Here is a 71,336-nt window from a genome sequence, read left to right on the forward strand (position 1 = left end):
GCGACTAATGAGTCGTGGCTCGTGACGTCATCTCCTGGCGCTGCTACTCCTTTCTGAGCATGCACGTGGCCCCTATGTACACTGCTATCCGAAGCTCGGCTGCTGGGGCGACTTGGTTCGCGTGCCGACAGAGAGGGCTCTGGGTGCCCGCTGCGGCACGTGTGCCATAGGTTCAGCACCACTGGTCTAGGGCCTTGAGCCCTTTTTTCGCAGGCTCTGTTCTATGACTGAATTTTTGTGCTGCGGACATTTGGGCCTCTGCTTCTTGCACTGCATTTGTGGCTAACCACTTACTGTGGCTGGACCTTGACTGCACCTCAGATTGCTCTCTTGGAACTCTTCCACTTGCATTTGTTACCGTACCTTTGACCATTGCCACTTGCTTGACATGCCTGCCTTTAACTGCTCACTCGCTGGCACTTGTTTTTTTGCCTATTGACTGCCATTGGATTTGCCCCTTAATTGCCCAAATAGTCAGCCTGACCCCACCTGCCTAGGAAACTGAAAGACGTTCCCAAACCCTGTTCTGTGGGATCTGGGTTTAAATACATATATTTCTAGTACAAATTTAAACATGTCTACTCAAAAGTAAGTCCAACTGGGTCTTACTCCTGAAAGTGGGTATAGGATAGCAGCCATGCCTTTTTTTCTGTTGCTTGACTGCTTATTAGTGTCTCCATGTGTCAGTGACTTTTAAAACAGTATTTTAACATTTGGCATGAGGTTAGCAGCAGCCCTTGGGAGCTTGTGAGAAAGCTGTTCTATAATGATTTCCTTCCTAAATATGGTATTAAGTGAACCAAAGGGCACTCTGTGGATATGAGCACGAAAAACCTGTGATGTGCACTGCAGAACAAGATGTTAAAAAAACAAAGAACACCAGACTATCCCTTCCACTGCCATAACTTCCCTCAGCTTGGACTACTGTAGAGAACATTTCTATTGCTACTACTATGTACGTGCAAATTAAGTTCACTTGAAAAATCTAGGCACAGAACCACTCTGGAAGGAAGGAAGGAAACTCAGTATCAAAGCACTTGATAAAAACTATGCCCAGATAAATTGTTTTAAAATACGTGCAGCTCATGTCAACTCTGATTAGGTCAGGTCAAATCAGAAGCTAAGTTTAAATTTGCCTAATAAAAGAATTGGAGGCAGAATGAGTTTCATTCTTGCATGGCAGTCAGTAAATAATATGAAAGGCATTTACCAAAACAAAAACAAACAAGCCTATTCAGTAGGATGAAGATTAAATTCCTCTAAATGGCTCTGTTCTCGTAAATCTGACTTGAGGCCTAATCTTAAGCATATTTGAACAGACCAAGGTAGGGCCGATGGCTGCATTCTGAAGCAATAAATATCACACAGAAATTCCTGTCAGAATACCAGGTGGTTCTTTTTGGGTGGAGATCATAGTATGGATAAACTTAGTATTGAAACGCTCTGTAGGATTTACTGATGTGCATGTTCTAAAGTATTTGCTTGATGTATGACACTTATCACAAGGACAAAGTAAATGGATTTTATGCACAATTTTGACAACTTATGCACAATGCCCAAAGACTTATGTTACAAGAAAGGAAAGAGGAACACCTTCTAATAACACCTTTCCTATAACAGAATAGATTGAGGACCTAACAGTACTTTCAGCATTTGAACATGTGGTATTTAGACATCACCAGCAGAGGGATAAATATATAAATACTTTGTCTGCTTTTGCTGAAGATTAATTATGTTTTTATTGATAACTATATTGCTACAAACTTGTATATACAGTGTTTTGGCTCATGAACTTAATCCATTCCAGGACTCTGGTCATGACCCAAATTGGTTGTGAGTCAAGTCAAATTTCCCCATAAAGTTCAAAGTAAATGAGGTTAATACGTTCTGTAACTATTTTTTTTAAATCACAAAAATTTGAAGTGGGAGTGCTGGGTGGGGGAGATGGGTGTGATCACAGGTATGCTGGGAGGGAGGCGGGCACGCCTCATGGGTGCGCTGGGTGTGTGTGTGTGCTGCGGGGGACGGGTGTGCTTGCGGGCACACTAGGGGGAAGGCGGGTGTGATCATGATTGTCACCTGATGCGGAATTTGCAACCCGAGGCAAAATTTTTCAGAAATTTCTGTTCGCAACCCAATTTGTTCGTGAACTGAGGCGTTCATGAGCCGAAGTACCACTGTACTTACAAATACATTCCCTAGATACCTATTGTAGGTGATTTCCTTTACTTTCTGTAAGAAAATTGTATTTCTTTATATGCTTTTACTTTGCTGAAATACTTATTTAAAAACTTAATAAAATGTCTATCAGAACACTTAGTAAAAATGCCAACTAAACCTCTTCAAGGGAAAGTTGTAATGGCAACATTTTGCTAATAGTTTTGAAGACTATGGAATAGTTAACAGTGTATCATTGATCTGCATAGAAATGTTGTTGCCCAGATGGAAATTATTTATCTTAAAATCATCTTCAGATGTGGCTCTCTGGGGGAGCTGTCACTGGGAGACCTTATCAAAGTCTCCAGAATAAAAAAGGGAAAAAGTAATGGTGGCAATGTCAACCAAAAAGGTTTATGATCACAGTGGAAAGAGTGAGTCACTCCAAAATGCCATAGCCAGAGCAAGCTTGGTAAGAACAACATGGAGGTTTTGCTGCTCCAGCCAAGTGGCTTGTTAGCTGCTTCCCAGAACCCGCAGCAGGGTTGGTTGCCCAGGTTCAGATGACGTGACAAAGCACCGTGGGTACAACAATCCCTAAAACAAGCCATGGGTTTGTCAGCATGCTTGTTTCCCATGAACAAGCCATGCTGTGGGAAACAGTCCAAGTTCCCACAACACAATAAACCCCACTGTGGCTTGCCATCCATGATAGCCTGTTGTGTCATGTAAATCCATTCACTGAGTGTGTTCAGACACCACAAGAACCCATGTTGACGATAAAACATGGGAGGAAGGTTGTTGTATGGACCATCCATGGAGTGCCCAACAGACAATTGGGCTCCCCGTGAGTTATTTGTTCCCTCGTTCTCCTTTAGGAATCTGAGGACCTACCTTATCTGCCCTTCCTGCCAAAAATGTGTTTCTTGTGTTCACTGTAGAAAATAAAAGAAATCACCCACAATAGGTATGCAGGAATTGTATCCGTAAGTATGCACAAATGTGTGGCATTAGCAATGAACCAACCAGTTATGTAGGCACCTCTTTTACCCATTTCCCTTTTTCTTCTTTTTATTCTCTGAGGGTTTTTAGTTCTTCAAGTTTTAAAAATATTTAAAATATATTTAAATATTTTAAAATATATTTTTAGATATGAATGTTCCTTTGACTTTCTTTTATAGCTATTTTATTATAGTTTTATTGGATCTTGCTTTTTGAAAAGAATGTTATGGCATTTAGCACTACTTTATCACTCACCCAGAAATCTTTGACTTTTGGTGGTATAGAAATGTAATAAAATAAGTGCACCTCAATACTATCCAACAAGCTTAATGACTAAATGCTGATTTGATCACAAGCACACACTTGAACTCAATACACTATTTTATTGCATAAGCTTAATATATTTTATCTGGTACCTTTTCTCTAGCATGGATACAGACATACATCCCCCCCCCCCCAGCTGAACAGGAATGTTTAATCCTTTTTCTTTGGATGAAAGCAGTAGGAAGAAACACTGAGTAGAAACATGCAATTTCTTTCCATTGCATTTTCATGAAAGCTAAATAATGAAAATAGCCATCAAAGAACACTATACATCAGAGGAGAGTTGCTTGTGTGAAAATATCTATTGTATAGTAATCTCCATGTGAAAAGGCTGAACATTTGATCTCAGATTAGACCTAAATTTGAACATAGTGGGATTTGATGTGATGACCATATCACAGAATCATAGAATAGTAAGGTTGGAAGGGACCAAGGAGACCATTGGGACCAAGCCTCTGATAGTGCAGGACTCCAAGTTAAACCTTCCTGGATGATTTTCCAGGTGCATCTTAAACGCTTCTAGTGTGGGAGAGCCCATGACCTCTCTAGGTCATTGGTTCTGTTTTCATACTGCCGTAACAGTAAGAAATTTTTTTCCAAGCACAGTTACCATTCTTCCTTGTCTCAACCTGTCCACAAAATTTCCAGGATAAAAGCCCTCAAAAATAATAATGGAGGAAGGTATGCCTTTAATGTAACTTCAAAGGAAATTAGACAGCTTAATTACGAATGATTCCTCTGGCTCTGAAATCATAGTAATGTTAGGTGGTCAATTGTACTCTCCAAAATAATTGAACTCGGGCATTCTTGGCAATCTTACCAGGATCTTATGTTCATATGCACACACACAAGAACAACTTCTTCAGTGTGCAGGAACTCAAATGGGCATTTCTTTCTTACAAGGCATGGGCCACTGCTCCCACTGAATTTGTTTCTTCAACAAGCTACTCATTGTGTCCGCCTGAAAGAACAGTCCTTGGCTTGCATGGCAGCATTTGCCCCAGTCCCACATTTGCTAGCTGTTCTGCTTCCCAAACTGAAAGTATTTGTAGTCTTCCCAGCATCATGCATTGCAAGCACTTCTGGGAAGTTCTCCTTTCCAGGCCTTCAAGTGCAGAAGTGAAAGAAATTGCTCAATGTCCATTGTGGTTCTCCAGATGTCCATAGTTCCTCATCTAATGAAACTTTGTGGTGATGTAACATAACCATTGTGTTTTTGTAGAGGCTGATGTGGAAAGATACCCTATTCTTTACAAGCTGTCAACTGCAATATGAGAACAATCATTTGTACCATTTAGATTGTTTCTGCAGAAGGTTTCCTGTGTGTCCACTTTAAGATAACATTTTTATGGCCGACAGTTTCAGCTGTCTGTGCAGATTAGCTGCTATAGCTTCTTTGCAGGTGTTGGACCACAAGCTGCATTACCCTCAGGGATGCTGGGAGTTGTAGTCCAACAGATTTTGAGGACACCGGGTTAGGGAAGACTGGCTTAGAGATAATGGTATAAGCTTTCATAGACGAGAGTATTAGTCTACAAAAAACTATCCAACCTGGTGCTCCAGAACTTTTGGAGCACAACTTTCTCAAATTACTAACACTTCACCATGTTGGCTGGAGCTGATGAGAATTCAGAACATCTGGAAAGGACTAGGCTGGGGAAGGCTGCTGATGCTGTCTCTGTCTCTCACTCACACATATCTGTTTTCCAGTTATAGTCAAAGCAACACTATTCACACACAAGACAGGTATTAGCAGGCTCAAAAGAGCCTTGAGGTTGGCAGAAATACAAAAAGTATATAGAAAATTGTGCAGGACACTCAACACACACAAACCAGCTAAATGACGACTGAGCATGTTCAGTCATGGAATGCTGATGGACTGGCAGGTGAGTGGAGAAATAGAAAAATGCTGGAGGAGAGCTTGGCTGGCTGGCAGCAAAATTTTCCATGTGTAGCCTCGGAAGTACTTCTCATGGGGTTCAGTACTCTGGACAGAATGACTCTAGGGTCACCTCCTGAAACACTGAACAGGAACATTCCACATGGTGGCATTTTGTTGCAGGTCACACTTATGTTATATCATACTGTTCATTGAAATAGTCAAGTCAATATTGCTGTTCACAGAGAGCGTTCAAGGATGCCTGAGGTGTTCTAAGTGCATTAATGGAACACGTCCATCATCAACAACATGAACATCACAATCAATACAACAACATCCACTTGAACTGAAAAAGTGCCAATGGAGGGCAAACTCAAGCCGGCCACCAGCCACATCAACACAGAAACATAGAAACAGAGTGAGTCAGAAGGGGTCCCCGGGCCATCTAGTCTGACCCCCACAGCAGTGCCTTGACCTGGACCCTAAGCAGCCAACTGATCAAATAAGGGGGGAGCCCCCCTGGAGAAGCGAATTCCTAAGATGGTTTTGGTGAATTGACTCTGAATGGATCCAGGAACCAGTGAAGATGATGCACTACCAGCATTATATCATCCAAAAGACAAGCTCCTGTAAAGACTCAAGCGTTCAGTTGGCATCAAGGCTAGGCATGGCCAAGTGCCTGTCAAGCACCCATTGCAGCATATTTGTTCATCTCTGGTCCAAACAACACTGGTGGGAAGAAGGGGAAGGGGAAAGGGAGGGGGAAGAGGACCCTGCCGCCTCACTTCCTGGCTCTCTCCACTCAAGCAAGCAAGCGGTAGCAACATGAGAAAAAGGAGGAGCACAAACAACAGGTGAGGAGGTGGACTCACTGAGAGAGGAGCCCATTGAGGGAGTCTGGTGCAAGGTTTCTCAAAAGCCTGGAATTGGCACTATTCCAGCTGCTGCATCTGCAGGAAAATAAGTTTTCTAATGCTTCTGAAAAGCTTCCAGTGAAGAGGATGCTGCAGAAAGATAAACAGGATGTAACAAAAGCCTGTTAGTGGATTGGCCCCCTCAGAAACATGAAAACTGGCTGTTAGCCATTCATCTCCTCATGAGTCCAACAGTATTTATATAAATAGTTTGGGAGGCATGTACAAAGCATGTAGGGTTGGTCCATATGTACATGTATAACATTTGATTTCCTCACAGGGCCACTTTGCTGCCTGATGTAAAGCTGGTGCCCCTCCTATTCCATGTAGAAATGTTGACTGGTCTAGCCAATGAATCTGTCTTTGATGTTAATGATGGAACGTCATCCTCCACACCTGCAGACAGCAGGCCAGCTCCGGGGGCACAGAAGTCTCTCATTCAGCATCTTCTCGTTCAGATGTTGGCCACCCCCTGCCAACATCTGCCACCCGAGGCAACTGCTTCACTCTGCCTAATCATAGGTCTGGCCCTGTTTTATCAGCTTGATAATTATACACTTGATGACGTGCAGTCGAATGTGTGACACAGCTTTGCTTAAAAGCCCAGTGTTGATACGAAATGAAATGAAAGTTTTGTCTGTGGTGATTTATCCATAATAATCCCCTGGCAAATGCAGGTCATCATTTGTTACTCCAGAGATATGTGAATATGTGTGAACCAGGCCTCCCTTAACCATTCCTTTAGATGAACAGACATTTTGCATACCTAGAGTTACACTCGGGTTAGAGAACACTGAATGCGTATAGTACAGCTGTATAATCAAAGGAGTTCATAATCCAGGGATGGGCAGACTTCAGGCTCCTGTGATCTACTTTGTTTTTTTACTCAAAGTCTAATCCAAGCCAAATGCAAAATATTAGTGTAGGCAGTAAAAGCAGACGTGTACTTAGAATTAATAGACAGGGTACACATGCTTAACCTAGGAAATTTAGTGCTGACTTAGAGACGCATTCCCACAAAAATCTCTCCTAGAGAAGCATCCAGCTGGGTCATTAATTTTATTAGTGCCAATGATTTTGCATTGATGGAAACTAGATTTTGTACCAGAGGAGAATCAAGCTCAAGTTATGTTTGTGCAAGAGCAGCTACACAACAGTTGTGCAGGTGTAATGCACATGTGTGTGTGCAACAGAAAGTGCGGCCAGGTTCTGCTAGTGCTATTTGACTTTGTCAAACTAGATACTGCCCCAGGGCCCTTCCCCAGTTTTCCTATTCTCTGCTGATACATCTAAGACATGTCCTAAATGGTTTGCCTACCACAGATGGCTAAGAGGTCTGTCACTAGGTCCCAATCTAAATTCTGCCTAATCCTGTAATAATCAATTTGAGATTGTGTTTCTATGGGTTATGCACAAGCTGGAGCATTCTGTGTCAATGCCCCCTGGCTAAAGTATCAATACCCTGTCCCAGATGGTGCATCAAGGAACCCCAATCACTGCAAGCTGAAGAAAATGTTGTGAAAGAGACATACTAGCATTGATCTGTATGCCTATAGTTCTTGCACATGTTTTATTCTACTTTCAAGTTCCATGTTTTCAATGAAATGGGATGAACTGGGCAAGAGATTGAAAAATGTTAGCAGAAGGTAGACTTATAGTAAGGGAGGATTGACTTCTGACCATCAATGTTTTGGCCTATAGCTGCCATCATGCCTGACCCTTGGCTTTGCTGGCTAGGGCTGATGGAGGCTTTAGCCCAAACACCTAGAGGGTAACACCTTGCCCATCTGTGGTCTATAATTAGGGATATATTGCTCTGTGGGAGTGGAGGCTGAGAAGCATCACTGTGGGGGAGAAGCCAATGCTAAGCAAAAGTCCTCTCCTCCACTTCCATCAGGAGATGTACTGGATCATGGGATCACCCTCCCTCCTCAGGGCTTTTGTCAGCTACATCAGATCTCAGATTTCACACCACAGCCCTACTAATGTGAAACAAACAACAGTTCTGCCTTAGTCAGGTTCTGTTCAGCTTTAATTGATCACCTGCTTCCTTTCAGTTCTGCTGCTAAGAAAAATCATTTTCTGCAGATAGGGTTGATTCTCCCCATGGCTTTGACGTACCCACATTTATTTGGCTAAAATCATTTTTGCTGTCTTGTATTATGTAGACCTTGGCTTTTGTCCTGCATTATAGATATTCCCACATTGTGTGGGCATGGAATTGTGTGGAGGAAAAGGGCACAGGCAGGATGCCTCACACTTATACCGATGATTATAGCCTTATTTGGGCATTCCATTCCTGGCATGTAAGAGGGAAAAAGTCATTCCTGGCCACATACCCACAGCACCCATCTGTTGGAGCCAAAGGTCTGCAGGGGGGAATCCACTGTGCTCATGACTGCATGGGCCAACATGAATTCAGGCTGCACACCAGCCTGGCCTGGGAAAGGCAAAAGAGAACATGGATTTTTATAGCATTGACATGTGCTAGTTCAGGGCGCTCCAACTTTTCATACCTCAAGAGCCACATGACCTCAACATGGAATGTGGGGGCTGCACAATGCATTACGTTTTCATATCATGAATTAAAGTGTTTGCAATATATGTCAATATTTATTTTATGTGCACGATTAATTTATTTCATTAACCATTAAATGAGAGAGAAACCGATACGAGGTTTCAGAGTTGACTTTCTCCATGAGACCACAAGTCCAAGCACAATGACCGCTTCTCTGGGTTGGCCCATCCCTTTCTTCGTGTTCTCCCACCCAGAAACCTTCCCTTGTGATCCCCCCCCCCCCGCAGCCCCTCCTTCCTTATTGGAATTGGAGTGCTGAGCCTGTTCTACTTGAGCCAATGAACTCCTCCCAGCATGCCTTGACTGCTCCTGCGGACAAGCACAAAGTCATCCAGGTCCTGAATGCCTTTGTACTCGTCAGCTGGAGTGGTATGGGGCATGCCAGGGTGAGCTCTTGGTTGCTGCAATCATACCGGTGCCAATCTGGGCTGGAGAGGAATGGGGGGAGGGCTCCAAAAGGCTGTAAAACAAGGTCTTGGGGGGCTGCACAGGCCACATGTTGGGCCACCCCATGCTAATACATATGTGTAGATTCACATTTATGGTTTCAACAGAAATGCAGTAAGTCTTACCCTACAGTGGACTAATGTGACCAGGTCCTGCTGCTGTCTGCTATCCAGATGCTGACCATTGATGGATAACTTCAAGGTCGCTGGACCTCTGTTCCACATTGTTCTTTAACTTTATAGTAAAACCAGACTGGCCAGTCTTTCAACTATTAGAACCTTTCGAATAGAGGACAGTCTTCTAGCAGCTGTTCTAATAAAGCACTGCCTTCTGTCAAAGAGATCTCGTGGCCATCCTGTCTCCACCTGTATGTGGATTGCTGGATAGTGGGGGGCATGATAGAGGGGCAAAGCCAGTGAGCACTTCCACACTTTCCCCCTCACATGTTGAGGTCTGAGTAGGGCTTATATGTTGCTTTTACGATTTGTGCCGTTGAGAGCAGTAACTGTGAACTGGTTTGCAGTGGTGAATTGTTCTTTAATTACTCAGTGCCTGCTCCCTGCAGCTTTAATTACATTTTTCCTTTACTCCCCCACACATCTCTGTTTCTGTTATAGCAAAATGCCAACTTGGGTTGGGCACCCAGAGGTCCTACAAGGGTTACACTTGTAAGGGCAAACTGATTTGCCACAGCCAGAAATGAGCAAAGGTGATGAAGAAGAGAGAGGGATGTACAATTCTGCTAATCTCGGGTCCCTACCAAGTCATAGCTAGTAGCGCTTAGATAAAAACGGTCTGGAGGGTTTTCTGACAGAGCTATTTTCACTAAATTTTAGGTGACTCTGAATATGTGGGATTGATGGGGGGTGGACAAGCTGATGCTGTGATTGAAGAAGAGCATCCTGGGAATTTTTTTGAGGGTTTCCAAATTAAGAGCCTCAATTGTTCACACGTTAACTGATGGAAGTCCAGGTCTTTGCTACACATACTCCTATACATAATCTACACAGAGATAAATCTTGTTGTATTTTTTGGGACTTATTCCCGGCTAAGCATGTCGGGTTGTGAGCCTAAATAACCTAATTCCATAAATATTCTAAGTTACAGGCCACTGACAAAACACACAGTCCTTGAATTGTTTGTGGGAATACGTCAGCTACAAACTGCCAGAAGGGCTTTCAAGCAAAGCTGGTTTTTCGTTTAGAACAGGGAACAGATCCGTTTCTTCAGGCAGGCAGACCTGAGGCAGACTCTCAGCTCAAATTATACGGCTAATGCAGAGTTTCACATGCTCATGCCTACCTTGCCTGCCTTGTACTAGGGATAATCCTGTTTTCGAACAGACGGAGATGCCAGCTCTTTGCAAACCCTCCCACTTCATTTTCAGCCCTGGTTGATTGATAACCGGGTAGGTCGACTGTTAAAAACATACATGAGAAAGCCAGGAGAGATCTGAGGGGTGGGGGTAGGCCGATTGTGTGAAAAGTATGTGTGGTTTCATAGTTAGACAGATGGACCAGGACTGAGGAGACCCGGGTTCTAGTTGCTTACTCTGCCATGCAGCTCAGTGGATGACTTTGGGCATGTACTCACTCTCAGCCTCTCCTACCTCACAAGGTTATTGTGGGGCTCAAATGGAGAAATGGAGGATCTTGTATGCTGTCCTGGACTCCTTGGTGGAAAGGTGACACACAATTGCATTACATTCATGAATAACATGGGTTGAAAGGTGGTGTGTGTGGAAGACTGAGAGGTGACACTCTGAGCAGACTTGCAATGGGACAGAAAATATATAATATGAAGGTGCGTGTATAAATGCAAAGAGAACAAACCAGTCAATCTTAAAGGAAATCAATCCTGATTACTCCTTAGAGGGCCTGATACTGAAGATGAAACTCACATACTTTGGCCACCTAATGAGATGGAAGGACTCCCTGGAGAAGAGCCTGATGCTGGGAACGATTGACGGGAAAAGAAGAAGGGGACGGCAGAGGATGAGGTGCTGGATGGAGTCACTGAAGCAGTTGGTGTGAGCTTAAGTGGACTCCGGGGGATGGTGGAAGACAGGAGAGCCTGGAGGAAGGTTGTCCATGGGGTCGTGATGGGTCAGGCATGACTTTGCGACTAAACAACAGGTATAATAGTCACCACATATTTGTCGTGGAGCTTCTTGGTCACACAACGGGCATCCTTTCAGCAGGTCAGCTTTTCCCAACACAAAGATAGGGTGATCCAAACTGATGTCCCCATCGTGACTTGTTGTGTGCTGTGCATGAGAGCAGTACCAGAAAAAGGTTACAATCCAATTGGGCACATACTGTAGCTAAGGTAGCCTTTCATTTTTCTCAAGCACCTCCTCACAGAACATGTTTGTCAGCTGCAAATATTCAAATCCAAAATACTAGCATCTGCTCTTTCCTTCTGTCCAGGCATTTATTTCAAGTTCCACTGGAGATTTAATCGTCTGGAGATTTCTGCAGAAGGGGATGTTGGGGCAAGAAAGCAACAGCAACTTGGCTGTTATTTTTGGACAAGCAGCTTGATAAATCAGAGACATTGTACATGTTTCAATAGTGACCTATATTTTACCCTGCTTCAACCACGATGGCTTTGGGGAAATAATGGCAGAAACATGCACATTGCCAGCAAAAGAATGTCACAGTTTGATAGAAATCTTTATAATTAGCCAGAAACGCAGGAAATGCATTTTAAAAATGGGAAGGCCATCTGCTAAGCAAAACCTGCCAAAAATTGAATTGTGGTGATTTTTGTCAATTATCATGATGAAATACAAGCAGTGTGTCATTATGCTTGAAGTTCCCTCTTTGTGCCTCCCAAAATATTTTGTTTTTCATGTGGTTGTGTTTCTGTCTTCTCCCTCTTTCTTTTTTGAGCCTCTCAGGTGGAATTCTGTACAAAAAGCACTGGGAGTTTACCAACACCAGGCACATCTGGCGAAGTTACATACACATGGAATATTGGGGGTAGGGGGAGAGAAGCGCTTGTTTTCTATATTTGTATTTCTGCAATATTTTTGAAACTACTGACTTTTTGAAATAAAGTTTTTTTTAAAAGATCTGGGAGTTATGTGGCTGTCTTCTAGGGGTGTTATACTGCTGTTCGGGTGGCACCTGAACTGATGTTTGTGCCATTTCATCACAGGAAGGATCCCACCTCTTTGCCAGTCTTGTTGGAGGCCTCACAGTTATGCTGCTACAGGTGCAGTGGTGGACAACTTGCAACCAAAGGGATACATGCAGACTGACAATTTCATACAAGTGAGAAGAACTCAGCAGGAGAAGCAGGGTTGTGTGGGGGGCATAGGAAGAACCGAGGTAGTAAAGGAAGAAGGACAGAAGCACCTGCAAGTGATCAGGTCAGACTTTTTGCAAGAGTGACAGGAGAGGGGGAGAGAGAAAAGGTGGCAGGAGGAAAGAATAATTGCAGAAAGTGGGAGAATAAAGCAGTGACCTCAACCATTTTGGCCTGGGCCTGGCTCCCGGCTCCATCCATCACACACAGGCAGCCTCTCAATGAGACTATTTGGCGGTCTCATTCCACACAGACAATATTATTCATTTCCATTTTCATTCTCCTTTTTGGCTACAACTTCAATTCATTACAGTTCATCCTCTTATTCTGGGGAACAAATAAAATTAGAAAGTGCTGTTTATTAATTTGAGTTTCCAAGAATACTTGCTTCCCAGCAGTTTTTCAGAAACTTTCCTTTAGAAATGAATCATTGTATATATAACCTTGCTGATCCTTGTTCTTTTTAGGAAAAAAATGGGGAAATTGAGCAGGGATTCCTCTAATTCCATGGTAACCTTTTCAGCCTTATGTATAGTATATAGCCTACAGAAGCCTTCCAAAAAGAAAGTAGTTTCAAATGTTCCCAACAGATGTAAATACAACCTGGGCTTTGTGTATGCCACAATTCTGCATAAGTAATAAAAATCTTGGTACAGTTGTAAGAACAATGGAGACATATCTGCAAATTTAAGGGCTGTAAATTGGCACACTTGTAGAAACTGCTCCATTACTGAAGCAAGACGGAATAAAAGGGGCACCACCAGCAGTACAAACACCTTCCCATGAGACTTCCTTCACTCAGTTCCATTCCAAGGGCTCAGCAGTGGTTTCTGGAACTGTCTGAGATCTACAGTAAGTGCTTTGGAAAGAGGTGGGGAGCTTTTTTCTGGAGTAGCTGGAGACTCAAGTGCTGAAAAAATGGAGGGCACTGAGAACATTTAAAAGTGTCAGGCTCATACTGCCAGAGAGGGGGTATCCCTCTCCCCTTATGAACTTGCAAATGTTCCCTGATAATGGTGTGTAAATTATTCTATATGAAGGCTCTCATGAAGTCTTTTGTTACAGCTCTTACATCTGTCTCTTATATATGGTGTTTGCCAATTTCCATGTATGCTACCTACCCCACTTTGCCTCATTTTAATGACTCATTTTATACAAAGAACTTGACCAGGAAACATTACATGTATGTATGAGCGCTGTTGTGAAAGACCACTACCACTAATAATAATAATACAAACACATTTGAAAAATTTCTGGGCCTGAATTTTTTTAAAATTTTTTTAAAAAATTTAAAAATTTAAATTTTTTTTTAAAAATTAGAAATGTTTTAATAAATAAATAAAATAAAAATAAATAAAAGGGTGGTAAACCAGTGACAGTTGCTTCAAACTGAGCATGGTGGATGTGCCTTCTCTGGCAGCAGCTAGGGCAAAGCTGCAAAGAGCATCGAGGGTTTAGGCCACTTTGGCCAAGCAACTTCTTGACAGATCCCCGCAACCGATGAATAAATTGCTCTCCCTGGTTTAGATGGCATTGTGGATTGAACAACCCTAGAGCAAGCCAGGGTTGTCAGTGTGGCTTGTTGCTGCAAATAAGCTGTTCTGCAAGAAATATCTGGTTCCAGGTGAACGATGACCCATCTCGACTAGTTGACCACAATGGGTTGTTATGCTGTGCAAAATCAGGTCTCTATGTTCATGGCTTACTATGCATTCCTGGTCAGTATAAAGGAGTCTGAGCCATCGTATTTCCAAGTAAATGGTGCATCTGCTCCAAAAAAATGTAACATCTTTAGCTCAAATGTTAGTTTCAACAAATGGTTTGCAATTTTCAAGCTGCCAAGGCAGCATCTTTCTTTCATTCTTTTGTCCTTCCTTCCTTCTTCCCTTCCTTCCTTCTTCTTTCCTTCTTTTTAATTGAAAATACATGTGTGAAAGAAGCTCAATGAAAACTGGCATTTTCCCTGGAAACAGTAAAATCCCTTACTTGGTTCTTTTAAAAAAAGGCAAACAACTGATTATATCTCCCTTAGTTAAACCAAATGTAGTCAAGGTGATGAAGGCTGCCCACAAGTAAAGGTGACTGAAGGAGAAGGCTGGTGGGTGTGCTTGAATGGCAGGTAACAAACAGATGCAGGGACTGTGTAGGAAGGAGTAACATGCAAGAAAGTGATAACGGACAGCTTTACTGCAGGATTTTACTCTGTGGTAGGTAATAAAATGCATGGCTCATTTCACATTGGCTTGTATTGTTGCCTCTTTTCATATCGCCCTGTGTCTGCCTCCGGGCAGAGATGTTGTCAGGGATGGTTGTACATTTAAGGGGATCCATCATAGCATTGCTCTAGCAGTTTTGATCCAAATCTGGCTCTTTGTAGTTCCCTCAAGAACCACATCCTCTTTCTTCTATCTGCTGATCCCATCTACAGATGGCTTTTGTGCATGCCCCCCCCACCCCCACCAAGCTCACCATTCTAAAGGCCAAAAAAAAAAAAAAAAGTGAGTTATTGGGAACCAAAGTTTAAGAGGACATATGCTTGTTTGTGATGTCGTAATACTTTTGTACCCTTTCTCCTTTCCTTTAGCCCTGCTTCTTCTGCCTTTGGACCCATCCATCACTGGAATGGGCTGAGAGCTCCTCTAACATTGCATTCAGACCTTGGGTTGAACAAAGTTTGACAACCCTGTCCTAAGGCATTGTGGGAAATTCCAAAGATGCTCGATATGGAGTGCTTCAGGGCAGCTGCCAGGGCAGTCTGTGAGAGCACAAGACTCCTGCAGCTGTCCAAAGATACCAGGTCTGGTTCTTGTTTTGTGGCAACAGGGAAATTAGTCTTCGAGCGCATATGGCAATGCAGCTCCCCAGCAGCGGTAGTGGGGAAGTGGACCATGTCCAGTTGTCTGTATTCTCCCTTTCACCCTGTGAATGTTCTCCCTCTTAATTGTATAGTTATGTGGGAAAGAGTTCTTGGGAAAAGTGGAGAAAGCACAAGGGACGGTTGCTTAGCAACAGTTTTGCATTTCCCAATTGCTACTGGGTTTTTCAGAAATAATAGGAACGTGCGTGTATGTCTGACATTCATTTCATTCTTCCCATTTCCAGGAAAATAATATAAAAAGGAGGAAAGGGACTGAGAAGACAGATGTCAGGACACAGTGGTTGATTGACCAGATGGCATTTCTGTCCAGCCATAAGTCGGCATGCAGGCATTCAAAACCTGATCACTGCTCATTTTATACTAGTATGCACGCATGTATTATTATCGGCATTATTATATTTATATCCCAACCTTCTTCCTCTTGCAAGTAACCCAAGTTAACCCAGAAGGTTCTTCTCTCCATGTTATCCTCACGACAATCTTGTCATTTGGCGGCGAGTCAAGGATTGGCCCAAAATCACCCAGTGAACTTCATGGCCAAGTGGGGGCTAGAACCCAAATCTCCCAAGTCAGGGTCCAACACTGCTGCACCACCCTGGCCCTGTGCCACTAACAGTTTTGTTTTGGCTTTTTAATGGTAGCAATGGCCTCCGGCTTGATCCTTCCATGGTATGCCCACTGTCGGGCGAGAGTGGGTGAGCAGCCGTCATCTCAGCTTACTCATGACTGGTAGCAGCACCAGGTGATGGTGGAGAATAAGCATGTTCAGCTCAGCTTGCTTTGGAGAGGCCAAGCAGGACACAGATGGTTCCATGTGACGGCCGGCAGTCCTTGTGGCTTACAGTTGCAGTGGCCCAGGGAGCCTCTGACAGTGCCCCAAGAGCTGCTTAGGCACTTTAGGACGGTTGTCACCAGCACTTGTCCAGTCTCTTGACCCTTTTTTGCCATTCTTGCAAGCAGTTCTGTCTGTCCATCCCTGGACTTAAGGTGCCATCTAGGTTCACTTTATGCCTAGGGGTGGTGTATAAACCCTAGTGCAAGACATGACTTTTTGGGGTGGCTTATAAACCAGCAGTCGGGTTTATAAACCACCCCAAATAAGCCATAGCAAATTTGGATAACATTTTAAATCACCTGGGTATATCAACCCACCTGATAAACCCATATGGTTTAGTGTGTCATGTGAACCCAACACAAGTTGATTGAGTCTACTGTTTACACTGCAGGATCATGTCACCTCAGGAGTGCAGGACACTTGTTTAAAAGTGTCCATCATGAATGTCCATCATGAAGGTTATATGTAGGGTAAATATATGCCTGCGAAGGGTAAATCTTCCTACACTTGAAAGTATTGCACTGATTAACAATTAGCTTCTAGGCACAACTGAAGGTGCAGGGGGATTTGCTTGTTTGTTTTAATGCTTAGACTGTAATCTTATATTCACCTGCAGTAAATTCTATTGAATTCAGTGAAGTTTACTACTGAGTAGACATGAATAGGATTGCAATACATCAGTGCTAAACAATTTGGGTCATTCCCCCCCCCCCCCAATATGATTAGAGTTCCCTTGTTCCTTTAGACTTACCCAGTGAAGCCCATCTTTAATGTCCTTCACTGAAAAAATAAGATTGTTATGGGGCTTCCTCTGCAGTGTCACATCTTCCTAAAGGATCCACCTTCCAAAGTGCCTGACCTGACTTGCTCATGTATCAGATTTAGGAAGCTAGTCAAAACAGTTCTTTTAAAAACCATGGATTTGGGTCTGGCCAGGTTTAAAAAGCTCTTAATTTGTTTGCTGTATTCAAACTATAGTTTATATTGCCTGTCATCCTTAAATTGTTTTTAATTACAGTATGTTTCGGTACAACTGCACCCCTGGGGAATGTTGGGGAGTGTAGGCCTTCTTTCGGTCTAAACACACATAAGATTGCACCCTAAATAGTTCTGTTTCTCATACAGGCAGGCTTCCAGGTAGAAGCTTCCCCACAATCCAGGACTGGAACATTCCCATGAGGACTCTACCGTAGTGCCTGTCTTCACCATTGGGTCATTTGGTACCTTCACACGGGCACAGTGTCACTTGGAAAATGAATCCAAGATTCGTATTCGGCATTCCTTCAACATAGTTTCATTGATTTCAATGGATCTACTGTAAGTAAGACTAACGATGAGTTCAACCCATAGGGATGACTGTCTCATACTCCAGCTCATTGAACCAACCCCCCCCCGTGACCTTCAGATGCCTTGGACTACAACGCCCAGCTGGACGGGGATGGTGGGAGTTGCAGTCCAACATCTGGAGGGCACCAGGGCGGAGGAGGCTGTCGCGTACGCGCTCCCGGAAGTCTGTCCCAGGGGGTTCCGTGGGGCGTGCGGTCAGCCAAGCGCGCACGGGAGCCCAGCCCAAACCGCGGCCGGCTTCTCACAACCGCAAAGGCGGCCAAAGGCGGAGGGCGGCTGTCCGTGCGCTGGGGCGATCGCCAGGAAGCCGGCAACCTCTCCCGAGACAGGGGAGGCTGGGTGGGGGCTCCAGCGCTGGAGAGGCGGCGCGCACGCGTCCCCGTGCCGCAGAGCCCGGCGGAGCGTCCCCGCTTCGAGGCCTGCGGCCCTTTCCTCCGGGAAAGATCGCGGAGGCGATCGGGCATCCCCGCTCTCGTCTGCGGGCGAGCCACCGGCGCAGGCCCCCGTCCTCCGCGCCCCTCCGCCGACGGCAGCGCCAGCCTCGGGAAGCGGCGGAGAGGAGGGGCCGGCGGGGCGGACTCGTATGTAGCAGGAGAGCGCGGGAGGGAGAGCGGCTGTGCGGTGAGGGGTGGGGGGAGACACGGCTCAGTTCGTCATCTCCCGCCCCCTGCTTGCCACCTCCCCGGTGCATTCCTGGCTCTGGGCGATGAGGATGATGCGCCCCGCGTCTGAACAGCGCCTCTCCCCCCGCGCGCCCCGCGCAAGACAGGAGCGCAATCCGGCGGAGCCCTCCCTGCCCTGCCCTGCCCGACTGTGACAGCATCCTGACAGCCGCTGCGGCAGAAGGTGGCAGGCACCGGCGCCGCCTGGGCGCCCCCGGAGAGAAGGGGCGCTGCTCGGCTCCTCCGGCTCCCGATCGCTCGCCCGGCGGCGCGTGCCAGGGGCCGGCTCGGCGAGGTGAAGGGTGTGCGTTGCCTGCACCGCGGGGGTGTACTGTGGGAGTGCCTTCGGAGAGCGCTGCGTCTGGCTCTGCGGGGCGGGGGGGATCGCTGGCTTGAGGCATCCGTGGAGCGCGAGGGCCGAGAGTTGCTGGTGGGCGGGAGTGGCGTGGGCTCCCGGAAGGGACACTGGTGTTGGTGGCTGTGGGTGAAGCCCCCCACTTGCCAAATGGGCGCATGGCTTGCTTTTGTTAGAGCCTGCACGGACAGAGACCTGCACCATAACAAGAAAAAGCTGCTTAGTTTGATCGATCCTTGGCTATTTAAAAAACAAGATAGAGGAAATGGTCCATAATGAAAGCTGTTTAGGACATTGGACATGTGTGTGCTTTAGCTGATCTTCATCTCTTGCTTTTTTTCAGTACGGCGAGCTATGCTTTTAGGATTTGTCTTTAGCAAGATACTGTGTTTTAGAAATTGTGTCTAGAGATGGCACCAGATAATAACTAGGGATGTGTTGTGTGCATGCATTTTAAATAGGGAACTTCATATTTTGCGTGTGTGAGAAGACCTCTGCTTGGGAGCATTCACTTTGCATCCTAAAAGGATGTTCAGGTTCTAGTGCTTCACTGAAGATGCTCCAAGCTGTCCAGTATACACCTAAGCTATTGCATATGTGTGTGCACCTCTACTTGTGCACCCTCTCTCGCCCACACACAACCTGGATATCTCTTGTGCCCACTTGCACACATGCACATGGGCACCATGATAAGTGCTCTCTCTTTCAGATGCACATAATAGACTTTCTGGCATGTTCCCTCTTCTATCACATACTTCTCTTTCTCTCATCTAAAGAGTTTCTACAGTATGCAAAATTGGGTCTTGTTCATGTCTTAGATAGACACACACTTTGCTTTTATAAAACAACCAACTAACCAAAACCCCAAAGAGAGCTCTGCTAGCTCAGGAGAATATAAATGCTCGTACAGGTGCATGCACCTTCTGGGTCACAGTTGGGTAATACTTTCATTACAAGCAGCCTGAATTCCACAAAAAAGTGCACACTTAAAACATGTGCCAAATGTCTGGATCTGTTTCTTCCCTATTCTCTCCTTTTTGTACCATGTAGTCAGGTGAAGAGTTCTCTAGAAAGAACTCTACAGCTTGCAGTTTTGAATAATCTTGCTTGGCCCTAATAAAGGTATTGCCCAATTCTCTGACTCTGAATTTGGTTTCTCTACATGTGAATGTCCGCACCCATCCTCTCATTTCATACAGAAAACCTCAATATTTTTCCTGCTTCTCTCTCTTTCTCTCTGACACACTCACGACACACAGTATTACTCACTGTCTCACTGCATGTTGTTGGTTTCCGGATGCTTCTCTTTCTTTCCCTCTGTTAGAAAAAACAAGGGCTAAATGGAAACATAAGATTGTGACTTTGGATACAGATATCCAAGTACAAAATGCACACACCTCTTTTTAACAGAAAAGGCCTCTGTCAGCAACATTTTGCATATGTTTTAGAAAAAACAAACACAAACACCCTAGGATTTGAGGATTGGTTTGTGCTCTGGGGTAGTTTTTAGGCATGTGTGTGGGCTTTGACATGAACAGGTGCTCACTTCATACTTGACGAGTTGCGAGTTGCATATATTTGTACTTGGCTATGTGTGTCAAAGGACAAAACTAAAACTGAGAATGGGTGCTTGGGAAATTAGTGGGGGTTCTGTGATCTCATGTAGGTCTTCTGTGTCTTGTATCTCTGCATATGCATATGCTGCAAAGGGATGGCCTGCATCTGTTGGTAGAATGGATGGCAAAATGGGTTGTACCTGTTCTAACAACAGGTGGGAACATCGTGTGTTATTGTTCCCCCAAGTTAAACAAAAGAATTAAAACCTGCCTGCGCATGCAAAACTGGTAGAGCAGGGCACCTTTCTGTCTGATAGGTTAATGTTCTGTGTGAAGGCATTACCATTTCTGAATGTCCTTCTGCAAGCCATCTCCAAATGAAGGCCCTTCTAGCACCCAAGCCTAGGGCATGCCTGGACCAGGTCTCATTAATTTCTGGCTGAGGAATCTTATTTGCATTCTGTTGAACTGTAAATTGAACACTCTGTCGCCATGCCTCTCCGTTTCAAAGCATTTGTAAAGCACTCACTGCTTCGGCTTCCTCCTCTTTTCTAGAAACTGTTTGTGGTCCCTAAGTCCTTTGCAGGCTCAGAAATGTTCTGAAGCCAGCAGCTATCTCTTATTACTTGCACTGTTTGTTCTAAATAAATCTCATGTTGGATGTGCATTTATCCCGCTGTGTGGTTTGAACGAAAAGAGGTGTTTACTGTGTTGTCCTGTCAGTCCTGGGAACAAACAGGTTAGGGCATTCAGTGGAGCGGCATGGCAACACGCCAAGGCGCATTTTACTGGGTGTTACATGCCTTTTCATTGAGGAAATGCATATTTAATGTGGCTGATTGATCAACTGTTTTTGGTGCCATAAAGAGGGGTAGTTGCTGAGCTGACTTCATAGCAAGCGGCTCTCTTCCATTTCAGTGAGCTATTGCAAACACATAATCCTGTGTGGTCTATTACATGTAACTAAATTAGGATGTGAGAGTCAAATGTGTTTACCTTACCCCGTCTACCAGTTTGCTATTACTCTAATAATAAAATACAACTGTTGTTTGCGATTTTTAAAAATGGAGCTGTAGCGGTTTTGTGCTTATCCTAGTCTTCAGTGTTCTTAATTCTTGTGAATTCTTAATTCACCAGTGTTCATCCAGTGAAGACAAAGAAACATTCTTGTGTGCATGCCCAGCCACTGAAGATGTCCTTAAGTCCATACTTGAGAAGCTTTGAATAAAATACTGCAATTGTGAGTATGCTTAGATAGAAATGGTCCTTCAACTTGCAGCATGCCCTAGGCAGCATGGGGAATGTGCAGAGTTGTAGGACTTCTGTTTAAATATGCTTAGGATTGTGCCTGTAGTTGCTTGTGTGTTGTATTTGGTCATGGATGTCCAAAAAGAACTAACTCTCTTTCAGGTTATTTATTATATTTCTATCCCACCCTTTTTCCTTTTAAGGAACCCAAGGTGACACACATCATTCTACTGCACCTCTCAATTTTATCTTCACAACAACAACCCTCTGAGTAGGGTTGAAAGTCTGTGAATGACCCAAATCACCCACTGAGCTCTATGGCTGAGTGGAGACTAGGACCCAGTCCTGCACACTTAACCACTGCAAAATATTGGCTTTCAAAGGTTTACAGAAGCATCTCGCCTGGCCCTTTAGTTGCAGGGGCAAAATAAGATGTGCAAATTTCCATTTGATTGTGTTGAGGAAACCTCCTTCTCTGGGATAGTCTTTGGTGGCTAGAATCAGCTGATACAGGGTATTTTTAATCTTAGAAAGTATTTATATTTTCAGTTGGTTACTGTTAAGGTTTTCAAATGTTGTTCTCCATCCTTAGGATAGATCAGGTTAGTCATCTGAGTTGAGGAGAATTCTGTTCGCGGTCATGGAACCAGGGAAAAAATATTGTGCCATGCTCACTTCTAGCACTATGCCAACACCTTCCATGAGATTTCAGTGTTACTAAGTTACTGCTGAACTCAAAGGGAGCTACTTCGGAATAGACATGTATAGGATTGCCCTGTGAATGGAGTAAGTGGTGCTCTCTTTTCCACTGAAAGGAGTGATGTTGTTGAGCGTATGATCTTGCTTGGATACAATTATGTCCTGTTTAATTCCCGTGTCCTGAACCTCCCATCATCCAATTAGCCTGCAATTAAAATATTCAGCTGATATAACATTAGGAGTGTTTATGCCAAAAGATTTGTTGACTGGGCCTGGACTGCTATGATGAAATTACAGTTGACAGATGATGCTAGATGCAATGACAAATGTTATAAGGAAGATGTATTTGCATGCTGTGAAGTTCATTTTTAAAAGGCTGGGCCAAAGTTTGTTTTTTTTGATGTGTGCCCTTTCTTCTAACATATAAAGGGTCTATTCTTACATTACTCTTTGTTATTTGGTACATTTAACATCATGGGTGTACATGGTTCTTTCTGGGGAAGGCTTCCCGACTTGGTGTCTTCCAGATGTTTTGGGCTAGAACTCCCATCAGCCCCTGCCTTTGTAGCCTATGGTCAGGGTTGACTGAAGATGTAACCCTAAATATCTGGAAGGCAACAAGTTTTAGATAGGCTGTTCTAGAACAATATAAACAAATGACATGATCCAAGAGTGTAATCAAAAAATACCTTGAGTAGCACATTATCACATGTCAGTTTTTGGAGCGGGGGGAATCATCCTAAAAACACTTATGCCATCTTACATGAACAATGGACTATAATTTTTGAATACCCTGAAAGCTACTCCTAAGTATACCCACTGAAGATAGCTAGACAATTGAAGAATGAGTGAAGAATCCCTCCTGTGCTAGTTAAAGGTAACGTTGGTATACTCATAGTATCTGAATACCTTCCATATTTTAATGCAACCATTACATAACAAGTCTTTCAGGTAAGGAAGTGTTTTTAATTTTATTTCCACTAAATTGTGATGAGATGATGAATCATTCAGAAGCAGAACAAGGCACTAAACTTGATTCTCCTGAATCCTAAGATGCCACTCAGAGGCCTGTATTTTGCAGACAACTTTTTTTTCTTTCGAAAAGGTATGTTTTAAGTGGATAAACATGTATCTCTGGCACAAAATTGCCAAGTCTTGCATAAGTGTTACCAGTATTACACCAGTTCATTTCCCCTCTTGTCTACAAGTCAAAACCTAATTTGTTTTTTCCTCAAATATGTAGTCTTGTTTTGCAATCTAAAATAGCAAGAACATGCTACAGGTTCCCCACCCCCGCTGAGAATTGCCTTTGTGTTGTTCTGTGTGCACAAAGCTGTAGTGAGGAATTTACTAATTGGTCTTCCTCCTCCTATGGTTTTTCTGTGCATGGCCTCACACCCACAAATTTTATGCTTATGCAGAGCAGCATTTCAGGATCTCCTAGCACGTCCTTCCCCAGCCTTGTTGCTTTCTGGATGTATTGGACCCAAAATCTCAGGACTAAAGGTGGGGGTATAACTGCTTTAAAATGAGTTATCTTAGAATGCAATCCTATGCATATTTAGGCAGAAAAAGGCTTACATGCTGGCTGGGGCATGGTAGTAGTTGTAGGTTTTTTTCCTTGTTTATGTAGGAAATCCTATATATGTATATAGGATTACACTTTTTAAAAACATGCATGTTCTGCTTTTCTCCTAGGATTTCAAGACCAGCACATCTGGAAGTCATCGGGTTTTAGCATGGGGTGGGCAGCTTGCAGACATCCAGGTGTTTTGGCTTCCAGTTGCAATCAGCATGAGCCAGCATAGCTGGCCCGAAAGGATGGTGGCAGCTGTAGGCCAAAATACCTAGTGGAGCACTAGTTGCCCATCCATGTTGGCAGACACCTTCCTTCTCAATTCTGAGCAATGCCTCTTAGGAATATTCTCTGCTTTAGAGTTTTGGGGACTTTAAAAACATCCTTTGGAAAATTGCTTCCCATAGTTAGTTTTCTTTTTCTTTGTTGTGTCTTCATAGTCATTCACCACTTCAGCTCTTTGGCACAGCCAGAATTTCTCCTCGGGGCAACTTTCGCTCATAGACCCAACCATCTGGACTTGCCAGCCTTGGATGGCACCATGCAGCTCCTTCAAAGATTGCCGCACTTGCAGGTGGAAAATCCCCATCACTGACGGATGCAAAGAAGTGTGTCTTGTATCTCAATGAGGTGCACAAAGTGGGTGTGTGTTCCATTTGCCTCAAGTTCACCAGGTAGGCTCATCAGAAATGGACCCTCTCTTCGAAATGCCGATGTCGAGCAGCGTGTGTTAGCCTTTGACACCACATCCAGTTCTTCTCAGTGGCCATAATTGGTGATACTTTACTGAGGTGATACAGATGGTGAGCATGATGCAGTTTTCCTCTTCAGGTTTAGGAAATGACTAAAGCAGAACACAGCCTTAACTCATAGCATTGCACTGAAAAATATTTAAATCTGAGAAGAATCACGATTAAGACTGGGGCAGGGATGATGGAGCAGTAGTGGAAAGTTGCTCTGCATCTCTCTCTTTATGGAGCAAGCCCTATTTGCTGGGGGCTGAATCCCCAACAGAGCAATCACATGGGCAGGAGATGTGCCAGTCTGATGGCATTGGGAGTAAGGCTTTGAGGTTCAGCCCTGCTCCTAGGGAACAAGTTCAGAAAGGGATGTTGTGGGGAAAGCTGTTCTCATTCTTTCCTACAAGTCTGCTTTAGCCAGTGCCAGCATATGCCTCCACAACCAGTGGGGTGAACGCAGGAATTCCTTCTCACATTTTGCAAAAGGAATTGAGGGTTATGGTCAGCATACTCCACAAGCTTCCACAGGTCCATATAATCCAGGGGTGAGCAATTTGTGGCCCTCCAAATGTTTTGGTCCATGCCTCCCATCCTTATGGAAGTGGTAGGTCAGAGTATCTGGAGGGCCCCAGGTTGTCCACTCTGGGCTTTAATCTGTGAGGCTGTGCGCCTGAAGTCTATTATATCCGCTTCTGTGTTCTCTTTCCTCTTGGGAATCTAATCAAGAGGTCTGGTAACCTGCAGTCATTCCACAACAAGGCAGCCTATGGTCATAGTGAAGAATGGAGCATCCTAAAGGCTATCCTGTGTTACTCATCTTCTACTTTACAAAGGATTAGCAAGATTTTAGCCCCCTTTAGTTATTTTATACACATTCAATGTGCAGGTGCTCTACAATCATTTATTTTCACAGCAACTGTGGAAGAACTTAATGGATGTGGAGTGACATTCACACTGCAGTCAAAACTTCCACATCATTTCACATAGCTTAGCTGTAGTCCTGATTCAACAGCTTGAGCTGGGAATCAATCATCAAGTGTTAAGTCATGAAGCGATGCACATCCCTGCGTTGTTATCTTTATGTTGGTTCTTGCATCTAGACAGCTGCATGGCAAGGCAGTGGAAACACAGGAAGGGAGATGCTCCTCATTATATGTTCCCCCTCATAGCATCTACCTGTTAAATGTCTACCCATCATGTAGTTGTGAAAGGCACAGAAGCTCTGTTGGGGGAAAAGGCATCTGCAAACTGGCTGTTTTCAATAGGTGAAGATTTCCATAGGAGCTCTGTAGACTATCCTAAAGGATGTTTCTCCATCCACTTATATAGATTATCAAAAGGATTCTATCTTCCTTGTCCATGCAAATGAAGAATTTGGATTCCTTGAGTTAGAATAAAAGATAATGAAATTATTCCTTTAATGTTCATTAAATTATAAGATCTTTTTCTATTTCTTGATTTCAGGTTTCCGGTTACTGTTCAAAATGCCAACTATTGTCACCTTCATCCTTCTGCTTTTAAGCATTGCAATTATTATAACTATTACTCTTGTCCAGGTGAATCAGAAAGAGGTCCTTTCTCCAGGTCTGAAGGCAAGTGCAAAGAATATGAGGAATGGTTGCTTAATTTTTGCCATTCTTCACCCAATGATAAAGTGTTTCTAAGCATGCAAAAAATGCTTCTTATCAACAGTCTACAGTATCTGGCATCAAATACTCTATTTGTGGTGCTGGTGGAGCAGAATGCCTACCTGAGCCTCAATTCCTCTCTTTCTAGAAGTTAATCACCAGCATTATTGTAGAAAGATCTTTTGGGGTAGATTGCATAGGATAATCCAAGCCTCAATGTCTTACATTTTGGATTAGAGCAGGACTTCTCAGATAACATGGGCAGGTTCAGGCAATACTGAATCCAGGGTAATATGACAGATTGTGTACCCCTCCACGGCATAAGTGTTCCACCACCAAACATCCATGTGTGGGCGTACACATGAGCCCAGGATGTGTGTGTAACATTCCTGCACTCATCTTATGAAGGTAAGGTGCACTCTCTGTCACCACATGTGAAGGAAGGGCATAATCCAAACTAGGTTTATGTGACTGTGCCTTCCTGACATACAAGATCAGTCTTCCCCAGATGTGTTGGATGTGTCTCAGCATTCCTGGGCTTTGGGCATGCTGGCTGGAGGGAGATCAGGCTGGAAAGCTACCCCAGCCTTCATCCCCCACTGGGTATGCTTAGCCTGCTGCTCTGACATACTGCTTCTTCCCCCCCTGTCCTCCCTGGAGAAGAAAGTAAAATCTTCTGTTCCCCTTTCCATATATGCTCTTGTGCTTGTTAATTCCCAGTCTAACTGCGGCAGTCAGTACTTCAGCCCCAGCTGTGGTCCTGGTGGGTAGGGCTATACTTATTCCAAAATTACACTGCTCACTCTTTTGTGAAGAGCATCCTTTCTTCTCACGCTTCTGGCTATTGAGATGTGGGCTATGCCTGCTAAAGGGTAGCTGAGCAGGACATCAGGGATGGGGCTTCATAGTGGTCTGCCCACCCCATGTGAACATAAAAATACAATATGGAACAAGCATCCCTGAAAGTGTCACCCTGAAAGAGCATCAGGCTGTGGCCCAAAGCTGATGTGCATTTGGCTATGTAGAGTGTGCGACAGGAATGGAGGCATGTTTTCCCGGTGTTTTTGCTAAGCTGCTCACACCACCTCAGAAGATACATGTGCAGCAAGGGGTTTGATCCTCTTTCTGTTTAACAGCTGAATTTGGGTTTGGGGAAGCTCTCAGACGATGCATTCCAGAGGTGGATGGGGGCAAAGGCAAAAGGGACAGAGCCCCAAATACCAAAAATGCATATTCCAGCTTAAAGCTCTCATTGCCACTATCAAGGGCTGGGTTTAGATAACATAATAACCCACACTCAAGGATAGGTTGTAGTGAACTGAAACACAGGTTATTGTGTTGTCTGAACCCTACTACAAGGCTGGGTTCAAACAGCTTAATGACCTACATTCACAACAACCCATGTTCAGTGACAATCCAGACTCACCCCATACTCAGCCCTTAAGTGTGGACTATCACATTGTTGGAATTTGTACAGAAGAAGCATTTCAACCTTTCCTAAATGGGAAAAAATGGCACAAAATCTGATAATGGCCAGATGATTAGAAGTTGGGGGGGGGGGAGTCTTCTGAAGAGCTCTAGAGGGCTGAATTTGACCCCCATACTGTCTCTGGATTCAGTATTGCCTCCCCCATGCTTCAAGTGGCCTTATCTACTTTCCATCCCCTAATATTTTGATTGTTTATGCAAACACATTTTCTATTCTTTCCTATATAAATCTCTTTCCCCCTCCCCCCTCCCCCCTCCCTCACAGATAGACACACATACACACTATACTTCATAATAGCTTCATAGTGAAAACAAGGGCCAGCCAGTCTTCTGTCTTCAGAGATCTGCTGGTGTCCTCAATGTTTTGAGTCTGCTACAACAGTGGCCTCACTACTTAAATGATGTATATCCATTTGTACACTTTGCTTCCTCCCAAAAAGAGAGACTGCATGAAACCTGAGGTGATCCTCATTGGGCAGGAAGAATGTAGTGTGTAAAGTGAGCTGTTGGGTTGCTGCTACCTCAGTCAAAGGCTCTGTTCCCTCCCCACTAAAAAAAAAAGTTTGGTCATCTGAGCATAAAATACCAAGCAAGACATGCTCCTTTCTTTGCCACAGTGGAGGTTTGTAATTAGGCAAAGGGTTAGGTCATTACCGAGGAGCTCTCTGGAGAGATACATGTCTGAAGGTGGACATCTGCCCACCTGCAACATCTTAAAGGTTCTGTTGAAAGCACCTCAGGTACTTACCTTGACTCTGCATATTTTCCTCAAGGCTGGATTTAGACTTGATGGGTGTAATTATCTGCTTACCCTGCCAGTTAGAACATGTTGATGGAATTACCCTTCTGCCTATTGATTCTAAGGATGAAGAATCAAGTAGGGGAAATGTTTGAGTGTTTGAGATGAGTGACTGGCTAAAGTATGCTCAGCTCTGTCAAAATAATCACATTAAATTCCAACATGGTGGAAAGACCTCAGGGGGTGCTTCAGGAAAGTGGCCCTTTGGGGTTTCCTCCAAATGTGGGATAATTCTGTTCATTCATGGGACTGCCTCCTTGCAATACCAGTCTGCTTCTCTTTTAAGGACTGGATTTCCACGTCACTCTCTCATATGTGGCCAATGGAGAACTGTTAGGATTGCTGAAGCTCCTTGTAAATGACTTCATGTTCATTGACCCACCACGTTTGGTGAAGGCAACCATCATCCAGATCAAAGTAACAGCTGTGAGGAGGACAGGGCGTGATAGCCTTGGAGAGGAATAAATTCCTTCTTCCTTCCTCTCCTTGCCAAGCTGGTTCCATGCCCCACTCCCAGTTGCTTGCTTGCTTAAAAGCAACCACCACCATCCCCTATTAATTCTGGCTAAGCATATAATACCTTGAAATCCACAGTAGCCAAAGTCTCTGGTGGTGTAACCCTAAACAAGTTTACTTAGAAGTTCCCTTGCTCCCTTATAACCCTCTTTAGAATAGTAGCCTTAAATCTGTCACCAAATTAATTGGATTAGATTGTATGGATGCGACACTAAGGAAAAATAAGAATGATTTCCTCAGTTTCTATGTATGTGCTCTCACACTGATTTCTTTCCTGCCTATGCTAGGCTCAGTCTGAGGCATGAGATCACTCTCGCACTTGCCTTTGTGCAAGACAGAGAGCTGATGCTCCACAGAGCCATCTGATTTCATCAAGTCATCTGTGGCCAGGATCAAAGGCGCTGTAAAACTTGTTCCATGAGCACCAAGAGGCATTAAAGCTGCTTTTGTCCAGCAGCCGTGTCTGCCTGCCCCACCTTGGCATGGCAAACCATGCTCTGAAACACAGAGAGAACATTTACGAGCAGTTTTTGATAAGGAAGATACAGGGCAAGCCCAGGAATTTTTACGGCCTGAACGTTTTACTGTCTGACAGGTAGATGCCCATTCCACAAACAGAAGCCAGTTAGAGTTAACAATATTTGCTTATTTATCTGGCCAGGGCGACTTCTTTTATATTTTATATTTTTTATTTATTTTATATTGTTAATTTTAATTTTATATTGTTATTTTTGTATTTTATTGTATTTTATTGTGTTGTAAGCCGCCCTGAGGCTTCGGCAAGGGGTGGCATAGAAATGGCATAGAAATGTTCTAATAATAATAATAATAATAATAATAATAATAATAATAATAGAGTGATGGTTGGATGGTAGTTCAACTCTGGTAATGGGACAGTGTCCACCACTGGGCTTGAGGTGGACGGGTTGCATGGTGTGCGCAGCTCTGTCCTGCTACACCTCTGCCCCTGTTCGCTCACCCATCCGCCGGACAGCTGCTCACCACCCACTCAGAGAGAAAGGGAGTGGCAGCAGCAACATCAGCAGGAGCAGAGCACAGCCAAACATGCATTTGTGCAGTGCTCGGTGGTGTGCAAGGCCTGAGCTGCTTGCCTCTCCATCTCCTTTCCCGATGGAAGGGCCATCCATGATGCACGGGGGGAAGGAAACGATGTGAGACAGCCTGGCTAGGTTAGTAAGAAGCAAGCCTCACTAACAGCAGCTCAGGAGGATGGGGATGGCTGTGAAGCTCAGAGGCAAGGACAGCATTGGCTACCTGAGATGGCCACCTCACTTCATCGAATGGCAGGCCTGGCCAGAAAGTTCAAATTCATCAAAAGAAACAATGGACAAGGACAAAGAGCCAAGTGCCTTTTTCAATCCTAGGTTGCTTTTCTAACACTTTGCTTTCCAGCCTCCTGCCTTGCATTGTTTCTGAAAAGATCACTTTTGGATTGTGACCTGTTGCCTTTTCCCTCTCCAGTATGGAATAGTGCTTGATGCTGGATCATCTCGAACAACAGCCTATGTCTATGAATGGCCGGCGGAAAAAGAAAACAATACAGGAGTAGTAAGTCAGACCTTCAAGTGCAATGTGAAAGGTGAGGAAGGAATGGAAACGTGCAGATAATGGGTGATATCAAAGAAATGCCAAGAACTGAGCATTTGGCTGGGTGCTAGGAGGGGAATTGGCTCTTTCTGTGTCAGAGTCACGTTCAGCACATGTCTGGCACATGAGAAAAGGAACTGCCAATTTGGATCCGAAGAGGTGTCCACCGCCTTTAATAGCTGCAACTCAAGAACAGATTTGGCATTTCAAAATGTGTGGGAAGTTCACACATCTCACCATGACAGAAATTGTGCAAGAATTGCCAAGTACGTCTCTGTGGGATTACAAACAAAAACAAATTAGCATGCAGGGAAAATCATTCAGTATCCTGCTGCATCAGTTTCTTTGGGCATAAATGACACCCACAGGGTCCACACAACAGGGTGATCAACACTTAGAGGTTGCATATGGGTTAAGTGTGAATTGTGGTTTTCAGTTGTTGTTCAAATGTGGGTTATCGTGCTGTCTGAACCCAGCTGTCCTAAACAATGATGGCTTGTTAGGCATGAACAACCAATGAAAAGTGCCAAGGCTTTGAACTATGGGGTGTTCACCATTGTTTGTTATCTTAGCTGAATCACCATGTCCTCTCAAAGATCAGAAACTCAACCTCTATGTTTGGGGGCTTATGAACATCAGGAGTGCACCTCACAGGATTCATGCCCTAAAACAATGGTCAGTTTTTAAAATATTCAGACACTGCAGCATAAATAAAAAATAACATCAGAATGAAGTCAGAATAATTACTAAAACCCTGGGTAAATAAAAAGCGTGCCACCAAAAAGGTAGTAGACTTAGTATTGGGAGAGCATGCTGAAGAGAGAAGCTCCACAACATAGAAGGACCTAGTTTTCTGTTTTATAGAGGACAGGCCTCTGTTTGAGGCACCAGAAGGGATGAGCTACCTCATTGGTGGGTTTGTGTTGATCTCACCCTATAGCAGCAGGAGCCACCCTGAGACTGGAGCCCCAGAGTTCCCAAAAGGGAAGGGCACTGGGCAGAAGTCCCTAGCTTGGGTTCAACAGTCTTCCTTGACATGAGCAGAGGCTGAGCTCCCAAAGAGGGCTTTTAGAGTTGCTTTGTGTTGCAGCTGCAAAGTGCCGACGAAGATCTGCTTTGCAAAGACACTGCCTGGTGGTTTGGAGTCCAAGGGCAAAAAGGGAAGGCCAAGCTCCTGACATTCCTTGGGTCCCCTCCCTCACTGAGTCTACACATCCACCCAATGGCCACTAGTTGCTCGCTCTCTTTCTCATCACTGCTATCGCTTGCTTGGCACCTGAAGAGTGAGCAAGTAGGCAGAGGCATCTGCTGCCGCCTGTTCTCACCTGAGCAAGAAGCAGCAGAACCAGCAGGTTGTAATACAGGGAGGAGCAACTCCAGGGACTCTTGCCATTGTGCCGTCCCGGCCATGTCTACCCTTGATGCTGGCCCTGGTTTTCCTGGCAGTGCCACTTCCTTCTCTTCTGAACTGATTTCTAGAGGCTAGGTCTTCATTTGTTTGAGCCAATCACATGTGGACTGTGCTTCATTGACTGGCTGCCCATTGAGCCAGAGGAAGGTGATGGGGGAAGAGAATTTCCTTTCTGTAGAGGTCCAAGCAAGCACTATACTGTCTTTCCTTCTATCCTGGTCTTCATCTTTCACTTAAAAAGCCTCAACATTTTGTCCTCTGCTGACTTTGTGCTCTCTCAGCTTCAACTAGATTTTGAGTGCTTCTTCCCTCATCTCCATCACTTCTCAAAGAACCTTCAAAAAATAACACTTGCTTTAACTATATACCACTTTTCTAAGTGGCCTTATGTGGAGTATAGCCTGAGGACACTTACCTCTGGACAGGGGCAGTAAATCTGGGATGCTCAACTTTATGAGATTCTTCAAACTCCTCTTTGAAACTTGGTTCAACTCACTGCCACAGTCATTCCCGACCCTTTCCCCCCTTTGTATCTAAAAGGGGAAAGCATGCATTTCTGTGTACATTTTTTCAAAAGTGTGTGATGTGTTCCATTGCTAAAACCTGAAATGCATATTTTTAAGTGCGTATTTTCCAGAAGAGCACACATTTTTCAGATGTGTGTGGTGACCTGGTGCCTGCAGAGATCTGGTGTACAATGTGCCCACTAGGACCAGCTGTTACTACCATTGCATGATCCCAAAGCATGTGCATCTCTTGTGACTGTTCCCCTTTCATTCCCAAAGCACACAAGCTTTGGTGAAAGCAACATAACAGTTTTGTTAAGAATCCAGGAAGAAGTATAGAAGGGAAAAACTTTGATTAGATTCTGGGCTCAAAACAGTAAGTTTAAAGTAGCAAATTGTGCAGAAGCACAAGGGGAAACTGTTTAACTAAGCACAGCCCTGCACTAAGCTGCCTCCCTGGTTCCTTGAAGATCCGCTATACTCTCAGCAAGGTTCTCAGGTCACCTCCCCACTCTCCAGTTGGGGAAAACTGAACTTGGGCATCTGTCCTGGAGAAAACATGGGTGACCTCTCCTCATGCCAGTCTCAAGCTCACTTATTTCCTGTCCCTGCTGGAACAGCTGGACCCTCTCCTTCCCAAAAGCCTTTGCTTTCTCAGTGGAGTACATCTGCTCTAATCCTTCTCCTGGTTGCATGGGTGCAGATTTCAGAGGAATCTTTGTTGTTTTGTCTGTCTGGTAAAGGCTCATCATCACATTACATTAGATTATGTAATGCAATAAAAATCCCCTGCTCTGAGATGGATGGTAGAAGATACTTACTGTTCAGGTCACTGGAGAGCTTGCTTGTGAACAGGTGGCTAAGCAGTAGCACTTGGCCTACAGATGACTTGGGCAAGGCCATCTGCATTGGAAAAGGGAGGCTTCTGTCTCCTGGACCTGGGTAAGATGGAATCAGCATGGTCTGACTGAGTGGGCCAACCATAACATCATGATTGCAAGTTGAGGAATGCACAAGCGTTTTCGGGAAAATGTGATTGCGTTCATGTTTTCATTTGGCCTTGTGAATTGTGCAAGTGCAGTGATCTGTGAACAAATAAAGTTTTCATATGTCCTTATGGTAGTACTTAACATGGCTACTGTAATTTCCAGTTTTTATTCCATGCTCGTGTGGTGTCTGCAGTGCTTGCCATGTATTAGCCAGGTGTTGGCAGTCCTTGTGATTTTAGTCCTGTTTTCACCAGCACATCGAAACTGCCTTATCTTGGCAAAAACCAAAATCTTTTAATTGCTTTCTCCTAGGGCCTGGGATATCCAGCTATGGAAATAACCCTCGGGAAATTGCTGAGCCCATCAATGATTGTATGAACAAAGTCAAGGAAAAGATTCCTTCTCACTTACATAGCAGCACACCTGTCTACCTGGGAGCCACAGCTGGCATGAGACTTCTCAGGTATGGTTGGAAAACCACTGGAAATCCTGACAAGTAATTCTTTATCCATTGTTACAATATTCAGGGCATCAGAGCCAAAGAATGATTCATTATGACATACTTTCCCCCTTGCCTTAAAACCTATCAGTCAATGGAGATTAATAGATATGGGTGTGCTAAGAAACTTTATAAACTGAAGAGGTATTTTGATCTTCCTTGCATATATTGTTCAAAAATAAAATCATCCCTTGAATTAAACTGATGACTTTAACACAGGTATATACTTCAGGTCTGATCTGTGATTACTGAGGGCCTTAACAAAAAGTATTTACGTCAGGACTTAGTGTTCCTGAATCACATTTGATTTTCTGATTTTCTTGAGTGGGCCTGGGCAAAGTCATTGATCACTTCACTTTGTACTATGTGCTGCCAAGAAAGTGTGGCAGCCATAATCAACATTTGTTGCCATGTGTAGGCTTATTGTATTAAAATGTGCATCCACAGATTTTTCAAAAACAAAAGAACAAAAAAGATTAACTTTCCATGTGGTAAAAATGGCCTGCAACACATAGGAACAGTTTATGTTTGTGTTTGGATTCGTTATTTTTTATTCCATTGAAAGAAATGTTTGCTATGTCATTGTTGTTTTAAAAGCAGTAGATTGAATTTGATACATGGAAATTGTGTCTTTTTGCTACAGCACTGGGTGCATATAAATTATAATTAATACCCATTATGGCAAAACAATTGTGATCTACATGAATCTTAGAATCATAAAATAGTAGAGTTGGAAGGGGCCATGAAGGCCATCGGGTCCAACCCCCTACTGTTGCAGGACACCAAGTTAAATAACCGCATTTTTCTTTGTATGGTTTTGCACAGAAACTATGTGAGGACTCTACCAAATAAGTAATATGGCCAACATTTGCTGCTTGTTCTCCTTGCAAACAAAGCAAAGTATTAGATTCTGGATCTTTTAGATGATGCCCATGAGGTCACAGTGCACACAAAACCTATGTTTATATGAAGAACTTGGGATCTTGGAAATGATTTGTGGTCTGTTTGGACATAAGTCCTATTGAGTTTAGTGGAACTTACTCATAAGAAGTAGATATGGACTTGTAGGTTGCAATGCTATATAACCATATCTAGGAGTAAATCCTACTGAACTTAGTGACATTTCCAAATGAGCATGCATAGGATTGTGTTCTTAGTCTAGCTGGGTGTGTGTCTTGGGCTTATTCATACATGCCTGTTCATCTTTAGTCAAGTGTGATAATGTATGAATAAGCCAGCACAGACTGAGCACTAGAGGTAAAACTTTCATACAATCTGATGTTATCGGAAAGACAATATCCTTCAGTGGAGAGAGTTCACACATTTGACTGAATCATCAATTTTGAGCAAAAGAACAAAGTACCTGTGTGTATGACACCCTCTTGTACTCATTTCTTATTCAAGGCTGCTCTTCCAAGCTAAACACAGACAATAATCATCTTTTCCTCTAGCCACTAGATCTGGCAAATGATGAAGGGCATACTTCTCCTTTCAGACACTCAGCATTTTGTGTTCTGTGAATTGCTTAGGTCGCAAAATGAATCAGCAGCCAGTGAAGTCCTTGAGAGCATTCAAAACTACTTCACATCGCAGCCCTTTGACTTTAGGGGTGCTAAAATCATAACTGGGCAAGCGGAAGGGGTGTATGGATGGATTACAGCCAACTATTTAAAGGGAAATTTCTTGGAGGTGTGTGGAAAAAACTGCATGTTTTCTTACATACTGTTGTTTTTCGTAAATCACTAGATTAGCATAACCTCCTTTGTTGTATGCAAGGGGAGATTGCAGTACAGCTCAGTAGCATATCAGTACTGTATGCATTAACAAAAACCAGCCTGAAATTATGACAATCGCATGCAGAATTACAAAGTTGCAAACTTCATTAGTTAGAACCATCTCCTGTTTAGTCTAGGACATAAAAAGTCCTGTCAAATGATGCTATTCTATTACATCCTCAAACACGGTCTTTTAAGAGGCCAATTATATTATTCATCTTTCCAAGTAGTAAGAGAGCTCCTTTTCTTGCACTGACATTTTGGCAATTCTTACTCTAGGCATATTTTGAAAACCAAATCTCCTAGCATCCCCTGCTTAAATTTGTAAAGCCAGCTCTATGGTTTACATTTCCTACTTGTTCTTGCTTATATATCTGCCCTGAAGACAGGACGGGAGAGATCATGCATTCCTCTGACTTTTGTAAACTACCCAGAGAACTTTAGCTTTTGTGTGGTACAGAGGTGTAATAAACAAAACGAACTTTACATGGCACACAGACTGGATGACCTAACAAGACAAGACTGTGTAGAGCTTTCCCTGTTCTTTTAAAGCAGACTTCCCCAAGCTGATGTCCTCCAGATGGGTTGACTACAACTCCCATCACCCTCAGCCAGGATGAGTCTGGGGGACACCAGGGGGAGACTGTTTTAGGGAAGTTCTCTAGTTCATACTGTTTGGTGTCATAGGCCTGCCATTATTTCTAGGGAACAGCCACTCCTTTCCTTTCACGGCTGTTTGTTTGAAAAGATTCTGCAGTGGTCTCTTTCTGTCCACTGTAGCCTGATGCTGAGATAGTGAAATGTGTTGATTTCTGCATAACAACACCCTGCCCCATCGCACTGCCTGCACATAGGCTAAAAATGGTTCCTTGTGCACTTCCAGCCTCGTATTATTCCTTCCCTCATTTGTGCATGTTTGTTTTTGAGAGATCAGTAGATTGGAACCAGATCTATTGTACTTAGAGTAGACCCATTAGAACCAAAGGGATGCAGTAGTCATGATGACACACAGTCTTTTCTTTTCCTTCTTTTCTTCTTTTCTCTTCTTCTGGCGAGCCGCAATATCCCATGAGGGGTGCAGTTCAGTGAGGCAGCCTGTAACCTGCCAGGAACTACAGGCATCCTGTGCACCACAGGAGTGGCGCAGAGGTGACGGTCACTTCCATGCGCCTCCTAACATTTTGATGGCTGATTTCGACATTCCTTCCCCTCCCTCTCAAAAACTCATCTCTGAGGTGGTGCTTGTGACTCCAGAACTGCAGCTGGCATGGCTCAGTCTGCACCAGTTGGGAGATCGGGGTGGGCGCTCAGAGCCCAGAGTCCCCATTTCTGTCGAGTGGCTGTAGGATTGTACTGGAAGTTTAATTTTCCATTTTGTCAATACTAGGAAACTGTGGTTACCAGGTACAGAAGCAGCTAGGATCTTGAACTAACTTCAGAATAATAATTTCCCTTAATGTCCATGATTGAAGAACTGTGAGATATAAATGTAACAAGGGTGCAATCCTGCGTGAGTTTAGACACAGCTGGCTGGGGATGCTGGAACTGTAGGCCTTTTTTCCTGTCTAAAGTTGTACAGGACTTCACTTAAAATAAACGAATGCAGAGCCAAGCCTAGGTTGCTACCCACCTTGGCAAACTTACCATATAGCTTGATGGGGGTTGTGCCTCTGGTCCAATCTGTGCAAGATGATCTATCCCACACACCCCGTGCTTAACAGAGTCTGCATACATCTTTGGTTGTGCTTGAATCTTTGAAAGGGTGTTCTAATCTATAAGAATCCTGTAGACAATCAGGAACAAGTTTTCCTACATTGCCCTGGGCATTAATTCAGGATGCCCTGTTAAGCAAAAAAGGATTGAGGGCACCATCGATCCCCACAACAGCTGATCTTTTGGACGTACGCTCTTTATTTCTAGAAAAACATTTGGAGTGCCTGGGTCCATCCTCACGGAGCAGAGACGACAGGGGCACTTGACTTAGGAGGGGCCTCCACCCAAATATCCTTCATTCCAGAGGAAAGTACTGAAGCGTCGGACAGCATGCTGCAAGTGCAGCTGTACGGTTATCCCTACAAAGTGTACACACACAGCTTCCAGTGTTACGGGAGAGATGAAGCGGAGAAAACGCTGCTAGCATCAATACTGCGGGTACAGTCAAGGCACTGCTGTTCCGTTGGGACCGCTTGGAGTGTGGAACGGGCAGTGATTTGGTGGTGGGAGCACAGGTTTTTCACGCAGAGGTCCCAGCTCCAGGCCCTGCCGCCCTCAGTGAAAAGGACCAAAGAACAGGAGATTGGGAATACATCGTTCTGAGCCAGAAGGACAAATAAACTGACCTGGTATTAGGCAGGTTTTTGTGTGTCTCTGAAAGCCTTCCGCAGATATTTTGAACCGCAGCCCAGACAGAATGGTCAGTGGGCAGGAATGCTGAGAGCTGTAGTCTGAAACGTCTGAAGGGCACAAGCTAGGGAAGGCTGCCCTATAGTGTGGCCTGCACTGGGCTATATGGCACAAGCAGGACTTGCTGTCACAAGCTTATGTAAGGCATATTGCGCATCATGGCAGTCTCAGGTTGGAGCATGCATCCCAAGCATCCCGTTCTCTACTTAAGTCCTGCAGAGCAGGTACCTCTTCCTCCTCCGTGTGTTCACTGTCAAACGTCAGTGATACAATTGCAGGGGGCGGACTGATCCCCGTTAGCAATGTGGGATGCCTGGGAAGCATAAAGACTTCACATCCTATGGGAAGTTCTGATGCAGCATCACACTGTGCTCTCCCTCTAGATATCATGGGAGCATACTGGGTTGGGATATGGTATTTTCAATACATCCAGCATCATATTTTGTATGTAGGACCTTCTAGCTATCCCCACAGGTTAGGAGACTGCACATTCAATCTGAAAGGAAAATGTCATGGCTGGATAAACAAATGTGGCAAATAGGATCTACTGCTGCTTATGGACTTCAGGATTCTGTGAGAATTAGAAAATATTCATGAAAGAGCTGATCCAGAATTCGTCACTGCATGGCTATCTGTGGATACTTTGCAAAGGACTGATGAGAGAGCAAGTGTGAATTTCCCTTGCCAGTGTCTCAGGGCACACCACAACTGTGGCACAGTTTATATGGCCACCCGTACCTACTGGTTTGAGCCACAGTAAACATGTAGCGCATCAAAATGAACTGAAACTAAATTAGTTTCTGAATGTTCTCAAGACAGATAGTGTCAAGCAGGAAATAAAGGGGTGGTTTCAATCTGTCAGGACTCGAGGACAAGAATCTGGGAGTCACGCTTTGTTGTAGATGGCTGGTGTGCATCCGCTGTGTTTTGGAAAGCATGCTTCTCCTCGGAATGTGCTTCTCTACTGCAGAAAATGCTGGCCAAACGTCCGTGTTTGCCTGGACTCCCACGCAAAATAGATACAGCTCTTAGAGCTTCAGGAAGTATCTGGAGGACTGTTGATCAGCTGTGTTTTGATGATCACAGATCCATCCTATGTTTGCTCTTCTAGGAGCAAACAGCAATTTCTTTCTGTAGAACATGCACAATCTTGATCAGTGCTGTTCCCAAGATTTTTTCTGGAGGGGGTTCTTGTTCATGGCATCCTCAGTGATCCTCTTTAGTCTGGAAGAGATGGGGTGTGCAATCTGATAATTCTCTTAGGCTGTATCTCCTTGGATACTTTGTGTGAAGTAGAAAGGGGAGTACCATAAGGGCAGTGCAGTTGGTTTTGAGGTCATAGCAAATACCCAACCATGTCACTTTCTAGGACTTGCTCTGATCTTGATTGTAACTCATTTATTTTTCGCAAATGTATCTGTGAAAATGTGTATTTTTAAAATGGGATGCACAGAAGTAGATACAGTTGAGGCCCTGGGTCTACTTAGTCCTGGGATTTGAGGGCCATAATGTTTAGCAAAAGAACAGTATTGTAAAGTGTAAATTAACCCAAGTTAATTGGGTTTTATATATTCTTGTAGTTAGTAGCCAGAAAATATGGAACAAGAAAATGGAGGACAGTTAAATCAGGTGTAACAAAACTGCAATGAATGCTTTTACAAAAGCCAAGCAAATTCTAAAGGGCACAATTTGGTGGAGAAAATAATGGGTGGGAAGCGTGGGACAACAAATTTATTGCCCCTCATTGTTTTGCTTCTGCAATTCTTTCCCCAGCAGCTTCCCATGACATTCCAGTTATATGTTTGTGTGAGTGAATGTGTGCGGTGGAGGAGAGTGGCTCTGGTGTCTATGGGGCATGGTATCCCCTCTGGACTTTAGTCTGAATTTTAAAAGGGCCATCCATGTGCTGAACCCTAGCCCTGAAACTGACTGAGCACCATGGATAGCTTCTTTAACATTCTGGCTACACTCTAGAATGCATACACAAAATAGACTGTTCAATTATGCTTGTCTAAATTATTCCTTCTAATGAAAATCCTTCCTGTTTATTAACCTTCAGAATTCAGGTAATAAATCCAGGATTGAAAATCCATGCTATCCTCAGAATTATGAAACAGCTTTAACAATGAAGCATTTATATGGAAGCCTCTGCACAGAGAAATTAATTACAGAGAATTACAATGCAAGCCAGCTTGTAACTGTCGTCGGAACTGGGGATCCAACTCTCTGTAGGGAGGCCGTGTCTGTATTATTTAATTTCACATCTTGCAGAGACAAGAAAGACTGTTCATTTAACGGAATCCATCAGCCAAAAATAAAAGGAAATTTTGTGGTATGTTTTATTTATCTGCTTCTTATTGTGCTTCTTTGCTTGTTTATTTGGTGGTTATGGCTGTGATTCGTACTGAGTAGTTGTGGTTTCCAATATTACTGCATTGCAATTTTGATGCTGCTTAATACTTGCTAGTACGCCACCATGGAAATGAGTGGGTGGGAAGAGTGTACTTTTTAAAAATCAACCAAATAAATCTGCAGGCATATTTTTTTCCTGTACTTGGCAGATCTTTACAATTAGAATGATAATTGTGAAATACCTTTCATCTGACTTTATTCATAGGCATTTTCTGGATTTTACTACACAGTCAATGCTTTGAATTTAACTGGACAATTTTCACTGGCTGATTTTAATTCAAGCATGTGGAGTTTCTGCTCGCAGAATTGGAACCAGGTCTGTATTAATCTCGTAAATTTGCAAGGAAATATCTACAAAGGATATAGCTTATATCCATGCGAAACACACTATCTCAGTTTGCCAAAATGCATAAGCAAAAAAATACACCACAAAGTATATTAGTTTTTTTCCCATTTTCAAAACCTTCAAGTTCACTCTCAGATGTCATAGTAGAACCCTGAAATGCTCTGATATGCTGGAAACAAACCAGCCAAAGGAAAGCAAGGGCCCAACTTTCTCAGTGAAATGAACAGGACATAAAATTGTGCCTTTTTATTTATATTGTTAGAAAGGTAGAATATAATCTAATATTCAGCTCTGTATTAAATATAGCTGAGAAAGTGCAGTGGCTCGGCAGTTTTGTCTTGGCAGGCTTTCTCTGGAAAATGGATATCATGCCTGAAAGCTGACTGGCACAGTTTTCAGATCTCCATATCGATATTGTTTGCCTAATATATTTTTCCCCTTTCAGATACATCTTGAGTTTCTCAGTTATTCTGGTAATGATGCCTTTTAAGAAAGCATTCTTTTAGTTGCCCCAGCCACTACAATCACAGTGGAGAAGCAGGTTTTATACCAAGTGTGGCCAACCTGTAGCCCTCCAAATGTTATTAATTGGATTTATATCCCAGGCTTTTTTTTCCCTTTGAAGGGACTTAAGGTGGCTTACATAATTCTCCTCCTCCTCTCATTCTTATTCTCACAAGGGCTGGACTCAAAGTCACCAAGTGAACTTCATGGCTGAGTGGGGACTGAAAACCGGATTGTCTGGGCTTCAGTCCCACACTGTTAAGCCCTACACCACACTGGCTCTCACTCAGCTGGGCTCTGACTCCCACCACCCCTCACTACATGCAGGCTAAGGCTGATGCGAATTGTAGGCTAAACATGACTTGCTCTTCCACTGTGATTGAAATGATTGGGACAACTAGAAAAATGCCATCCTAAAATCCCAAGCCTTGATTCACAGTTCATTGGGTCTGCTTTTTCTTAAACCAATTATTGATTTCCTTCTAATAACTATTTTTGGTTTTTTTTCAGCTTCCATATATGCTACCGAAATTTGATGAAACATATGCGAGATCTTACTGCTTTTCAGCAAACTACATCTATTACCTTCTGATACATGGATATAAGTTCAATGCAGAGAATTGGCCTCAGATACATTTTCAGAAGGAAGTGAGTTCTATTCACCCCACCTCAAGGAAGATATGACAGAAGGGAAAGTAATTAAGAAGTTAGGCACTCAGTGTGTAGAGCTGTTTTTACAGGAGATCTCAACAGCCCTTTCTTGCAAAAGAATACATCTGAAAACAGGTTGGCTTTACTGTAAGTAGGGTTGATCCAGCCCTGGGGCACTGACAGGAGGCAGATCTGGAGTTCCTACAAAATCCCCATTCATTCTAATGGGGCTTTCAGGGAACCATCTTGTAGATCGTGTCCCCATGTTTTTTAATGTGTGGCTGGGATTTGGGCTTGTCTTTAGCACTAAAATGTCCTGGGTTGGCCCCAACCATAAAGTGATGTCAAGCAGTTACTTCAGGCATTAGATTTATTTTCCTGCTTCCAAGATCCCTCTGTATGTGAGCCAGTTTGGTATAGTAGTTAAGAGCATGGGACTGGGACTCAGACGATCTGGGTTCCAGTCCCCGCTCAACCATGGAGCCAACTGGGTGACTTTGGGCCAGTCACAGACTCTCAGCCCAACCTACCTCGCAGGGTTGTTGTTGTGGGGATAAGATGGAGGAGGTGAACGATGTAAGCTGCCTTGAGCCCTTTGTAGGAAAAAGGCAGGATATAAATCGAATAAATAAATAAATAAATAAATAAATAAATAAATAAATAAATGTCACAAGAATAAAAAGAGCAGGGCAGGTGTCTTCTTGAGCTTTTACTGCAGCTGCGGAAATGACAAGCTCCATTATGATATTGAATTCACCATGCAGAAGTAAAATATTTCCTACTCTGTGAAAGTAATATCAGAACCCACAGACCATGTGAGAGGAATTCATGAGACAACGCCTTCCTTGTTTCAGGAGAGGCGATGCTGACACTGAAATTAGCTGCAGTGTAGACGCCTCCCAAGTGGTCCAGGGGTTCTGATACCAGGTTTGGGGTGCTGTAGTGCATTCTGTGCCACAACATTCCCACACATCCTGTTGTTTTTAGAGGGAGGCATTTGCAATTGCTACTCATGTGTTCTGTACAGCAAGGCCGGCTAAGTGTTGTGGGTAGGAAGTGTTTCAGTAAATGTGAATGAAGAAATGTATAGATGGGACAGGTTTTGTGGAGGCAAAGGGGCTCTTCCCCACTATCAGACAATGGCCTTGTTCAGATATACCTGGAAACCTTGGTTTCCCATTATGAAGATGAGCATGCATGCCTTATGTGCTCCTCTCTCACCATCCATGCATGAGAAATATTTTGAAGTGCAAAATACTTTGGACTTCCATTTCTATCAGCCCCAGCCAGCATGGCCAATGATCAGGGCTGCTGGGATTTGTAGTCCAAAATAACTGGAGGGCATCAGATAGAGGAAGGCTGATCTACAGAAACAGCTTTTTCTTTTCTTCTGGAAAGGCCCTAAGTTGAGACGGTTGCAGATTCTCATGAGGTTCCTTTTTGTGTTTCAGGTTGGAAACAGCAGCATAGCCTGGTCCTTGGGCTACATGCTCAATCTCACCAACATGATCCCAGCAGAAAGTGACAGGATCTGGTTCCCTATGAATCCCTCCTTGTTTGCTGGACTGCTTTTCTTCTTCACAGCAGTGGTGTTACTCTGTCTCATTTTCCTTGTCTACTCATGTGTTGTGTCACGCATGCAAAAGAACGCTTGCCATGTTGAACATGTATTTGCTGCGGAATAAAACAAGCTCATGATGGAGGCCTGCACATGTACTTACTTTTAAAAAGCAGTGAGAGACAAATAAAAAAGAGGCAAAGGAAAGAGTGGTACAACGATAACAAGGTGTACCCTCTCAAACATATAAATCTACCTCAGACCTTTGTGGCACTTTTGAATTTAACTGTTTTTGGGCAGCAACAAAAACCAACTAGGATATATCTGCAGCCAAAAGCCCTGGGCTTTTGGAGATTTGCAAAAGGTTAACATAAGGAGAACCATGTTGAATCAGAAGAAATGCCCATGTAGTCCTGTATTTTGTTGATACATTGGCCAATCATCTGTATATGGGAAATGGCAAGCAGGATAAAGTGCAACAGCATCTGCCTATCCATGTTCCCAAGCAACTGATGAATCTAGGCATATACTGCCCCTGATTCTAGAGGTAAGACAACAGCCATCTGGACTAGTAGCCATTGATAGCCTTCTGCTCCATTAATCTGTCCAGTCCTGCATTAAAGCTGTCCAAGTTGGTATTCATCACCTCTTGGAATAGCAAATTTCATAGATCAACCAGAAGCTGTATTATCATCATCACACTGCATTTATATGCCACCTTTTTTCCTCTTGTGAGGAACCTGTTGTGGCTAACATTGTCTTCCTCGCCTCCATTTATCCTCACAACAGCCATATGAAAAGTACATAGAGTTATAGAGTAGAAGAGTTGGAAGGGATCAAGAAGGCCATCGGGTCCAAGCCCCTGCAGTAGCAGGACTCCAATTTACACTTGATACTATCTGTCCTTAATCTTTTACCATTCAGATTAATGAGATGATCTCTGGTTCTGGTGTTAGGAGAGGAGAAAAATGTCTCCCTATCCACTTTCTCTTCACCAAATATAACTGTGTACACCTTTACTGCATCTCCCTTTGCTTGCCTCTTTTTAAGGCCAAGCAGTCCTTCTAAAGAGTTCCTCTTACAATACATCTCTGACTTGTTCCAGATCTCATAAATGTTCAGTTTTCTCCTGCTCTTCTGTTACTTTAAACAGCTTTCTTCAAGGGTTCATATCCCCAATTACATAAAACAGATTTGTTATTCTTCACTGCCCTCTCATATACTGGTATTCCCAATCAGAGTGACCTAAGAATTGCAGGAGGTGGAAATGTTTAAGCTACTGGAGTGATTAAGAGAGGGAAACCAGGCCTTGGTCATTATTCCAGATGAGTTAACATGAACAGCATGGGGCTGTTCTCACGTTATAGAGGGGAGATATGACGAATTGGCATGCTGACTGGCAGGCAGAGAGAGCAATCTTTTAGTCTAATGATGCTGGTAGGATGGCAGGATGGAGATAAGTTGCCATTATGCTGCTGGAATGGTGGCATTATTCTATATTTGCATGGGGTATGGAGGAAAAATGCACAAGGAGACAAACATGCCACACTCAAAGAGGAAGTCATCGATAACAAAGGTTGCAGGCCTCTCCTGCATCACAGCGCAGCTGCTTTAAGAGCACAGACATCAATGGTGCTCCTTCTGCCAGTCGTCACCAAGGCATCCCCCCCTCTGCGGGGGGGGGGGATCCGAGGCCTCTGGTGCTGCTCGCAGGCACTCAGCGGGGTCACAACATGCACAAAGGGGAGGAAGGAGAGGTCACACACAGCGGATGACACACAGTCCTCCTGAGGCATGGGCTTCTGGAGACTCATCCAGAAAGGGACAGGCTCTTGGCAAGCAGCCTACAGGAGAAGAGGCAGCAGGTGGAAACAGACTCCTCGAACAGCATCTGGTGATTCACTACAAAGGGGACATGGGCACCCTGGAAAAAAATCACCCCTTCAGCTTTTGCATCCCTGACCCTGCCCCCTCTTTCTAGGCAGGGAAGAGCACTCTTGTCCTGCTTTAGCATTTCCATGGGCAGAGAACACTGCACTAGAAGGGCTCCTGGCTCGCTCCTGCATGGTTCTTATGCAGAACTTCCGCTTTTATTAAAGAGGACAGCACTATGCCTTTCCTAGCTGCAGGAGAGACAAGAACCCACTGGAAAAGTTTTACTATAAAGCCAGCAGTGCAGTTAGATAATTTTTTGTATGCATCTCCTCTGCAAGCAAGTTGCATCATCGACCGATTATCTAGCCCAGTAACAGGAACTGATCAGAAACGAGACTCACTGAGTTCAACGAAAGAAGCTTGAGCGTAGCCAAAAGTAGTCCAGTCCTGGGCCGCTTTTTGCTCTCTGCATCCATTCTAATGGTGTACCGCCCCGCAGCGCTCCCCTTTTGGCCTGAATCATCATTACTGTTCAGGCTACACAATACTGGTTTACTACGCATGCGTATAGTAAAGCCGATCACGGAGAAGGCGGGAATCCTTGATTTCTGCAATGCACTAACGCATGCGTGCCAGCTAAGCGCTCGAAGTTAGTCTTCCCACTCAGCTCGCAAAGCGCCCTCACGCATGCGCCTCATCACCCCCTTTGCATCGTCGAACTTCAGCGACATGGCTCTGCCCCGCCAAAGGAAATGAGGTCATTCAACCCCGCCTCTTCCTCTTACGCATGCGTGGTTAGGGCATTGGAAGAAGTATCGCGACGGGACCGGAAGTGCCTCTTTCTTTTTCTGAGTCGGCTCGTGCGGCAGCCATCATGGTGAGCGCGTGAGCGTGGCTGAGGCCTTTTTCGCGAGGCTTTTGTTAGCGGCTTATCGCGGGGAAGAAGGGGGGGGCGCAGCTTCGTGCAGGCATGGCCGCGGTGGCGGCAGGTCGAGGAGGGCCCAGCAGTAGTTCTGCCTCGGCTGCGGGAGGGACCTCGGTGGTGCCACGACTTGGGAAGAGAGAGGGAATAAGCGGTGGTTGTAGTGCGGGCCTTTCGCGAGGAGCTGGCGAGAGGTGTGAGGAGGGACATCGGGGGGGTTTCTGCTAGCCCCGTCCGGCTGCTTCCTTTGTCTTGCGGCCTTGGGGAAAGCTTCCCCGTAGTCGGTGATTAGGCGCCGCCACATCGCGCCCTCCCGCCCGGCCGACATTTGCGGGGCGGGCGCTCGTGGGGAAGCTCTAACCCCATGGATCCCGCGGGTGGGAAGAGCCGGAATCAGACACGACTCCACAGTAGGGTTCCTCGGGAAGGTTGCCTCGCTTCTTTAAGGGGCCCTGTTTTTGGTTTCCATAAAGCATGAATAGATGCATTAAGAAAGTGTGGCTTAATATGAATACTGTGGAGGGATATGATCAGAAAGCCCCGTCCATCTGTGCAACTTTAGACAGGAAAAGTCTAAAGCACCTAGCAGGCCTCATCCACAGCTAAACGTGCTTAGGATTGAACCTTTCTTTAAAACCCTCTCAAAATGCATATTTTTCTCAAACTCGTGGAAATACAGCCCCCTAATTTCACACATCTGTTGTATTTTTTTCCTAAACAAAGTTACTGCAAACGTTGCACATGCCTTCCCTTTTCTCCATTGTAAGCAACGGGGGGGGGGGTATCATTTTTTCCTTTGTAAAATGTGATGTAAATAAGTGATCTATTTTATAGGGCTGTTGAGAAGGATTGTATATTGCTTACAAGCATTTTGTACATTTTTTTAAATGATGTGAAAAAGATGGTGTGGGGAAGGATGGAGGATGATGTAGTGACTTCCTTTCCCCCAAGTTGTCTGCTGCTGCTCCTGAGTATGGGTGATTTCTAATAAAAGGTGGCTATTAAATTTCATCATACAGGGCTGTGTGCATCTAGCAGTATTAAAATAATACATTTTTTCCATTAAGGTGTTCAAGCGCTATGTTGAGATTGGCAGAGTTGCCTACATTTCCTTTGGGCCGCATGCAGGCAAGCTAGTAGCAATTGTGGATGTTATTGATCAAAACAGGGTAAGTTTGCAAGTTTGTGATGTGCTTCTGAAACTATCATGAATTCCAAATAAATGCAGACTTGCTGAGAAGGAAAAGACAGCAATTCTTACTCTGCCAGCATTCCCCCCCCCCTTTGTTTGCTATCTGGAGAGGAAGAGAATCCTTTTCCTTCACAACCCATATGGAAATCCAGTGAATTGGTGGAACAGGCGCATGGGTCTCCCCATGCTTCTGTCACCAGTTTGCTTGATTAAAAGCAACATGGTAAAAAAAACTGCTAAGGGGCTAGTAGCATGCATATCTATGTGGCTGCAGAGGAGGGGGTTTCCTTCATGGTCACTGACAATGCAGGCTCATTTATGTACTATTGTATTTCAATGTATTTTATCATGTTGTAAGCCGCCCCGAGGTTTCGGCAAGGGGCGGCATAGAAATGTTATAATAATATAATAATAATAATAATTTCCCTGATGTTTCCCTTTTTTTGGCTTATACTTGAAAATAGTTTGCTTACAAAACATGACATGTTAGCTTTTTGAAGACATCAGCTTCATGATCATCTTATACTTCAAAAGTTCTCTTGTACCTGTTCAGTTTATATTGAGCTATTTAGAATTGCTTACTGTCTGCTTACCTTAGAATATTTGCAGCAAAACAATCTTTTCTAATTCTGTGTAGCCTGTCCTTTCCCATAGTTCATATTTTCTTAAAACTTTTTCCAAAGTAAAGCATCAGAAAGAATGGTAAGAATTCATCTTGCCAGATAAGTGCAGCACAGGTATTTTTATTTATTAAAATTTATTTCATTTCTATACTGCCCCACAGCCAAAGCAATCTGGATGGTTTATAACAATCCATAAAAACATGATAAAATGCAATAAAATATAAAATCAGAAAAAATTAAAAGGTTAAAACAGGTTATAGTCATATGTGTTATAGATAAACAATCTTATCTATGTTTGCTCTCAAGTTGTGCTATGCTAAATAGGATGTACTCTCAGAAAAAGTATGCATAAGTGGTCATTTTAATATTAAAATTACTATTAAATTAAAATATTTAGTAGTATTAAAATAAGTGGTGCTTCTCTCCCTGACCTTTTTGTGAAAGTGGGATAGAAAGGTAGTCAGGGAAGCTTCCTGTTCTTCAAGAAGATACTGCTCCCTTATAACTAATATATAAAGGGAGTTGAAGGGTGGTAGGGAGAGGTATCTCTTGTCTGTTGGTTTTTCTCATTCAAATTTCTGCCTTCAGAAATAGAATCTAAACTGATTCAGATTTCCTTGCAGACAAAATATTTTTATTCTTTAACCCCCAAGTTAGGGGCAATCTCAAAAACAGTTCAGAAAACCCAATGTTTTTCCCATTTCCTTTAGGCATTAGTAGATGGTCCCTGCAGCGGTGTGAGAAGGCAAGCTATGCCTTTCAAGTGCATGCAGCTAACTGACTTTGTTCTCAAGTTTCCTCACAGGTTGGTAGCTTAAGAATTACTTGTCTCTCTCTTCTTGAATTAACACTTTTATTATTAGTGTTGTAGGAAAAATATTGGGGTTTATCTTGTTCTATTTCTCTTAAAGCTGATAAAGATGTAAAGTTGCACAGAACTTTCCTGCATTCTAGATTATTCACAAGAGGAAGTTGCCTTTTCAGGTCAGCCTGAAGGCTATTTTGTATATCCAATATTCAGGCTATGGAGGGATCCAAATTCAGTATGAACATGGCTAAGCTAGGGCAGATACCCATAGAATGTTGCCAGCAGCCCATCTTAGATTGCCTTATGTGGCAGATCTGAGCTAAAGTTTCTGGTTTGATAATCAGCCCTCTATGTATTTTGAAATACAGGTCAGGCCTGGTAACATTCCAGATTTCATAAGATCTTGAGACACCTCACCAGCTCAGTTCTTGCTGGCACAGTGGACTCTTGTGTCTGCTGGACCTATTGGTCATGTGAGATTATTGTACTACGCTATGGCTTAGCATGGTGTCAGTGGGTAGCAGAAAGCTTTCTCACTTTTACTCTTGTTGAGAGAAAGAATTCTAATTTTACAGCAACAGTTTGCCATGTCATCCAGATTTTGTACTGTGACTAACAGTAGCTAGTTGATTTAAACAAGGTAGCTTCAGGAGCTCTGGTTTGCTTTGTCTGGCCGGACCACATGACAAACCATGGTTAAGTAAAAGCTTCTGAACTCCTTCCAGCATGTAGAGTGCTACCATAAAACTGTATGAATAACTAGTCCCTTATGATTATTGTCCTTTCTTTGCCATATTCATTGAAAGACTATTATGCTGATAAAACTGTTGCAAAATTCTCTAGAAGATTTTGGGAAGCATTGAATGTGTAGGTTGCTATAATTCTTCATTCGTTACTTAGTAATAATGAGAACATGATAGAAAATATTTAGAACTCTGGAGACTGAAATATTTAAATATAGAATGTTTTTCAGTGCATGCTGTGTAGGTTGTCAAGAGTCATTTATAAATGAAGCTGTTACGTTGCACTAACAAATCCTTGTGTGTGTTCTTACATCTAGTGCTCGTCAAAAATGTGTGCGAGTTGCTTGGGAGAAGGAGAACATTAATGAAAAGTGGAAAGCTACCAGATGGGCACAAAAAATTGAGGCCAGGGCAAAGGTATGTTTCCAAAATACTATAATGTATGCAACATTGTGCTGTGAAAAACTGATGCTAATGTAGCTGCAATAGTATTACTCAGGAAGCTAAATGATTAGGAATGACTTGAGCACCATTGCAGCTAAAGCCATTCAGCTGCAGAGCCATCTGACTCCATGTACCTGACTGTTTATTAAGCATTTCAGTAGATGTGCTAGTTTGAGTACCCCTCCCATCTGTAGTACAGGAAATGACTATAGTGGAGAGACTTTTTCAGAGTGCCTTGTTTGTGGAATTCTATTCTTGTCAGATGCTTACTTTGATGCCTTTTGGAACCAGGGATTGATTGCTTATTTGTCAAGCCACTTTAAATGTTTAAATTTAATGCTTCTCCCCACACTGGTCATTTTTATTCTGTTTGCTGTAATGGTTTTTGGGGTAAGAATTTGGTTGGAGGGTAGGGTAAAGTTTGTATTATCACCACTCGCTCTTTTTGCTTTCAAATAAGCCCATGGTTTTAAAATGCCCAGTTGCCTCATTATATCAGTACCTTACATTTTCCTTAATTCTTTTTGGGTACTTCTGTAAATGGTTAGGTTCCCTGATATCTGCTGATAGTGTTATGCCTGAATGTCAAGCATAAGCTGTAAACTTTAGGGAATGATTCTGTGGTCACTGGATAGTTTCTGAAGGGGCCATAGGATGATTCTGATTTCTGGCTACAGGGTTGGAGATGGTGTTATCACTTTGGCAGACTTGGGGCTGGGAATCAGAGTAGTTTCAGGTGGCAGGGAGAAGACTGGACTGGCCAGAATATGAAGTATCTGAAGCCCTTTCTAGCCTCCTTCGCTCCTCCTTTGATGTACTATTATCACACTGAAAACAGTAGTGAAAAAGAAGAGTGGGAGGAACAGGGAGTTATTGCCTCCACCAATCCTCTTGCTCATCACTGGATACCTGTAAACCACCCAGTTCCCAGCCTTATGAGCACCCTTGTAAGATTGCACCCTTAAAGGATTTGATTATAGATGGATGTACTAAAGCATTACTTAAGTAGCAGTGATTTATTTTTAATTGAGGCAGAAATTGAAAGGTGCACATTCATTTTTGAAAGCCATCTTGGCTGTAGGGTGGTAACTAATAGGGAAAAAAGTGAGATTATCTTCCTTCAAACTCTTAACTAGCTTATATTAAAGTAAGTTCACACTACTTCCGCTATTCTTTAAAATGTCATCTGTTATAAAGGTTTTAACAGTATCAAATGTATTTACGTTTAGCCAGTTAAAAATGGTTTGTATCCAGAGAAGTTTCCTCCATCAGATTGAATGGATACTTAAAACTGTGGGAGATAAAAGAGCCAGCATGTTGTAGTAATTGGAATGTTGTAGAAGCAGCAGGGAGACAAGGCTGACTTCACTGGGTGACCTTGGAGCAGCCATTCCTTTTGTAGCTGAATCTGCCTGGCAGCGTTTAAATGGGAAAGGGAAAGAAACAGTCTCTTAAGCTCATTAGAGGAAGGGTAGGATAGAAATACAACAAGATAAAACATCTGGGCGTTTATAAATTGGTAGGGCTAATATTTGTATCTTGTTGAGTTGTAAATAGTCTAAACTAGGCAGACTATTCTGCTTATTAATCTTGTTTATCCTGTAAAATATTTTCACAGAAAGCCAAAATGTCAGATTTTGATCGTTACAAAGTCATGAAGGCAAAGAAAATGGTACGTAAAGCATACAAAACTGACTCTTAAAAAAATCATTGTTTTCAAAAGTGGTGTGGAAGTGCTGATAATTTTATAATGTGAGTAAGACTTGTTTTTCTGGATCACTTTTGAGTGTGTTGTTAATTTACAAACCTGAGGCCCATTCTCACAGTTTCTTTGTCTTCCATTTGAATATCCACAAATATTCTTACAATGATGCACAGCTAGATAAGTGTAGGTGCTCCTGCCTGGGTATAGCCGGCACTGTGCTATGAACATACAGACCAGCACTGGTTTCTTTCTCTGTCACTGAAATCACAGATTCCTGCAACTGTGTGTGTGTGTGTAGCCCCAGTTAGCCATCTACTTAGGTTCAGATTCCGCTTCTGTTGGTAGTATTTGCACTGGGGAAAATTAGTTAATTTGAATTGTGAGAGCAGTGGGTGAAATGCCCACTAAATACAGTTGCTGAGAGCATTTTAAAATACCATGTGTGCTGTCTCTTCTGTTTCCCATGCCCATTTGTCTTGTTTATCTTTATTTGGTAGATCTTTTTTCTTTTAATTTTATTTTTTGAAAGCAAAACAACTAATAAACAGCAAACTGAAATAGACAGAGTTGCCAAGGGAGTTCGATACAAATCCAAGCTGTACAATCGGCTGGAAAAATCTATCCATCAACACTCCATAAAAATGAAACAGCTTTTTAACTGAAATGTAGGAAGACAATCAGTTAATTAGATAAAAGTCCTGTCACTCTGCACATTTTTTGGCTATATTTTGTCTTTTCTGCACAACTACAAGAAGTAGTGGATGGACTTCTGTAAAATGAATGCAGGTTTTCTTGATAAGAGCTTACTAAAATATCTTCAACCTGAATGCAACATACCCTTTCAATTGTTTATATGTGTGTGATTGTAGAGTTGATTTGGCCAGTGGGTACTGAGCTCTTGGTTATAACTATTTACACCTTTGTTCGTTACAGAGAAACAGGATCATCAAGCATGAAGTAAAGAAGCTCCAGAAGGCTGCAGCTTCTCCCAAAAAAGCATAAACTAGCAGCGGAATAAAACTTGAGTTTCATTTACACCCACTATGTTTGCATAACCTGTCTAATTTTTTCAGTTGCTTTAATCAATTTCCTTAGAAAAACAGTATTTGTAGTACATACATGGACAGCAAGCTACCTGCCTCCTTTCTTTCTTATTTCTCTGCCACTGTACCTCTTTTCCCCAGGACTGCAAGCACATTATTGCCACTTTAGTCCACAGTATATGATAGTTTCTCAGGGATAATATTACTAACAGGGAACAACAGATAAGTTACGCTTACTAGAGCAGCAGCCTCTCATCTGTAAGCAGGGAGGCAAAAACCTTACCTGTGTGCATATCACCCAAGATCTTGATGGTGGGGAGGGTGTAAGGTGGGAGAACTACGTGGGAGATGGACTGAGTGGGTGGAACACTGTGTTTGAGAGGGGAGGTAGAACCCTGGGTTTAGGCCCCTCCACGGCTGGCATGCCTGCTAGAAGACAGTCTGATCCAGTGGCCCTTGGGGACAAAGAATTTGCACATTTCTGTTGTATGGCTGTTAAGATTAATGATAACCTTTCTAGACAGATTGACTGCAGAGAATGGAGGGTAAAGACTAACATCCCTTAACTCCTTTTTTTGTTTTAGTTCTGTAATTAAGATAAATAAGCACATTACAACATAGGCGTTGTTAAACTAGTTGTAAAACATTGGTTTGGTTTGGACTTTCCATTGACTATTTCTTGCCCCGGGAAGCTTGCTACTTCTAAATACATGCAATGGAGACTGAACTCTGGATTGAGCAAAATCATGTCCAACTTCTTGAACCTGTTTAAAACAACATCTAGAGCAGGGGTGGGCAATTAATTTTCCTATGGGGCCACATGAGAAACTTTGACAGTTGTTAAGGGCCAGGCCGGACCAATACACTTACAGCTCTGCTCAGTATATATCTCTATAAAAACAGTAAATGAAACATTACAATGATACAATGAAAATGTGGAGCACAGAACAACACTATTTAATGAATATTCACAAAAACATTAACATTACATGAAAAGCAAATTCAATTTAGCAGATCCTTCAAAATAAAAGCAGTGCAGTTGTATTGCATCTGTATTACAACGATATATATTTGCATTGACTTTTAATTTGCCAGTGACCTCATGTGGGCCAGTCAGTCATCGGGCGGGATGTGGCCTGCGGGCCGTCCAATGCCCAGGTCTGATCTAGAGTCTAATTTTGGTATTTTCTATTGAAATTAGTGGCACTTGGCCATCTGAACTTGTACCTATTAGTGTTAATGGAACTCAACATTAATTATAGGAATAACTAGCTCAGGCAAGGAGTGTTAGATTTGCATGAAAAATGAAAAAAGGGGGGGGAGATTCAGTTTCTAGCATATCTAGGTTGAGCTGTGAAGCACTTGTCTGAAACCTTGGGGAACCACTGCCACTTAGCATACATACCACTAGTGGTCTAGCTTTATATGACAGCTTTTATCTATTCCTAACTTAGATTGCACAGCCTTTGAACTTCCTGCCATTGAAGCTAAGTGATGAGGTGTAATAGAAGGAAAGGCCAAGTACCAAAGCAAATCCAATTCCCTGTTTCAGTAACTGAAACACAGGCATTAAGATATACTACAGCAATTCAAAGTCAAGACTTGGAATCTCTTGAGGTCCTGGAACTGGTTATGGTAAATGTCAAAAGAGGGTGGGTTGAATGCTCCAGAAGTGCAAGCAGAACAATGAAAAGCAGTGACTTCAAGTGTTAAACTGTCAACAAATTAACAGCTGTTTAAGCAGTATTTGTGAATGTTTTATTTGTACATTACAAACTGCTGCACTTGCAATTTAAAAATGAAAACTAGGAAGCCGTGCAACCAAAGGAGTTGATTATTAAAATAGCTAAAACTAGAGAGTGGGCCAATGTTTTCTAGAATTTTTTTTTCTATAACTGGGTTCGGAAGTGGAGCTGCAGGTGGAGACATGCTCATCTCATGAAATTTCTTCAGAGGGAGCATAAATTCAACATTTTCATCTGCTGTTCACCATTAGCAGTGGTGATAGCTTTTTCTCGGTTTACATGGTGGGGGGGGGGGTGATTACCATTTTTCATCTTCCACATTGCCATGGACCTGGCTTTATTCTAGTATATTGGAAAGAAAAGGTGCTACTAAAAAAGTAGTACTACAAACCGGCATCTTTCTAGGATGTGAAAGGAAAATACCAGAAAATCAAGTCTTCTGAGAAACGTTGACTTGACTCAAATGAGAATCTAGCAATTCCAAACTCTGCCATCAGTGAGATTGCTGTAAACCCAAAGAATCGGATCATTAATTGGATGTGCTGACTTAGACACCTCCAGTTGGATCTCACCTTGGAATGGCAATACAGCTTCAGAAGAAGCAGAATAACCTGTCCTAAGGAGGCCTACATAGAACATTGATTCATCTAGTAACAGAGAGGACCCTCTGGTTAAAATAGTTCATGTCCTTTTATACATAAAAACTCAGGGGATGAAAGAATTCCTTTCTATTTCAATCTGGGCTGGGGGTGTTGACTTGGTTACCAGAACTTTGGAAAACATTTATGTTGCCCCTCTAAAGTCATGTTTCGGTGTTACAGTAGGTTGGAGAATCAGTGTAGTAGTGAATTTTAAGTTACAGCCTCTTCATGCAGCTGATATTTGCCTGGGTTGAATGGGGACTTAACTCCCAAGCCTGCAGAACGCAGGCTTACGGTCCTAGTCTGCTGCACTGCATCCAGAAGAGCTTCAGTCATTTGGCTGGATGGCCCATTGAGATAGAATACGAATCCTGAAGTTAACGCCGTAGCCTACAATGTCTGCTGCACCTGTGCAAGCTGCATGTATCAATCAGGGATGGGGAAGCTGCGGCCATTCAGGTGCAGAGAGACAGCACCTCCCCAGCAGCCTTCACCACTGGCTATGTTGGCACAGACTGGTGTGTTCTGCCTCACATACCCCATCCAAACTGATCGTAAAGGATAAAGCATCCTCCAGTTGCACCTACAGAAGCTGACCAGCCTGCCAGTTGACTTTTCCTTCACTCTTGATGATGGGGCAGCATCCTCCACTGCTGCACCTGCGGGCAGTAGGCTAGCTTAGGGGATCCAGGGCAAGCTAGATCAGACACAGAACAGCCCTGTCCTTTCAGTATTTTGTTGCCACTCCCTGCTTGTTATTTGCTGCCGGAGGCAGCTGCCTGATACAGGAGAGAGCAACTTCTGGCCCTACAAATGTTTTGCTCTGCAAATCCTGCCTCTCACCATTGGCTATGCGGGTTAGGACCATTGGGAACCATAGGCCAAAACATCTGGAAGGCTAGAAGTTGCCAACTCCTGGTAGAAACTGAAGCTAGCCATTTGTAGCCGCCAGGAATAGAACTGAGTTAAGTTTAACTAGCTGGCTGTCTTTTAAAAACAGCTTTAAATGCCGAGACTTTATGCTAAAAGAAAACTGACAGGAATTGATGCATTCAAAACATGGTTCTGAAGGAGAGCTTTGTGCATACCCTGTGTGGACAGGAAGTAGGTCCTGGATTAAATCAAACTAGAACTTGCTCTAGAAGCTAAAATGAAACTGAAGCTGTTGTACTTCAGGCGCACATTGAGAAGGCAAGACTCACTGTAGAGGAGGTCACAGCCTGGAGTTTATAATTGCTGAGCGGGTATTTAGAAGTATCCCATTTTTCCAAATATAAAGTTCACGTTAACTATGGTAGCCGATAGCTTCTTTCTGTGTGTCTGTCAATGCAGGATGCAAGAAATGAGAGCAAAAATCTGATCTGCCAAAAGATGGCGCTGTTTCTCCCTAACAAAAACCCAAACAAATCAAATTGTGCCTTTTAGTGCCTTCAGTTCGTGCCTACCGAACCATCAGACCTAAATTTTAATTAAACCTCAAGGATGTTATCACTATTTTTAGTCCCTATCTGTGATGGATAAATAAGAAAAGTGCCAAAGTGTAGAAGCATCAACTGTTCTTTTTACTATCTTATTATATATAATTTGCACAAATTGGCATATTAAAAGAAAAATGCAGCTGTCTTAACCAGAGGCCTGTGCTATCTGTAATGCAATATTCCAGAATGTGCAACAAACAAACCTATAGCAGGATAAAATTTGTCCTTCCTTGGGAATGGTGCAGTGCTTACTGTGAATAGTTCTGCTTACAGATGCCCCATGGTTTATTGTCAGCTTTTTTGCCAATGAACATTAATGAGGAATAGTTACAGATAAAAAACACTGAAGCTTGGGGCAGGAGGTAACCTTCAGGCTGTGGGACACTTTAAGAAGAACTGGATTTGGTACTGGTTGGTCCTGGAAGGGAAGAAGGAGGGAATAAAACAAATGTGCTGCTATTGGCAATACAGAGGTGCATTCTTCTCTCTCTCTCTTTTCAGTCTAATTTCTTTAAAAATGCCAAATGAAAAGCGATTCCCAGAAAGGCAGTTGTGTTATGGACAGCCCATTCTTCAGCCCATTCTAATGACATTCCGAAGTACCAGAATTCTGGTTTTCCTAACCTTAACACTAATTCAAACCTTAATTCTAACCATAATTATGGGCTGAAATGCATATAAGAAAGGAATGATTTCTGAAATGCAGAGGTTCTGGATATTTTCAACATCGATCATTCTTTCTGTCCATTGCAGGCACAGACAGGCATGGTCCAAGTCTCAGGAGCATCACAGGGTTTGTGTTTTTCTGCACAACTCATTCTTTAAGGCCATTCTAAGATGCTTCCAAACCATGGGAGACTCAAAGGAAACATGGTTGTTCCAACTCTAACCTTATCCCTAACCCTAACCTGGGCCTTCATATAAAGCAGAAATGCATGTACCAATGGTCAGTTTTCCCAAAAGTGGGCCTCCTGGATTTTTAATGCACAGCTAATTTTTCTGCCCATTATAAGCACCTTCTAAACTATGGGAACATCAGAGCAACCATGGTTTTTCTGACCCTAACCTGAACCATAAACCTCTAACCCTAAACTAAAGCAAAATTGCCTATCCCTAGTGACCTATTTTCGAAACGTGGGTTTCCTGGATTTTTTTTTCTGAACAGCTCATTCCTTCTGTCCATTCTGGGCTCCTTGGAACCACAAAGGGACCATGGTTTTTCTAAACCTAAGGTGGGGCTGAAGTGCCTTTACCTAAGGAGAGATTTCCCAAGAGAACATAGGAATTCTGGATTTTAGCACAGCTAAATCTTTCTCCCCATTCTAAGCACCTTCCAAGCCACAGGAACATCATAGGGAGTGTGATTTCTCTGACCCTAATCTGGACCTTAAACCCAACCCTAATTGAAGCTCCATTTTCTATGCCAGGTAACAGATTTACAAAATGTAGGCTTCCTTGATTTTTTTTCTGCATAGATCATTCTTTCTATCCATTCTAAACTCCTTCCAAGCAACAGGAAGAACATGGTTTTTCTAACCCTAACCCAACCCTAAGGGAGGGTTGAAATGCCCGTGCCTAAATAGAAAAATCCCAAATTTGGGTGTTCTGGATTTTTTTTTTTTTTTGCACAGGTCATTCTTTAAGCCCATTCTAAGATGCTTACAAGCCATGGGAACTTCAAAGGTACCATGGTGGTTCTAACTCTAACCCTAAACTGGACTATAAACACAACCCTCATAAAGGGCTGAAATGTGTGTACCTATGGACAGATTTCCTAAAACAGGGCCTTCTGGATTTTTAATGCACTGCTAAATCTTTCTGCCCATTCTAAGTGCCTTCCAAGACACGGGAAGGGGACTGGGACCATTGTTAATCTAACACTAACCCTAATCTGGACCTTAACCCTAACATTAAATTAAGGCTCAATTGTCTATGTCAGGTGACAGGTTCCCAAAATGAGGGCTTCCTGGATTATTTCTTCACAGCTCATTCTTTCTGCCTAATCTAAGCATCTTGAAAACAACAGGAATAACACAGCAATCATCATTTTTCTAACCCTAACCTGGACCTTAGCCCTAAACCTAATGTAGGGCTGAAATACCTACTTCTAAGTAGAGATTTGCAAAAACTGGGCCTTTTTTGTGTACAGCTGATTCTATCTGTCCATTCTAAATTCCTTCCACGCCACAGGAACATCAGAAGGACCATAGTTTTTTGACCCAAATCCTAACTTGGACTGTAACACTACACTGAAAGTAGCACTTAATTGTCTATGGTTTGATTTTCTCACCCTAACACAATCCTGGATTTTAACCCTGGCCCTACAATTGGGCTGAACTAACGATAGCACAGATGGATTTCGTAAATGCCATCCAACTGTAGGTTTTTCTGCACAACTAATGCTTTCCACCCATTCTAAGCATGTTCCAAACCTTGAAACCTTTCCAGGGACTTTTCTTTTTATAATCCTAAACCTGGTACCATTGGGCTGACCTACTCATAGCACACAAGCATTCCCAAATGCAAAATTTCTGGAATTTTTCTGAACAGTTCATTCTTTCTGTCCTTTCTAAGCATGTACCAAACCTCAAAATGTTACCAGGGGTGTTAGTTTTTCGAAACCTGACCATAAACAGGATTTGAACCCTAGCCCTAAAATTGGGCTGAATTACCCATAGTACATAGAGATGTCCAAAATGCCAGCTTTTGGAAGGATTTTCTGCACTGCTCATTCTTTTTGTCTTTTCTTAGCAGGTACCAAGCCTCGAAACCTTGCCAGGAATGTTAGTTTTTGTAACCCCAACCCTAACCAGGAAGATAACCCTAACCCTAAAATTGGGCCTACTTTCACATAGCACTCAAGGAATTCTAAAGTGCCAGCTTTCTGGCATTTTGATGCACAGCTCGTCCTTACTGCTCCTTCTAAAGACGCTCCAAGACTCAAAACTTTTCCCAGGGTTGGGCTTGGGTGCTATGTGAATGCAGGCCCAATTTTAGAGTTGGGGTGAAATTCCAGGTCAGGGTTCAGCTTTGAAAAAGTCATGTTCCAGGTACCGTTCCGAGGTTTGGAACATGCTTAGAAGGGGCAGACAAGATATATTGCACAAAGGAGTTCCCGGAAGCAGGTATTTTGGAAATCCCTCTGTGCTATGGGCACTAAGGCCCCATTTTAGGGTTAGGATAAAATTCCAGGTTAGGGTTGGAAAAACCAGTGTCCCTGGCAACGTTTTGATGCTTGGAAAGTGCTCAGGATGGGGAGAAAGAAGGAGCTGGGCAAAAAAAAAAAAAAAAAAATCCAGAAAGCTGGCATGGCAGAAATCGCTCTGACCATGGGTAGTTCTCCTGCATGTCAGGGTTGGGGTGAACTTCCAGGTTGGGTTCGGGTTCGAGTTCGTACACGGAGGGTTTCTGGAATGGTTTTGAGGCTTGGAACATGTTTAGAAGGGGCAGTAAAGATGAGCTGTGCATCAAAATGCCAGAAAGCTGCCACTTTGGAAATCCTTGTGTGCACAGGAGGGAATTCCAAAATACCTGCTTCCAGGGATTCTCTGAGAGGTGAAGTGGTCGGTGAAGAAACAAGTTGACAGAATACAGAAAAGGAGCTACTCTGGTTGGCTTGTCAGTCGGTTCCTGCAGAAGGGTGGGCCCATAGAAGGTGCCCAACAAGGCCTACCCTGGAGGCTTAAATGTGTAGGTGCCCTTACCTTAGCAGGTGCACATTGGATAAAAATTCCTGTTTTCTTTTGTTGGCTACTTTTAGGGATGCCTTTCCTCTTTCCTCCTCCTCCTCCTCGGTATTGTGTACACAGTCACCAACGACAGTGACCACTGATTATCTTCTTCCTTTAGACGCATTTTGGCCTATTCTTTGAGGGACAGGATTTGAGCCCTAAGCTGGCTTGTTGTTTGTTGACCCAGACCTGGGTACTGAAACCGTGGATGAAAAGGAAAATGCTACTCATATTAAAACAGTATGGGCATGTTATCTTGTGACTAGAAAGCTTGCCGTAACACAGGGGTGGGCAATCTTTTTTTGTTGAGGGCCTCTTTCCCTCACATGTAATCTTCTGGGCCTGCATGTCAGCCATGAGTGGGGCTGAAGCTAGCAGTGGGCAGAGCAAGAGCCTGAAGTGGGTACAGCCATCCCTTTCTCTCCCTCTTCCCCCCATTCACACCCTCTTTTCCTTCTCTCCCTCTTCTTTCCAATTTAGTGGGTTGCCAAGAAAGGGTTGCCAAGAAAGGGCTCTTACTGGGGATCTCTTAACATTAGTCTGAGGGCCACATAAAAGTAAACTAATGCAGGTTGCCCATCATGCATTTAAGGAACATACAGTGCTTCCGTGGAGGGACAAGAAAATCTGCACGTGCACAGAGGAATTCTCATTCTGATTCTCCTTCTCTGATTTTAAGCAGAATAAGTTTCTGGGTTTAGTGCTTGTGCAACTTACCAAAAATGAAGCCGTCACAAGCATGAGTCACCGGGTTCTAGCTGAATCCGAAAGTTTTCTAAAATGTATTTATAGGAGTATAATTCTTCAATGTGGTTCTGAGAGATACTTAAAATCTTGTATTTATTAGATGCTCAGACAAGTCTTGCTTGTTTAAATCATCACAGCTTGAGTTTGCAAAAGGCTGTTTTGTGGTTAGAAAAACAATTTGAAGCTTTTCAATATGCACAGTTGGCTTAAGCCATCTGAATGAGTAAATACCTCTGAAAGGTATCCTGGCAGTATATCTCCCACCACCGTATGCTTATCTGAGTCATAATCATAAACAGGGGACAAAATGCATATTTGGGGAGTGCAAAAATGCTCCAGCTCAGAAAAAATATATAACCTTGGCACAGATGCTTCTGTATTCTCCAGATTGGGAGTATTTTTACCAAGGAAGATTCTAGCATATTGCAAAAGTTATTTGGGATGTCACATCCTCATTATTCAGGCTTTTGGGGGCACACTCCTTTGTTGAAACTAAGTTTTTATGTGAGATTTTTAAAATCAAGATTTAGATATACTGGAGAGAGGGGATGAGAGAGGACAAAAGAAGGGAGTAATAACAGTTCAAAACCATCCATTTCCTACTCCAAGCTCTCCTTTTGTTGAGACCCAGAATTTTGACAGCTAGCTGCCAAAGCTGTCAAAAACCCTTTCTTTGGAAAAATGTGGGGAGTGCATAGCTGCACCTTCCTGAGCACCTAGAGGGTTAGGATAAAGTACACCCTGATGGGAAGCAAGGGTGGGGATGGAAAAATGAGGATGTAGCTTTGAAGGAAGTGTGAACTCCAGAACACACCCTTTTCAGCAAAAGATCCCTTATGCTTTTGGTTTCCTTTGACAGTTCACCTTCTGCAAAGTGTCAAGACGACCCAAATAGATTTGGAGTGTAGGCTGGAACAATGTCAAGGCTAAGTATCTGCTGCTCCCTGGCAGTTTTGTACACATTTAAAAAAAAATGCTGGACGGCCATAGGCAGGGACTGAAGCTGTCAAAATGAGGATCAAGCCAGCTGGTTTGACAGATCGCTTTCACAATCTCTAAAGGAAAAGAGCATAAAAGGAAGAAAAGCCATGGTGAGCCTAAAACAGCTTGTGATGTGCAAATGTCCTGCAGAGTCATATAGGAGACCCACAGGGGAACTGAGCAGGGAGAAGGGTGCCAACAACCCATGGAGACTCATGGATTAAAGTTCAGTGTGAATTTGCCCATTGATTCAAACAAGCTGCAACTAGAAGCAGGTAGAAACCAATATTGGACAAGAGGTAGCTACAGGAACCCCATTGCCTCCTCTCTGAACCTGCAAACTGGCTTGGCTGTTCATGCAGTGTGTGCACCTTGGGTGCCCTGCCTACACTTGCTCTGAAAGCCTTGGATAAACTGGAATATATGCCAACCCTGTCTGCCATTCCGTAACTCCATTCACTAGCCAAGAACAGGCAATCCCCCCATCGGTCTCTTATAGCTAGGAAAGGAGGATAGATCAGATCCACGTACTTCTGTTCCCTTTCTTCTGTTCCTCCAACCCAGTTCACTATCCTGTCTACTCTTTTTTTTTTTTTTTTTTTTTGCCCTTCTCCTCAATAAGGAGAGTGCAGGAAGTTGGCCACACCTGGCCATAGGAAACATTACATCCCAGGGAGGGAAGGTGGATGCCATTTTTTTCTGAAAGAAAGGACAAAACCAGTTTGCAGGTGTCAGGGAAGGATACCATATTGCATCAAGGGCAGATGGGGCAGGCAAGGGGCTGGGACTGTTTTTCTGCCTGCCTTGCTGTGTATCTGCTTGCCCGTCTTGCTTGAGCTTGGAGGGACTGACGACTGCCAAAACATTCCAGCTGGCTTTGTTCCCAGCTCACATATTGGCAGACCTAATTTCTACCTGGACTGTTGGAAAGTTCATGAGAACCATTTCCAGGGATCATCCACTTTGAAAAATCTGTCGGTGAGAAAAATGTAGGGCAATCCCCCAGGAGCTCTCCATCATATTGGACTGCATGTCATGTGCGCGTATAATAGTAATATTACTATTCCTCTGGTAAGGTAACAGTAGTAGTAGTAATTAGTAGTAGTAATCTAAAATGCAAACGACAGTGTGCTAGCACAAATATTAAGTTGTGCGTGTGGGCAGGGGAAAGGTTCTCTGTGAATGAATACAGCCTGTGAGATCAATGCAAAACTAAGAGATTGTGTGCATATGAAATTCCTGGCAGCTACTTCTACAGTGTTTCTGAGTGAAAAAGAGACATATGTGCACATGAAAGAACATCAGGTATAAAAGGCAGTGCCCAAACTGCACATGCAGGGGAAGAGTAGACCATGATGAAATCCTTTACTGCATACTGTGTGCATACATTTTGAAGGGGAAAGCTATGATCTGTGCACCAAACTGTATGTTCTATAAGCATACATTGTACTGTATGCATGTATATTATGATACACATGTGTATATTGTATTTTGGATTCCCTTGATACTTGACCCTGCTAAATATTGGAGATAGTTCATGTCTCATGTTAACCTACTTTATTCTTTTGACACCAGCCTGATGATGTAGAGTGATGGCAGGGAATTTCTGCTCATCAAGTAGTATCTGACCATTTATTTTGAAATGTTCACATCTTGCAGACAGTCATTTTTCTCCTCTGAAGCACACTAACAATGATTGCAGGCTGAAATGAACTACTCTGCTCTGATTCACTTTTGGCCTTCAAGAAGTTGTTGTTGTTGTTGTTGTTGTTGTTGTTGTTGTTATTAGAACATTTCTATGCCGCCCCTTGCCGAAGCCTCAGGGCGGCTTACAACACAATAAAATACAAAAATAACAATATAAAATTAAAGTTAACAATATAAAATAAATAAAAAATATAAAATATAAAAGAAGTCGCCCTGGCAAAAGAAGTCGCCCTGGCAGTCTACAAGCCCCAACATCCCTCACCAGTGGCTCTGGGCCAAAATATCAGGAGGGCCACAAGTTGCCCATCCTACAGACTGTGTATCTTCCTGAAGAGAAGACTGTCCTTCATTTAAAGGGCTGTCAGAGAACAGTTCTCTGTCTGAAGGTATCTTCTTGAAGAGTTGTCCAGCCCAAGAAATCTAAGAAGACTGATCAGGGGAGAGCATTGCTGGGTCTGTATACACAAACCTCTCATCATGACAAGCTAACTATGTTGCGTTAGCAACCAGTTCCACAAGGTTGGTTTGCTTGAGGGCAACCACTTAACCCTTACAAATTGGGATTGTTCTAAGGGCTGTTTCACGCATGACAGGTTGTCATGTCATTCAAACCCAGCCATAGGAAGTTATCATGGGAACTGAGAATTGGCTAGCAGCTTGCCTGGCAAGAGTAGCAAAGTCTCTTGCCATGCATGTTTAAGCACCCCGCCCCCCCCAGTGCTAGTTGTCCCCAGAGTGCCGACATAGCACTTTGGGGCAGCTGGGATTCTCTTTCCCCACTCCTTGCTATGAGTGAAAGCCATTTATAGGTTATTACCTATAAAGCCCTAAATGGCTTGGGACCAGGATACCTAAAGGAACGCCTTTTTCCCTGTGTGCCTTCTCCGGGAATCCTCTGTGAAAGATATTAGGAGACAGAGTACCTGGAGGAGGGCCATCTCTATGGTGGCGCCCCGACTATGGAATGCACTCCCCAGAGAAGTCCGCCTGGCACCGTCATTATATGTTTTTTGGCGCCAGGTTAAGACCTTTTTTATTTAATCAATATGTTAATATGTTCTAATATTGAATTTTACTGTTGTATTTTTATTAACTTGCAGCCAGAGTGAGTTGTCAATTCATTTGTGCTGTAAGCCATCCAGAGACACAAGTAATTGGACAGCACGCAAATTTTATAAATAAATAAATAAATAAAATTTCAGGCATTTTTTACTCTTTCTTTTTCCAAGAGATTCTTAAGCCAGCTTTTGCAATCTCCTTTTTTGACCACTACAGGCAGCCCCTTCAAAGTGCCCAAACAGCACCTCGGAGATGCTTCCTGGGATTGCCAAACTTTTTTAAAAATGTGGAAAATATTTTGCACAAACATGGACTTAAAAAAAAAAAAGGTACAGTTGTGCAGCTGCAGGATTTGAAGCCTCAGCTGGGAAAATGTTCTCAGGCTTTTTGCTGCCAGTGGGCCTGAACTGCCCATTTAAGACCATGCCACCCCCAAATACTTCACATTCTTTGCAAAATACAACAGGGAACAACAGCTTCTTGCTTGGAATAATAATTTTCCCATAATCTGCTTTAAGGATTGCAGAGGGAACAGAGAATTTCGATAACAAAAATTCCAGTGCCATGTCCCTGTGAATTTTGGGTCCACCACACCACTGGTAAGGAGAATTCCTCAGACACTTCATACCGCCTAAGGAAGCATCTTCTTCCAGCCTTCACTTTGCACAAGCTTTCGCTCTTGACAGGGCACTGTAATGATTAGAGGTCAAATTCTTCAAATGTCAGAGATGCCTATTGGCAGGAAGCAAGAGAATCTGGAAAGACAGCGCAAATCACCTGTCATATCACTCACTCTTTCAAGTTGTGGCCTAGTTTGATTCTCCCAACAGGAATGTTTTGACAGGAAATTGCATATAAATGGAAGCTGTTCCAAAGAGGAAATGAGAATCAGGCCAAATAAGAGAAAAGCAAAACCATGACTTCACCTCAGATAGCCAATGCTTTTCATCCATTTTATCCTTCCTTCAGGCATGTAGCGAAGAGGATTTGGCTGGGATTAAGCTGGTGGTGCTTTAATTTGGGTAGAGCATCGCTAGATTAAAACCTGTATATGATTGTTTGCTACGAGTGCAAAATGTGACACCTCCAGCGGTCAATGGTCCACTATGAAACTGTCAAAGGGGGTTTATTTATTTATTAGACTCATTATTTATTTATTTATATTCTACTTTTTCTTACAGTGAACTCAAAGCAGCTTACATCATTCTCCTCCCCCCACTCTCAATTTTATCCCACAACAACAACCCTGTAAGGTAGTTTGGGCTGAAAGTCCATGACTGGCCCTAAGTCACCCAGTTGGCTCCATGGCCAAACAGGGACTAGAACCCAGGTCACCTGAATCCCAGACCCACATTCCAAACCACCACACTGGCTCTGAATTAAGGTAGCATGACAAGTCTTGATTGATGGGATAAATGTTGAGGCAACAGTGAAGGAACTATGGGTCCTCTTTGCTATGAACTTAGCATATATGCACTCGACTGAAATGTTCATCATGTGTCAGTATTAACTGGTGCCAATATGGGGAGCAGGTATGGCTGACTGACTACCGATAGATTGGATCTGACTTACTGGACAAGTTTTCAATCAAGGCTTTCAAAACCTTTTCCACCAGTAAAAAACGCAAAATTGTTTCTCAGATCTCTGACATATAAAGAGATTTATATGTCCACCCTTTTGGATTTTCTGTGGAATGCCTCAAGCAGTGGCTACTGGGAAGTGTCATTATAGAACCAGGGTATTCATCAGAAGGTCAGTTATATGGACAAATATCCTTTTTGCATCCTGGATCATTGCCAGGAAAAGAAATGCACTGCAGAATACCAAGACTGGCTGTCCCTGGCGTCAGGATTTGGGTTTGATGGTGTGCTTTATTTCTATGCCCAGGGCAGCAGTTTCTAGGTTTCCTGGAACAGATTTGACAGCATTTGCTACAAGTAGAAGCAGGCTTTGGAATGGTCACGTGCAAAGCAAGCTCTTCTGAGGATAAATAAATTGGGTGACAAATAGAATGGCTATTGCAGGCACAGAAAGACCAAAATGACAGCCACCAAGTTTAGGGGGATGGTCTCCCCTCATCACAAAAATGGAGGGATATGTACTTTCTTATACTGTGGAGCTCCCTCTGCTACAACATACCTGGCATGTATGAAGTTGGAAATCATGAGTTATGTCAATTAAAGACAAAGGATAGAAACGTTGTAATTTTAATGATACATAGGGCATCACTGTATTAAGGTTTTTAGGCCACTTTAACTGGCCACTTTACCAAGGCTTCTGCTTCTGGGTTTACATGATTCCACCCCGGGGGTTTTAATCTCTCTGCCTTCCTGCATTTTCCATTATATGGCCAGATGGCAGTTCTGTGGAATAGCAGAATTGCAAAGTCATCTGATTGACCCCATACGGTTTTGGCTTTCCCTTCAGGAGTAGTGCAGGTGGAGCTAGACGTCTTGTTAAAACCAATGCAATAAGACTCCAAAGAAGACAGCAGAGTTGGAAGAGACCTTAAAAATCAGCTGATCCAGATCTCTTGATTCAGACTCTGCAATGCAGGATACAGCCTCAGCATTTCTGATAGCCATTCAGCTGTTGTTTGAATATCTCCAGCAGAGAATAACTTCCTCAAAGTCTAAGTTTTTCATAGCATTCAGCTGAAATCTGCTTGCTTGCAACTTCCACCCCTGCCGTCTGAAACAGTGGAGAATATTCTGCGTAATAGTCTTTCATATATTTGAAGATCATTATTATGCCTTCCTTTTCTCTTCTGCAATACCAACATTTCTGCATAAGATCTAATTTCCAGAAAAAGAGGGCTACTGGGTTAACACTCAGCTAGGTAGTGGTTTAGGGTGCAATCTTATGGAGGTGAGCATGAGAATCTGAACTATCCTGTGACCTTTCTGGCAATGTCTAGGGAATTATAGGATCATTCCTTCCCATCTTTTTAACAAGGAACAGCTTATTTGGGTGAAATCCTCACCTGCAATGACCTTTGAATGCCCCTGACATGGGAAGAAGCTGCCTTCTCTGGGGTTAGATCACCCATCCATCTAGTCCTGTTTTGTCTACACCAGCCTTCCTCAACCTGCTGCCATCCAGACTAGAACTTCCAGCATCCCCATCCAACCATAGTTGGAGAAGGTTGGTTTACATGGACAGGCAGTGGCTCTCCAGGGTACCAGGAGTAACCCTCAGCCCTTTATAGGACCAGCGGAGTCTTTTGCATGCAAAGCATGTGCTCCTTCACTGAGCTATGGCTCTTCCCTGAAAGGTGGAGAGTGGTACATTTTTTGTGGCCAAGAAAGGGTCACTGAAAATCAGACACCACAGAGCCTAGGTGGACATCCTGTGGCACTCCAGGTGATGTTGAAGCACAGCTTCTGTCACCTCTGTCTATTGCCCATGCTGGTGGGACTGATGTGACGGGGACTCTGACAATGTCTGGAGGACCACTGCCGCCTCACTCCTGCTCACAACCCAGCAATGAGCTCTGGCATGGGCAGAGAGCAAGCCGTTGCACCCTCTTACTCAGCCTCGTGTTCCTTGCATCCACTGCTTCTGCGGTTCTCCTGTTGCAGCAACCCTAGCAGTACCTTGTTTCATTGTATTTACATGATAACTTTCACTCAAGAGCTGTGCATGGGTTGAACCCTGGTTGTTGCTTAACTGTGGGTTGTCAAAACATGGGTTATCATGCCTGAGTCCATCCAAGATACCACACCATGGTGAGCAACCCTAACTCACAACCCAGCAATAACCCGTGGGTTCTCTTCATGGGTTGTTCGTGGTTACCCAGCCAGGCCCATGGCTTTTTTGCACAGCTGGGTTCGACTCACACTTTGACAACGACCCACACTCAGTGCTTGAGTGGGGATCATTATGTTGTCTTGACTCAGTCACAGAGAGGAAGAAGGAGAGAGGACGCACCCCTGGCACAGCTGCTCAGTCCATTTTGCGGTGGGTCTCCCTCTTCCCCGGGCTGACCCTCTAACCACGCACTGTACCACCCTGTTCCATTCCCCGGTCCTGCTTTTCTGTTCCAGGCCCCTTCTTCACTGTGCCACGCGCCCAGCTTCCCAATAAAACGACTCAGCCGCTCCTAACCTGCACGCAATCGTCGCTCAAGCGCGGAGCGCGCCGCCCGGCCTTCCCCCAGAACGGCTTGAGCGCAGCAACTCAGGCACGGGCCGCGCTGAACGTTTTGGGAGAGAGAGAGAGAGGGAGAAAGGGAGACCCGAGAGGGCTTTTATTGTGAAAAGAGCCTCCAGGAGCGATCAGCCCTCCCTCCTCCACCCCTCGCCGCCCTCCCTCGCACAAGCCTGCCGTGGCTGGCACGCTTTGCGCGCTCAGCGAGCAAGTTTGCTGGCCGCCGCCAAGGAGCTGGTCCCGCGGCGGAGGCCACCTGGCCCGCTCGCGCGTTCCGCGGCGCACGTCGAGGAGCGAGCGCGGGGGAAAACCTGGCGCCACGTGCTCCCCAGGGCCTTGCAAGGGTCAGCAAGAGATCCCGCGTCCGGCTTTCAAGCGCATCCAGCGGCTCCTTGGAACGGCGAGCGAGAGGCGCAGCCCCCCGCAAAGCCAACGGTCCGAGCGCTCTGCGCGGGCGGCGGGGACGGCAGCATCTTAAAGAGGCGCCAGATGGTTGCGATGACGAGAAAAAAGCATGAGACGCGCCAGAGCTAAGGGATGGCTGAAGTTCTAGGCAACCAAGTGGTTGTGGGGGAACTCGGGGCGGGCGCGTCCCACCCCGTGATGTGTGAAGGAGGGAACGCTGTCCCGTGGCTTGTGCTGGATGTGAAATCGGGAGCTGGCTAAAGGGGAGAACCGTCGGGCTGAAAATGGTAAGGCAGACCGGAGTGTTTTCTGTCTAGCAGTGTGGTCCTAAACGTGTTTACTTGAAGCGGGGTCCCACGGAGGCTGGGGTTGCTTATTCCCAAGCAAGTGTTCATAGCAGCCTTCCTGCGCCATGTTGGCTGGGGCTGATGGGTGCTGCAGTCCAACTCGATCGGAAGGGCCACTCTGCCCCCCATCTTTACCCTAGAAGCTTGTGGCACAAAGCAGGCGTGGACAACTTAGTGGGGTCCCCTGTCTTCTACAGACCGGCCTTCCCCAGCCTGGTGCTTTGCAGCTGTGAAGGACTGCAGCCCTCCTCATCCGCAGACGGCATTACTGGTGCCCCGGCTGGGCCGAGGGGAGCTTGCAGTGCAAAAATCGGATAGCACTGCATCAGGAAACTGAGTGTATAGGACTGTAGCTGAGATCTTGTGGCTGTCAAAGACTAGCCTGCCTGTACCTGAAAACAATGGAAGAAGAGGGCACACTGATTCAGAAAGGGCCCGTGTTCACACGTGGCGGTCCTCCACTTTACAAGTGTGCGAGCTGTGCCCACTTGTCTTTCATGCCTCACCGCTTGGCTTCAGCAATACTGCCGTGGAGTCAGCCATCCGTTCCACTAGCTCCCGTCTGAGTTGGAGGAAGTGTAAAACATATGCCTTCTATTTGCACCTCACCCAGCCCTGCTTAATCAGGACAAATGGCTTGGGATTTGTGGCATCATGCAAAGACCATTCTGCAGAGCAGCACAGCGGACACAGGAAAGTAAATGGGTCTGGGAGCGGTGGTGGAGCTGCGGTTCAGAGAAGCAGTGAGCCTTATTATCCCAGATGGTCATGCAGCTGTTGGCGGTGGAGGTTGGATCTTTCTTTGGCAAAAGTGGGGACGAAAGAAAGACTCATTGACTTGTATGCAGAAGGACCCGGATTCACTCCTTGGCATATGATGGCACTTGAAAGGCTGCCACACAGAGGAGGGCCAGGATCTCTTCTCAGGGCGCAGGACATGGAATAATGGGTTTAAGTTACAGGAGGACAGATTCCAGCTGGACATCAGGAAGAACTTCCTGACTGTTAAACCAGGTACCACAATGGAGCCAATGATCTAGGGAGGTTGTGGTCTCTTCCACACTGCAGGCATTCAGGAGGCAGTTGGACAGCCATCTGGGAGGCATGCTTTAGCTTGCAGTTCTGTACTGAGGAGGGTGTTGGACTCAATGACTTTCTAACTCAACCGTTCTATGAGTCTAAGATCTCCAGGAAGGACTGGGAGAAACCCAGTCTGAAGGCTTGGAGGTGCTACTGATCAACTAAGGCAATACTGAGCCAGATGGTCCCATAGTCTGTCTCACACCCAATGGGTAGCTTGGTTGGTCACCATGTGAACAGAATGCCAGACTGCTCCAGCGTAACTCAATAGATTTCTCAAAATATGCTTTCTATGGTCCTGCTTCATTA

The 71,336-nt window shown here is 43.8% G+C and overlaps 3 protein-coding genes across 5 annotated transcripts in view; all 3 read left to right on the forward strand.

Moving 5' to 3' along the window:
- Positions 1–18,323: 18,323 nt before the first annotated feature.
- Positions 18,324–43,746, forward strand: ENTPD3 (ectonucleoside triphosphate diphosphohydrolase 3). Of its 2 annotated transcripts, XM_044417137.1 has the most exons (12): positions 18,324–18,630; positions 21,384–21,486; positions 24,210–24,443; positions 25,974–26,101; positions 30,423–30,540; positions 33,767–33,917; positions 35,483–35,642; positions 37,649–37,879; positions 40,191–40,463; positions 40,749–40,859; positions 41,904–42,041; positions 43,496–43,746. In XM_044417137.1, exons 3-12 carry the CDS (start codon positions 24,368–24,370, stop codon positions 43,727–43,729), a joined length of 1,620 nt encoding a protein of 539 aa, XP_044273072.1. In that variant the 5' UTR covers positions 18,324–18,630; positions 21,384–21,486; positions 24,210–24,367; the 3' UTR covers positions 43,730–43,746. The 2 variants fall into 2 exon arrangements, with proteins under 2 accessions (XP_044273072.1, XP_044273065.1); XM_044417130.1 differs by lacking the exon at positions 18,324–18,630 and having other exon boundaries at positions 18,755–21,486.
- Positions 43,489–52,956, forward strand: RPL14 (ribosomal protein L14). Of its 2 annotated transcripts, XM_044417156.1 has the most exons (7): positions 43,489–43,495; positions 46,331–46,354; positions 47,467–47,568; positions 48,925–49,019; positions 50,083–50,182; positions 51,828–51,881; positions 52,848–52,956. In XM_044417156.1, exons 2-7 carry the CDS (start codon positions 46,352–46,354, stop codon positions 52,914–52,916), a joined length of 423 nt encoding a protein of 140 aa, XP_044273091.1. In that variant the 5' UTR covers positions 43,489–43,495; positions 46,331–46,351; the 3' UTR covers positions 52,917–52,956. The 2 variants fall into 2 exon arrangements, with proteins under 2 accessions (XP_044273091.1, XP_044273083.1); XM_044417148.1 differs by lacking the exon at positions 43,489–43,495 and having other exon boundaries at positions 46,302–46,354.
- Positions 52,957–69,712: 16,756 nt separating this feature from the next.
- The window catches only part of GASK1A (golgi associated kinase 1A), a 39,443-nt gene continuing 37,819 nt past the window's right edge, over positions 69,713–71,336 (forward strand). Inside the window, exon 1 of the mRNA XM_044419176.1 lies at positions 69,713–69,887. Coding sequence (XP_044275111.1) covers positions 69,885–69,887 — 3 coding nt within the window. The 5' untranslated portion in view covers positions 69,713–69,884. The remainder of the gene's footprint in view (positions 69,888–71,336) is intronic.

Source organism: Varanus komodoensis, unplaced genomic scaffold (genome assembly GCF_004798865.1).
Source record: "Varanus komodoensis strain SLA01 unplaced genomic scaffold, ASM479886v1 scaffold10, whole genome shotgun sequence".
Lineage (NCBI taxonomy): Eukaryota > Metazoa > Chordata > Lepidosauria > Squamata > Varanidae > Varanus > Varanus komodoensis.

Excerpts from the sequence above, each read along its gene's own strand:
- ENTPD3 (XM_044417137.1), top strand. The coding sequence starts at position 24,368 with ATGCAAAGAAGTGTGTCTTGTATCTCAATGAGGTGCACAAAGTGGGTG. Across the intron at positions 40,464-40,748 it reads AAATAAAAGGAAATTTTGTG|GCATTTTCTGGATTTTACTA; the intron begins GTATGTTTTATT and ends CTTTATTCATAG. Across the intron at positions 42,042-43,495 it reads AGATACATTTTCAGAAGGAA|GTTGGAAACAGCAGCATAGC; the intron begins GTGAGTTCTATT and ends TTTGTGTTTCAG.
- RPL14 (XM_044417156.1), top strand. Across the intron at positions 50,183-51,827 it reads AAATTGAGGCCAGGGCAAAG|AAAGCCAAAATGTCAGATTT; the intron begins GTATGTTTCCAA and ends ATATTTTCACAG. Across the intron at positions 51,882-52,847 it reads TCATGAAGGCAAAGAAAATG|AGAAACAGGATCATCAAGCA; the intron begins GTACGTAAAGCA and ends TGTTCGTTACAG.